Source organism: Mirounga leonina, unplaced genomic scaffold (assembly GCF_011800145.1).
Source record: "Mirounga leonina isolate KUSES-001 unplaced genomic scaffold, KU_Mleo_1.0 Mir_95, whole genome shotgun sequence".
Lineage (NCBI taxonomy): Eukaryota > Metazoa > Chordata > Mammalia > Carnivora > Phocidae > Mirounga > Mirounga leonina.
Window position 1 is genome coordinate 11,371,420 of NW_023270865.1, and position 71,855 is coordinate 11,443,274.

Consider the following 71,855-nt stretch of genomic DNA (forward strand, 5'->3'; position numbering starts at 1 on the left):
AAACGAAATTTCACAAAGGTTCCCAAGTGGAATATTCTTTTCAACATTTAAATGGCCACTGGCTGGTTGTTACTTAATATCTTTGATATAAACTTCTCCCACTTCGGGGCTTTTATGGGGTAGAAAGCCAATGTGGCAGCTAAAAATCCTTTAAAGTTCTGTCAGCTTCAAGCTCAGATTCCAAAATAGGGCTTGACAACAACAAAACCCCCACCTGGCTGCTTCCTTGAGCAGAGGAGAGGAGTGCCGCCTCTAACATAGGATGAGGAAGCAGGAAGACGCCACAGAGCATCTCGGCAAAAGAGAAGAACACCAATGTCTGCCGACACACAGACATCATTGTCAACTCCCAAACCCATGAGGCTTGCTGAGAAATCATGCCAGACATTGCGGGATTATCATTCCTAATGGAAACTCAATCCGGAAGGTCACAGAAATTCAAATTGCAGCAAAAGCTCGTGTGATGACAGAAATCCCAATATTACTGAGCAGGGAGTCAGCAAGCTGCATCCCACAGACCAAATGTGGCCTAGCACATGTCCTTGTAAGGTCTGTGAGTTGAGAGTGGTTTTTACATTTATAAGTGGTTGAAAACTGGGCACCTGGGTGGTTCAGTTGGCTAAGCCTCCGACTCTTGACTTCAGCTCAGGTCATGATCTCAGTGTCCCGTGGTCGAGCCCCGTGTGGGGCTCCCTGCTCAGTGGGGAGTCTACTTGTGATTTTCACTCCCTTTCCCTCTCCCCGCTCACGCGTGCTTACGCTTGTTCTCTCTCTCTCAAGAAAAAAAGAGGTTGAAAAGTAATAAAAAGAAGCATAATATCGTGTGACCTGTGAACATCATATAAAATGTGAATTTCAGTGTTCCTAAATAAAGTTTTATTGGAACACAGCCATGCTCATTCATTTATGAGTTATCTAGGGCTGCTTCCATGACACAATGGCAGAGTCGAGTGGTTGCCATGAAGAGTCTGTAGCTCACAAACCTCAAATGTTTACTATCTGGCCCTTTACAGAAAGTTTGCCCACCCCATTACAGAATTTAGGGCGTGAGCAGTGACCTATTCCACAAGAAACATCAATGGTGTATCAAAACTCAACCTCAGATAAAAGGGCCAAAGCAAGGAGCTAGATTCTCTATAACACAGAAAAGTCTCAGTTTCTTAAGGGATCATGCGTTAAAATAAGGTTTAACAATTATACCAGTGATATATAATTTTGGAAAATTTAGAAGATACTGAAAAGTATGCAGGAGAAAATCAGAATAGTTTTTAATCTTATTACCCATGATAACAACTATTAATATTTTGGGGTTTATTCTTCCAATACTTTTCTGTGAATAAGTATTTTTTTCTACAGAACTTGGCTTCATACACTATCTTAGTGTTATTTCACTTGCAACTGATGGGAAATTTATCTTAAATAGGCTTAAGCTAAAAACGTCGGGCGGGGGGAGGAGGAGTTTCTTGGCTCACAGGAGTATTACTGCTTTGGGTATGGCTAAATCCAGAGCTTAATGTAATAGGGCTCTTTCTTCATCTCTTGTTTCCACTTCCTCCATATACATCTCAGTATCAGGAGAGCTTTCCTCAAAATGACATAAAAGCTGCAGAAGTTCCCATTGTAATTCTAATCCATGTAACAGAAACTCCCTCCAGGAGGAAAGAGCATTTCTCCACACCCCCCCCAAAACAAATAAGAGTCTTTCTAGTGTCATCCAATATTTTTGACACCATGAGTTTTATTTGCTGCCCGATACATAATTATTTAGATGCACCACAGATTTTTAAACCAACCTGTTTGAGGAAATGCTCATCTCAGAATCATAATTGTAGGATTAGATGGGGTCTGAGAAATCGTCCAGTACATTTTATTCCTATTACAGTAAAGAAAATTGAGACGCAGAAAGGATAAGTCATTACTCATTATCATTCAAGTAATCAACGGTGAGGAGCCAGATCTAGATGGTTCTAAGATTCACTCTCTTCCACTAGCTGTTCTCTCTTAGATGTCACCCCTGAAGCAAAATTTGGGGCTAGAAAAGCCTCAAGTCTGCCCAGATATCTTGAAAAATAAATGAATCCGAGAAAAAGAGCATTCTGATTTTTTCCCCCTACTCCTTGATTTGCTTCTAAAGATGGGGATAGGTTGGGGTAGACAACGCCACAAAGGCTGTAGTTTGTTTGTTCCTCTTTAACTAAATATAAAAAAAAAATGCTTTGTTGGTTAATCAGAGCTGCAGGCCCAGTAAAATATCCAAAAGTTTTAGAGATTGTGACTCTCCATGTATTTTTACTTAATCTTCAAATTATACAGAGACTGTTTTTTCATTTGTATTTTCATGTGGCAAGGCTCCTGTTGTCCCTGCAATCTTAAAAAGCTTAGCAGGCACAAAGGAGGAAGGGCCATGGTCGGAAGCACATTCATAGACAAAGACATCTGAGTGCTCAGAGCCTGTTTGTAGAGGAAGAGAAGGAATGTGGCTGCAGACTCTGAGCCTGGTGATGAAGCAGCAAGAGGTGATGAGCCCTTGAAGAAAGGCAGGATCCCCATATGCTGCATTCTGCAAGCACTCATTCAGTGTTCACCAGACATTGAGCAGAAGACCCAGAGGACACGGATCTACGTCCTTGGGAGCTCACAGTCAAGTGTGGAGAGAGATGAGGACTCCGACAAGTAGCTTGCTGCACACTGGGTCCTGTGGGAAGAGCAGGAATGCACAGGAGGGTGGAGCTGGGTTGCTAACTCCTTGTGGGTGGTCTGGAATTGCTTCCCAACGAGAGCAGGCTGGAGCAGGGTTGGGAAAGACCACTCCAGTCAGCCCGGTGAAGGGAGAGAGAAAGCCCACCCAGGTAGCGCAAACACCTAGGTAAAAGGCCAGAGGTGGTAAGCAAACACAGCTGTATACAGACTGCAGCAGGACAGGTGTCAGAGATTTGGGGAAGAGTGAAGTCATCGAATTTGCTAAAAATAATAAAATAAGGAAATGCTAAGTTCTGGACCTAGACAAAATCATGAAGTTCTTTTCCACGCACACCACCCCTCATCTTTCAGTTCCCTTTACAGCTCTCAGCTGACCTCCTTTATCCCATTAGCCAGCTCGTAGGCTCTCTTGGCACTCTCCTTCTCAACATCTGCTCTTCGAAAGATCCCAGGTTTACCGATACTAAGGTGTAAATGACTGATAGGATCGTGTTGTAATTGAGTTGATTGATATTATTTTCACAGTGGACAAAATCCCAGACCAAGGAACACATGTTGAATTGTACCATTTGTTAGAGGAGGTCATCAAGAGAATGTAACTGCTGGTTGACCTGGGCAGTCGGAGGCTCCTCACCCACCCCACACCCAGTCCTTGGAATGTGTGTTCTGACCACCAGTCCCATAGTGGGAGCTGTTCCCAGGACATAGCTTGGAGAGAGGAAGGTGTTGTTGATACCATCTGGATCATATGCATGACTGAACCCAATTAAGGCCTCTTTATACATTTTTAAGATTTGGCAGGGGCGTGCGGAGATCTAATCGTCTTGTAGCCACCCAAGACAAGCCTCATAAGTGAGTTCCCTTGCCTATTAAAAGTGCCACCTACCAAGCTGGAGTGGCCTCCCTCTTCCTTTGGTCTCTCCCTGCCTTCTGTGTAGGGGGTCAGTTTGCGAACTAACAGCAGAGGCCCCAGCTTGGACAGCTTAAAGACCCCAGTTGGGGGAAGTCACAGGACTCCTGGATAGGTTCTGGGCTCTTGAGGCCTGCTTCTGCTCCCGCCATGTTGGCCCCTCCCTCAAGGACTCTCCTGGCTTCTCTGCCTGATTAAACGTCACACCTTGGCTTCCCCATTCCTGCCTTGACCCTCTGGATTTCTTAGCACGGATTGTGCAATGACAGCTTGGGCCTTGGTTCACACTAGTGTCTGTCGTCACATTTACTCACTCTCGTGCTGTGATGGGGGACAGGACATGGGGCATCTCACCAGGCCCCAGGGTAGCAGGTTGCAGGATAGACCATTGTTCTAGGCTCAGCTCATTCAGGAAAAAGATCAGATATGGCTTTCAGGGAATCACTGAGTTCAGGGGAAGTGATTTTTTTTTTTGGGGGTGGGGGGATACTTTCCATATGGCCCTGGAGGCTGGGTTCAAATGCCAGGCTGCCATTTACTAACTGAATGACCTAGTGCTAGATACTTTAAACCCTCTGTGACTCAGTGCCTTTTTCTGTACATTGGTAATAATAATAGTATATATCTCAAATGAGGGTTGAATTAATTAATACATAAAGAGCACTGAACAGAGCACTTCATAAGTGCTCAGTTAAGCTCTGCCAACATCATCATCATCATTACCATCACGACCACCTAGAAACCTCTTCACATTTCCTCTGTTAAAAATACTGACCCATGGGACACCTGGGTGGCTCAGTCGGTTAAGCGCCTGCCTTTGGCTCAGGTCATGATCTCAGGATCCTGGGATCAAGTCAGGCATCAGGATCCCTGCTCAGCGGGGGAGACTGCTTCTCCCTCTGCCTGTCACTCTCCCGGCTTGTGCTCTCTCTCTCTCTCCCTCTGACAAATAAATAAATAAAATCCAAAAAACCCCACCAAACTAAACCTACTTGTTTTTGGAATAAAAATTTGTAGAAATTCAGGGACTTCATATAAATAAGAAGCAACATATGCTCAGATACAATGCAGAAGGGAAGTAGAAAAAGATAAGGGTTTCTCAGGTTTTATTTTTATGGATATCAACAATGATGGCGTAATGTTTGCAATGACAATGAATAGCCAGAGAACTTAAATGACATTTCTCCAAAGAAGATATACAAATGCCTAATAAGCACATAAAAAGATACTCAGCATCCCTAATCACCTCACACCCATTAGGATGGCTATCATTAGAAGAATAGAAAATGATGTGTTGGCAAGGATGTGGAGAAATTGGAATCCTATGCACTGTTGGCAAGAGTGTTTTCTGCTGTGGAAGAGTGTGGCTGTTCTTCAAAAAGTTAAACACAGAATTACCATATGATCCAGCAATTCTACTTCTAGGTTTACACCTAAAAGAACTGAAAGTAGAAACTCAGAAATAGTTATTTGTAGACCTATGTTCATAGCAGCATTATTTACAATAGCCATAACTTGGGGGCAACCCAAGTGTCCATTGATCAATGAATGGAAAAACAAAATGTGAGATATACATATGTCTGTGGAATGGAATATAATTCAGCCTTGAAAAGAAGGAAATTATGACACAGGCTACAACATGGATGAATTATAAAGACAGTATTATGCTAAGTGAAACAAGCCAGTCACAAAAAGACAAATACCATATGATTCTACTTATATGAGGTAGCAAGTGTAGTCAAATTCAGAAAGTAGTCAAAGACAGAAAGTAGAATGATGTTTGTTAGGAGCTGAGGATCAGGAAAGGGAAAGAATGGGGAGTTATGATTATATTTATGGGGCATTTTTGGTTTGTTTTGTTAGGACTTGCAGTAAATCACACATGGGTAGACCAGAAAAGCCCGAATCTTGATATGTAGTCATATCCTTTATTTGACTAATATTTCTATAGTGTTTATGATGTGCCAAGCATTACTCTGAGGGTTTTAGACATATTTAATCACTTCATCCCCACAACAATCCCGTGGGAAAGGTACTCACAGGAGCTCCATTTTACAGATAAGGGAACTGAGGCACGGGAAGTTTAAATAATTGTACAAGACTGTGTGGCTAGTAGGTAGCCAAGCCAGGCAGTCTGGCTCCAAGGTCTAGGACTATAAGTACAGTACCATTTTAAGAGGCCTCCCACTCAGCTTTTGGAGTAACAATGAAGATTACAGCAAACCACAAAACCCTGACCATGAATTATTTGAAAGGATTTCAGGCTGAGTCCAAACAGCTGTGTTCATAAATATTATCTTGTTGGAGCGGGGCAAGGCTGCTGGCTAATTTGTTTCGTGATTAAAGGACTTCAGTACATTTTATTTTATCATACCACAAGAAATTAGTCCTGGTCTTTTCAGCTTCTAGAATAGACAGTTTTACTCATCACTGCTCATAACCTTGTTTAGGTTTAAGTAGGCACAGCAATTTTAAGCCATTTACTTTGTATGAGTAACATGGCTCAAAACACGCAAGTCATGGTTTATGGCTGCAGAAAACTACCCCTCTATGTTCACATATGATTTGGATAAAAGGGATTTTTTTTCTAAACACGCAGCAGAGTTTGGGAACATTTTTATTATCTTTTGTGAATCATGGGTTGCAGAGTGGTGGGGTGGTGGAGAGATCAGATCTCATTTCAACTTCTGCATTAGCATTTCCTGAGCCTCAGTTTCCTTATCTGTACACTGGAGACAGAAGCAGTGCCTACATCATGGGCACGTGTGAGGATTAAATGAAATGATATGTAAAGCAAAACATAAAAGAATTCTCAGAGTGCCTGGCCTGATGTCAGCTGTCAGTAAACGCCCAGCAGTAAATTAACTGCTGTTGCTGTTGGAATTTTACTGGAGTTGCCAAAGACCTACGATCCTTTGCTCTGAGATTCAGAAAAAGAGAAGCTGATTCATCCCTTGACATTGCCCTAACTATACTGGAGCCACCTAAAATTCCAGTGTTTTCCACATCTTTCTTTAGTTACGGGATTTGTTTCAAAGGGTGTCCAAACTTGCCACATGCAAGTCTGTTTCTCTCTGGAACTGTGTATATTGGAGAAAAAGGAAGTGTTCACCACGACTTTCGTTTTCTCCCCCCCCTTTTTTTTCTGAAAAGGGGTCCCGCTGAATAGAAAATCAGGGGCCAAAGAACCTTGTTGTGAGCGCCTTTTTATTGTTGGTCTGTTCATTTTTTCCTTTTGATAAACAATTTTATCAGAGGATTAATTTTGTCAATAACGCACAGATTCCGGCTCCTCAAGTAAACTGTGAGTGCCTTCTGAGTAAGCATAACCCCGTTCTGCTGACCTAGGGGAAAATAAAGATCAAAAAATTTGCCCAATCTAGTGGAAGAGGCCCTGGGCCGGGAGCTACACCTGGATCCAGCCTCGCCCTCCCACGGCCGTGACCCACCAGCGGCTTAACGTCCGGGCCAGGGATAGGAATCCTTCCGTACCCCCGCCGTGGAGAGGAGAAAGGCACGGGTCCCTCGCCCTCATCATCCCACCCACCAGGCTTCTTCGCTTCCCACTCAGTGGACTCCCGAGGTAAAGTGCTGGGGAGATCGCGGGGTCCGGCCAGGTGGAGCTCCCAAGAGGTCTCGGGAGGGGCGGCTTCCCACGCCCCGCTCTGCACGCGGAGCCGCGGCGGACCCGGCGGGTGCGCGGAGGCCCCGCCCATCTCTGCCCAGGCCCCGCCCCCTCCGTCGCGGCCGCTCATTGGCGGCCCAGCGCGTCAGTCGGCCCCGGCTCCCGGGGCGGGAGCGCGGACCGTCGTCCACAGCCCGCGCCTTGTGAGCCTGCCAGCCGCGGGGAAGCGATCCCCGGCGCCGGGGGGCGGCCGCGGCGTGTGACTGACCGACGGGGGAGGCTCCGCGCCCGTCCGCAGCGCGCGGCCGGCATGGCGGCGGAGAGAAGCCCCCCGGGGGCGCGGGAGCGGGAGGGTCCTCGCGCCCCCGCCGCAGGTGGGCCCCGGGCTGGGCACGGGGCGGGGCGGGGCAGCGCGGAGCGGGCGGGGTCGGCGGGCAGCCTGGGGCGCGCTCCCCTCCGCTGGCCGTCGGCGCAGTCCGCGGGCTTGGGGTGCGACGCCCGTGCGCTGAGGGTTGGAGGGCCCGGGGGCGCCCCAGGGCAAGGGGGGAACGAGCTGCACCCCGAACACCCCCGGGAGGGTTTGAGCTGCAGTCGGGGCCGAGGGTCGCATCGCAGCTGAATAGGAACTATGCCGTCGGGAGGCAGAGCTGTTTGGGTCGTGGCTGCGAGCCACCTGCGGAGGCGGGGAGGGCAGGTTCCTGGGAGGAGGGAGCCCGTCCTGCGGGCTGGAACGGGGTGGGGGGCACAGGCAGCCGCTGGGGGGCCGGGCCCTGCCGCCGAGGAGAGGCAGTGTCCCCTTCTCGGTGTCCCCTCTGAGAACCTGATTGTTGTCGGGGGAGTTGCGGGGCGGGGGGAAGTTGACGGGTTTCGCGCTTTGCTGGTGGAGGATGTGGCCCACACCTTCGCAGCAGTCAGGACGTCTGAACAACAGAGAAAACTGGCTTTTGAACAAGAAGGTCACCAAGGACAGGAGCTGCCGCACAGAATGGCTCGGGTCGCGCGCTCAAGTATGGGCGCTGAGGTGGGGGCGCCCCCCGCCCCGTGTCTCGGAGTCTCGCTCCCCGCGTCGGTAGCTGGGGTAGAGGTGAAGGCTGTTTTCCTTCCCCGCCTTCAGCTGGCAGTCCCAGCTCCGAGGAAGGTGGACGTAGCAGCTTCTCGGTTTTGAGCGCATTCCCGTTGCGTGTTTGTCCGGTGGCCACCGCCGGGGCGTGAGCCTACTGGTGATTTGGGGGGAGCGCGCCTGTTCACCAACACAGAGCTGGGGCTCGAGGTACTGCAGCGTTTATGGGAAGTCGGCAGGTGCCAGGACTGCGTATTAATTGGGGCTCTTGGTCCCAGCAGGAACTTTTGATTCACACCTGAGCTGCTGGGTGTGGTGGAAACAGTGCCGTTCTGGCAGTCAGGACATGAGTTCTCGACCTCATTCTGCCCAGCACTGTGTGTCTAGAAGGCACAGTCACTCTGGACTTCTCATGGATGAGGACGTTGGGGTAGCTGATCCATAAGGCGCACCCCCCCCTCCCGTCTAGAATTCTATGATTGACTTACCTCCCAATCTCAAAAGTTTGGAAAATGAACTCATTTTTTCAACCTTTCTGCACCTTGAATTATTATAGAATTCGCCAAATATTTCTTCTGGGTGTATTCATTTGAACTTTTTATGATGTGATTCCTACCCCCCCCCACCCCCCCACCCCCGTTTGCCTTATTTTGGGAGGGAAAGCAAAGCTGGGAATGGAGGTAGGCCTGCGAAGGAGAAAGCTGGTTTGGGAGGCAGAAAGATACCTACTCTGGGCTTAACCTAATGGCCAGGAATTTTTCCTTCCAATGCATCAAGTTCAAGGTGTGCCAGCACTGTGAGCCCAGAAAATTCTTTCCTCAGCTCCAGCCTATGGGGACTGCAGATGGTGTGCAGCAGTGGAAAAATGTGATTCAAGGATCAGGTTATGGAAAACTTTTTTTTTTCCCTCCAAAACATAATCCATAACTTCTGAGGACTAAGGAGCATAGTTTCCCTTCTTTACAGGTGGTATTGGGGCGGGGGGATTTTTAAGGCAGTTGCCAAAGGTAGGATGGGGGCAAGTTATTTTTACCTACCCCTCTTTTGGTAAGAGAGAGACCAAGGTTCACTTCTGAGGTAATAGCAAGTGCTAACAAGTCACACTTGACAATAAAAACCAAATGGACAGCAGCCGGAGGAAGCCCACAGAGGGGGTAGGGATGGAAAGAATTTTCTGGCAGCCATTTTTACTCTTTGTAAGTGTTTGGATATTGAGAATCATGAACTAAATATCTGTGCACAATATGATGGGAAAGACACTGTCAGAATTGGAATATTAGACAGGGAAGTGGCACCCAAGATGATTTGGTGCAATGCTCCGAAGCCCCAAGACTGGGGAGGAAAGAGGAAGCAGGGGAGACCCGCCCACTGGAGGAGAAACTCAAAATCCTCAGCATACCTTTGGCAGTCAGGGCGCTTGAAGAGGGCATGTGCTTCCTGGCTCGTCTTGCCTCTGGCCAGCCTCCGGGTCATTAACTGTTATGATTAGTTCACACTCTGCTGTGGTTCTTCGCCAAAAAGACTGCCAAGTTTGCAGCCATGTCCTCAGGAGCTGCAGGACCCCAGGGTGGTCCCTGGCTAGCCGGGGGTGGCAGGAATGCCCAGTGTGGAATGGGGGACCCAGCAGCCAGGTCCCCTCCTTCCAGCTACACATAGAGCAGCTCTGCTTTTTCCTCCCCCCCTTATATGCTGTTCTGAGTAAGATTTTGTTTGGGGAAAAGAGTCTAATGCTAAACAGAAAGTTTAGAAATCATGGTAATGGCCAATATTTTTGGAATTTTGCTGTTGGCTTTATTCCATGGAAAGAACTTAGAACCATGCCTGGCCCACAGTAAGCAGTCATTATTATCATTATTATCTTCATACTTTCCTTTTTTTGAAAATATTTATTTAGTTCAGTTAGCCACCATATAGTACATTAGTTGTTTTTTTTTTTCTCTAAGATTTTATTTATTTATTTGAGAGAGAGAATGAGAGAGAGCATGAGAGGGGGAAGGGTCAGAGGGAGAAGCAGACTCCCTGCTGAGCAGGGAGCCCGGTGCGGGACTCGATCCGGGGACTCCAGGATCATGACCTGAGCTGAAGACAGTTGCTTAACCAACTGAGCCACCCAGGCACCCAGTACATCATTAGTTTTTGATGTAGTGTTCAATGATTTATTAGTTGGTATAACACCCAGTGCTCCTCACAACACGTGCCATCCTTAATACCCATCACTTGGCTACCCCAGCCCCATCCCCTCTGAAACCCTCAGTTTGTTGCCTGGAGTCCATAGTCTCTCATGGTATGTCTGCCTCTCTGATTTTCCCCCCTTCAGTTTTCCCTCCCTTCTCCTATGGTCCTCTGTGCTATTGCTTATGTTCCCCATATGAGTGAAACCATATGATAATTGTCTTTCTCTGCTTATTTCACTTATCACAGTCCCTTCCAGTTCCATCCATGTTGATGCTAATGGTGGGTGTTCATCCTTTCTGATGGCTGAGTAATATTCCATTGTATATATGGACCATATCTTCTTTATACATTCATCTGTTAAAGGGCATCTCGGCTCCTTCCACAGTTTGGCTATTGTGGACATTCATCATTTCCTTACACCGTGAGGTGGTTGTTATTTTTATCTCTATTTTATTGCTACCAAGTCACATACAACTTGTACAAGTTTTCCCACTTCCCACATAGACTTTTCTACTAATTAAAAGATGTGTTCCTCAAAACCATGGAATACATTATTCCAAAGCTGTTCAAGGATGACTTTATGTACAAAGCAGATGTTTCTGATCCACCAAATGCAGTCTTTGCCCCGTTCCCCTGGGCAGTCCTAGGTACCACACTGGGTAAACAGGTGAGTTTACCTGGTGAGCACTTCTGTGTTTAAAGGGAGTGTGGGCAAATCAGAATGGCTAAGGACCAGAGAGCTGGTCCATGGGAAGAAGAATGATGAGGATTGTGGGGCTCATACATTCCCTCCTCAACACGGACTGCTAAGGGGTGCTTCCAATTGTGATCTTCTAGAACCAGAGCCGTCAAAGACTCTGCTCTCCAGGACCTGAACAATGGGTGGAGGGGGTGCTAGCAGTGGTCAGTGGGTGCCAAGGAGGAGAGGAGTGAGTAGCTGGGGTTCTTTGTGCGCTAGTTGTAATCTTCAAGAGAAATATTTTCCATCTTTAAAAGATAGTTTGAGGGCTTAGGAACAAAAACAAATAAGCAAAACCCCAACGCTGCAATTAAAAACATGCACAACAGAATGTTTAAAACCAAATGGTCTGTAGTTGGTATTTTTTGCCAGCCCGTTTGCCCCACTTTGATACTTTTACATTTCTGTGAGATGGATTTGATGCCAAACACAATGTAAGTTTAGTAGCAGGTGCTTTAGCTGAGTCGAAATCCCAGATTGGCACAGTTACGCACTTGAAAATGACCTTTCACCTGGCTTCCTGGCGTGGGTGGGTGCTGTCTCCTGTGTCTCTAGCACCACAGTTGTCCTTGCCACGGAAAACAGTGGGCATTCGACGGAGACACAGCCCACGGATAGTCTTAGGTAATCTTCACAACCACCACTCTGACGGAATTTGCTCCAAGTTTCCAGCTAGTAAGTGGTGGCCAGGATTCAAGCCTGGCAGCGTGGCTCCATCCAAAACCGATTCTTCACCATCCACCTCTTCTGTCTCCTGAAACTCGGTTCAGGATTATACCTGAGAGCACTCTGGTGTCCGGGTTCCCTCCCCACATTTCAGTTCTTCCCAATTAAAGTTGGGTTATCATTTCAATACCCCACTGTTGCTCCACGTAACTCACAGGTCTGGGGGACAAAAGAAGTGAGATTGTGAGAAAGTCTTCATGATCGAGCTAAAACTTCCAACATACATGGTTGCTTTTTCTTAGCTATGAAAGCCCCTGCATCATCTTGAGAGGAGTGAGTAAGTTATTGGGCCCGTGGATTTGACCTTTTTCTTCTGTCCACTTGAAATCTCTGGTAAATGTGCAGTTACTTAAAACAGCATGCTCGGGCGCCTGGGTGGCTCAGTTGGTTAAGCGACTGCCTTCGGCTCAGGTCATGATCCTGGAGTCCCGGGATCGAGTCCTGCATCGGGCTCCCTGCTCAGCAGGGAGTCTGCTTCTCCCTCTGACCCTCCCCCGCTCTCATGTGCTCTCTCTCTCTCAAATAAATAAATAAAATCTTTAAAAAAAAAATAAAATAAAACAGCATGCTCTCAGAATCGAGTTGCTTACATGTTTATTTGCAATTAACTTAATGGAAGAACAGATAAGTGTTATTTCACAATAAATCAACAGAGAAAAGGTTTTGTTTATGCGCTTTTTTGCCAGTAATCTTTTGTTCTGGTTATACCCCATTTTACTACTTTCTCATTTCATTGGAACCAGAAGAGACAGGTGGCATCATGTTTAAAATAAGAGGATGATAAAATGCTTATGTTCATTTCTAGGAGACTAAGGACTGTTGTCTGGTAGCACTGTTGCTGGGATTCTCAAGTAATAAGCAAAAATCTTAGAAACCAGAGCACTTGGGTGGCTCAGTTGGTTAAGCGTCTGCCTTTGGCTCAGGTCATGATCCCAGAGTCCTGGGATCGAGCCCCACATGGGGCTCCCTGCTCAGCGGGGAGAGTCTGCTTCTCCCTCTCCCTCTGCTGCTCCCCCTGCTTGTGCTCTCTCTCTGTCTCTCTCTTTTCTCTCTGTCAGACAAATAAATAAAATCTTAAAAAAAAAATCTTAGAAACCGTAGCACGTAAAATGCTATGCTCCGTGAATTTCTGAATTAAGAATTTAGCAGTTAGCCTTTTGTTGTTGATTTAACCAGGTATCGATGACTTTGAGGCTATGTGGGATTGTTGGATGGTAGATATATGGTAATTTAAAATACCGTATTAGCTCTCTCTCTGCTTGCCCTGTAGTTGGCTTTTATGAATATTAGGGTTAGCCTTCTAGCAGAGGGAAAAGTAATGTAATTGGAATTTGGTTCCTCAAGAGACCCCCTCCTCCCCAATCCAGAGAGAGGTGGAATCTGATTCCACATCAAGGGTTAACTGTCGAAAGGAGGGAAGCCCACTGCCCTCTCTTGTTCCGGGTACAGCAGACTTGAACGCCCTGCTCTCTCCAGGCCTGGGACAGCTGCAGGGGGTACAAACGCAGTGGAGGTGGGCGAGGGAGCTGGTGGTGGGAGCTCATCAGGCAGTGGTCTTTGAACACCTTGTGTCTCTCCTCTCAGCCCTGGAGTCCGTAGTCCCCCAAATTTAGGAGAAGTGAACTAAATTCCTTCTTGCCTGGTAAAGAGAGACCTGGCCCCTAGGTCTTCGCATTAACGCCTGGTGCACCATGGCCACACCTGTGGACCTATGACAGGAAGACCTCACCTTTCCCGTGAGGTCTCTAGAGTGACAGGAAAAGTGAGTGCTCTGTGTCTTCCAAGTCGTGTGTCCTGGGCCACTGGGCCAGGTCGAAATGCCCCAGAGGAAGCAGGACAGCTGACAGGAAAGAGACGCGGAAGAGGTGACCAGCCCGTGCGCTGTGGGCTGCGTCTAATCGGCCGCCATCCTGATACAGAGGACTGGACGGTCCTGATGCCAGCAGACAGATCAGCTCTTTGGCATTTCACTTGGCGCTTTAAAAATGAGCTTGGAGGGCGCCTGGGTGGCTCAGTTGGTTAAGCGACTGCCTTCAGCTCAGGTCATGATCCTGGAGTCCCTGGATCGAGTCCCGCATCGGGCTTCCTGCTCGGCAGGGAGTCTGCTTCTCCCTCTGACCCTCCCCTCTCTCATGTGCTCTCTCTCATTCTCTCTCGCTCAAATAAATAAATCTTTAAAAAAAAAAAAAACTTAAAAAAAAAAACAACTTAAAAATGAGCTTGGAGTTCAGTTTGCCGCTGAGGATGCAGTTGACCACTTCTCTTGAAAAGCAGCTGTAGCCAGTGGTGATATTAGGGTAATACTGCGGGGTCCCTCGGCCCTGCACCTGAAGCTGTGTCAGACTTGGGCGTATCGTTTCCTTCCCCTGCAGTCCCAAGTAGAGAGAAAAGCCACTCGAACTGAGAGAGGGTTTATGAGACCAGTGTTCTTCACGGTGTCTCCCTCTGCTTTGGTTGCTAAGTATTGGCTGAAGTCACTTTCGTTAAACTCAGCAGGCTGTTAGGGTAGGGGAATTGTGCGGCCAAGGCTGCTGTTGACCTGCACTGTCTTGTTCTTCATGCTTTAATATTCCAGTGTATTCTCCCATTTATGCCTCATCGGTTGATTCATTCAAAATGTGGAGCCTGTAACCTCTGAAGGTGCGGTTCTCCTTCTCCCTCCCTCCCAGGCTCCTCCTCCACCGTCCCTTTTTAAAAAAAAAAATTCTTGCTGTTTTTGGAAGCTGGTCGCCCTCCACGGAAGCCCCGCTGTGAGAGATCTGTAGAAGTGAGCGTGGACTTCTAACGGTGGGAGTTGTTGCTGGCACTTGTCACGGCCTCATGTAACTGCTGCGTGTGTTCAGGGCATCTTTCCTGTGGTGCAAGTTGTGGGTAATGTTTTAAGTGTAGTTGAACTTCAGTTGTTTCACAACTACTTAAAATCCTGTGCCTTGTGCCTCAGTGTGAGAACTCCTTCGACACCATGCAGAAACCAGTTACCGTGAAGAGGCCTTTAGTGGAGAAAGGGACCTTGCAGCTGAGGGCCTGGCCTCCTTATGCCTGTTGCTAGGGGAGGCAGCTGAGGGCCAGGGTCGCTCAGCTCCCTAGGACCAGACTGCTGGTCCCTGAGCCCCTGGTGCTGGCTCATTCCTCTGCCTTGAACCACTTCACGTTCTCATTTCCTGCTTTGTGTGTACATGAGTGTCATTAAGGGAAGAGAAAACACTGGTGGCTCACTGTTCCTGACAGGTGTCGTGTTCCAAGTGAGAAGGGTGACCACAAGGTAGAGGCTTTTCGTTAGGATTCCGTATGGCGGCATAACAGAACCACCCCAAATAAGTGCATCAAGTTTATTTCTCTCATGTTCCAGCTCAAAGGTGGCTCTCCAGGGCTGGGATGGGCTCCATGGTGTCAGGGGTCCAGCTCCTCACTTCATGTCCACCATGCGTGGCTCCCATGACGAGCTCCTTCGTGGTTCACGATGGCTGCCGGACATCAGGTACCGCACTCACATTCTAGCGAGCAGGAAGGAAGAACAGGGAAGACACCCCGCTCTGAAAATTGCACATAATGCTGCTTACGCAGAATTCACTCGTGCAGCTCCACCCAGCACCTAGGGAGGATGGAACGTAGTCTTTGTTCGGGTAGCCGTGCATCCTGGTAAAGTCAGGACTCTAGTTCTCTGGAAGAAGAGAGAATGGATACTGAGGGAAGCCGGCAGTGTCTGTCTTGGAGACACAAGGCCTGGATCCTGATTACGTGAATTCATTTTACTTATTCAACAAATATTTATTAACCGTCTACTCTGTGCCTAGGCACCGAGGAAGCCGAGCGCAAACAGACACAATCCCAGTCCTTAAGACGTATACCTATGTGGGGAGACAGACCCTGATCAAACACAAACGTGGTTGTGTAAACTGTGCTAAGTGCTGTGAAGGGAAGGGACACGGTGTGCCAGCGAGTAATGGGGACTTGAGCAAGCCTGGGGGCGGGGGGAACGGGTCAGAGGCTTTGCCCCAGGAAGTGACCTTGGAGCTGACAGCTGGAGACTGAGTAGAGTGGAGGGTGTTACAGGCAGAAGAAAGAACTCAGGCGGGAGGCCGGTGTGGGTGCTCAGGGAGGAACTGACAGCCAGTCCTCTTGAGCAAGAGGCAGCGGGGAGAGAAGAGGGAAGAATTAGGGTCAGCCTGCGTGGGGCTCTGGAGGGAGGGCGACCGTCGTCGTCGGCCTGTCTGGCACGACATTGTCCCGGGACATGGAACTTCTGCTAAAATTGGGAGAGTCCCAGGCAGGCCAGGATTGCTTGGTCACCCTTGCTGGAGGCCACAGGAATACTTGGATTCCTTTAATATGAACTTCAGCCAAGTCCCTTCTTAGACAGACATAGCCCTCAGCCGCTGAGACACCACTGGCTGGTAAGACGTCGCCCCTCCTACTGGCCGAAGGGAAAGAGGCACAAAACAGGCAACGCTCCCTGTGGTTGGAGGGCGTGACCAGTGAGACTTTAGCTGGCATGATTTCTCCTGAGAGGAATTTCGGAGATTACTTGGCATGTGATGGTATATTATTTGAGATAACAAAAGGGCCCAGGGCAGAGGAAACCCGTACTCCGCGGTGGCCTGTCTCAGCGCTGCCGGTACATCGGAATCACCTGGGAACTTAACCAGTAAGTCAGAAAATGCACAGGTGGACCCAGGGCAACGGAGATCGGCTCCATCCCAGGGCCCCTCAGGCGTGGGCGTGCGAGTGGGTGGCTGGGGATCTTGCAGAACACAGACGCTGCTTCCTTGGGGCCCGCGGATCTATATCCCTAAGTGCCCAGGCGGTAGTGATGCTGCTGTCCAGAGACCTCAAGTACAGTGTCTGCAGTGTTTGATGAGAGTTTTGGAAGCCACTGGTTTCTTTTCCCGGAGAGCAGAGCTAAAGGACCACATAGAGGTGCATGGGTCCGTGAGGGGAGAGAGGAGGAAGACGCCAGGAGCCCGGGGAGGTTCCGCTTTGTGCCGCCATCAGGGGTGGGCCCACCTCAACTTCTCAGTTGGTTCCTGGGAGTTGTGGGTTATATGATGTGGCTGGTTCCTGGTTCCAGAGGAACCGGCTCTGCGTGGTTTCTGGTTAGGATGGGGCAATAGGAAGGTGATGCACCATTACCTCTCTCACACCTTTAGAGGCTTTTCCAGCTCACTTCACTGGCTGCTAGGATTTGAGTCTTTCCTACAAGTAAGAAAACCAGGGGCACCTGCGTGGCTCAGTCGGTGAAGCGTCTGCCTTCCGCCCAGGTCATGACCCCAGGGTCCTGGGATCGAGCCCCACATCGGGCTCTTTACTCAGTAGGGAGCCTGCTTCTCCCTCTGCCTGCTGCTCCCCCGCCTGTGCTCTCTGTGTCAAATAAATAAATGAAATCTTAAAAAAAAAAAAAAAAAAAGAAAACCAAAAATAATAAGAAAAGCCAGAAAGATTTTTAAATAGGAGATGATACACCCATTGAATGTAAAAAAGCAACAAAAACAAAAACAAAAAAACCCAAACAAAGAAAAAATACCACTGGCTACAGAGTGGGAAATGATTTGGGGAAGGGAAGCCAATTAGAAGGATTAGTAACCATTAGTGACAGAGCCCAAATGGGTCTGATTAATGGAAAAATCACCGCAGGGCAGAAACGAAGAGTGCTTCATCTGAGTGTACCTTTAGTTCTCTCGGTCACATTTCATAAATGATTTGTATTGGGAGGTGGAAGACAGGCTTAATCTTTAAAGGTCTAAGAGTTGAGAGAGCGCCACCAAAGTCCTGGCGGGCAGTGAACCAGGTCCAAGAACACGAAGTTTAGCGGGGACACGTGTCAGCTCCAGGGTCTCAAGCACAGAGCCTGCACGCGTGATGACCTCCTTGCTTCCCTTCCCAGGTTCTGAACCTGAAAGGTAGCCACGGGAGTCAGAGAATTTTATTTTTATTTTTTAAATTTTTTAAAAGATTTATTTATTTGAGAGAGAGACAGAGAGCGAGCACGTGCACGAGCAGGAGGGGCAGAGGGAGAGGGAGAGAGAATCTCAAGCAGGCACCAGCACAGAGCCCCACGTGGGGCTCGACCTCAAAACCCCGAGATCACCACCTGAGCTGAAATCAAGAGTCGAGCGTCTGACTGCACCACCCCAGTGCCCCAGAGTCAGAGACTTTTTAAATGTCAGCTCAGTGAAAAAACCCACACGTCCTAGTTGTGTGGCCAGATTGGCTAGCTGAGCAATGCCCGAAGTGAGCTCACCTCTAAAAGGTTAGGCCCAAGGGCACCTCTCTGCCAGCAAGGGAGGAGGGGCCAAGCTGAGTGGGTTCTTCCAAACCTGCCCTCAGACCAGCCGCTTTCCCTCGGGAAAGAGTCAAGTGAGAGAGGGCTGGGGCCGAGGCCTGAGCAAAGTCTCCAGGAAAGCCCTTCCAGCTGGAAATCCGAGAAGGGTGGGATGAAAGCGCCAGTCTGTGTCTCTCCCTTCAGAGGCTGGGGAGACATACTCCAGCAACAGGTCTAAAGGGCTTTACGTTGATGGCAGGCTTAATGCGAGCTGACGGCTTTTTCTTTCGCAGGTATGCAATACTAACTAATACAATCTCAGGCTGTATGCATCCTTTGAGTGAATCATCTAGAACAGGGTTTGGCAAAGCACAGTCCCTGGGCTGAATCTGGCACCACTCAGTGTTTAGATGGTCGGCCACCTAAGAATGGTTTTGACATTTTTTTTAATGGTTGGGGGGAGAAAAATCAAAAGAATACCGTTTCCTCACATGTGAAACTTATATGAAATTCGGACTTCAGTGTCTGTAAATAAGTTTTCTTGGAACACAGCCCCACTGCACACTGTCTCATACTTGCTTTTAGTCAGGGCCAATTTGAGAACTTGGGACAGAGACCAGATGGCTGGGGAGCCTAACATACTTTCTCTCTGACCCGGTACAGAGAGCTTGCTGAGCCCTGACCAAGAATGAAGGGGTGGTCAAGGGTTTGCATTGTCTCCTGGGTGGGTCACACTCAGGACATTGTGTTCCGCCCTGTGGCCTCACCGTAAGTGTGGAGTGGATTCAGACGAGGGTGACCCTGACGATGAAGAGACACCCTCCCCCCACCCCGAGACTGTGTCCTATGAGGACTGGTTGAGACCACAGGAATGTTTAATCTAGGGGAAAAGCAGGCACAGTGCAAACGAGGGCTGCCTTTTATGTCCCTGCTTGTTGATTGTTTTGAATTCTTGGAAGAAAATTGCTCCAGGTAGGCAGCTTGGAGGTTAATTCAAAGGGCACTGACCTTGAGTCAGAACGTGTTGGTTCAAGTTCAGACTTCTACTCGCGTTCCCTGGGCTTCAGGTTCTTCACCCCAGAGATGAAGGGTGCAGGCGACAGCCCATCCCGCGTCCAGGTCCACAGTGACTTAAGATTCAGCTTTCACCTCAGAGGTGTCTTCCGACCGGCAGGGGACACGGTCATGGAGACACCTCACCGACCTGCAGCTTGGATGGAGTGCAGAGGGAGCACCAAGGGGAGGGATTCGCTGGGGGCTGGTGTGCATCGGACCTCGGAGAACAAGTAGGAGCTCCAGCCCCTTCACCCAAAGCATTCTGTGATTCCGTGAAAGACTTAAAAGGTGTCGTGTAGAAGGGCAATCCCACAGGTTCCTCAGGACTCCAAGTGATACCCTTTCAGACCCGACCACACAGGTAACATCAACATCTCTAACAGGATCTAAAGGCCCTGCTGCTCTGAGCCTGGCCATCCTTCCCTTTCTTCCCTTGCCTTGCGGACTCTTGTCCGTCCCCTGGGCCTCCACTCTGACTCATGCTGGCCGAGGTCAGGTACCGATGTGACCTCTGTTGCTGGGAGCCATGTTTCTTTGGAGCAAACACAGGAGGAGGGGCCAGCCTTGCATTCGCAACAGTAGCATCAGCTTAGCCCACAGGAGGATTGTTTTGAATTCTTGGAAGAGAACTGCTCCAGGAAGGCAGCTTGGAGGTTAATTCAAAGGGCACTGACCTTGAGGCAGAACGTGTTGGTTCAAGTTCGGACTTCTACTCGGGTTTCTTGGGCTTCAGGTTCTTCACCCCAGGATGAAGGGCGCAGGCGACAGCCCATCACATGCCCAGGTCCACAGTGACATTGCGTTCGCAACGGTACCATCAGCTCTTGGCCCAGGGCTCAGCCCACAGGAGGAGCTTACTCTGTTCATAGACTAATGGTAGACTTGGATCAATAAAGGGAGAAATATTCCAGAAAAGGAAATGGTCTCCCACACACGGGAGTGCATCTGCATCCCCAGAGGTGGAGGGAGATTGCAGCGGGGACTCAGCCAGGGAGTTTCCGGGTGCCTAGTGCCTTGGCCCTTATAAGCACCGGTGTGTGGCTTGGGTGTAATTTCGTTCTGACCCTCTGTTATCACTGATGGTCATCTCCATTGGGGAGACCTTTTGGGATCCCCGAAGCTACGTGATTTGGCTGACGTCCAGCAGCTAGGCTATGGCAAAGTAAAGACAGAGTCCCTGGCTTGTTCGGCTGAGTCATTGGTCTCTCCCGGGCCAGGGAGCCTGCCTGGCTGGCTAAGTTGATCCTGGAGTGCTGAGATTTCTCAGAGACGGCGTTCCAACTCGCTAGGACCCGGAAGCCTCGCCCACCCTCAGCTCTTGTGTTTTTAGAGTTGCGGGGTTTCAAAATCCCCTACCCGTGATTAGAAAATTACACTTACCTTTTAAAGTGATGGGTTGCAGTTAACACCCCTAAACTTGTGTCCAGTAAGTGAAAAAAGTCTCAGAACTCTGACATTATTAAACACACACACACGCACAGTCCTGTCGGGGTTTGGCAAGAAGCGGTTTGCTACTGTCCTTCCTGACACTCAGTTGAACAGGAGCCTTGGGGATAGCATGCCCAGTCCTGCGGGGATTGGGCTAGAAGCCCGAGTGGGTTGCCTGACAGGGCTACAGCTGAATGTCTTACTGGTCATGGCTTTTGAGATAAAAACCTTTCGCTTGGTGGCTCTCTTCCTCAGTGATTCTGATCTTGCACTTTTGGGTTATAGCACTTTACTGAGTGGAAGGCTGTCCTTTTTTAATGGAGCAGACTTAATACCTGAAACACAAAAGCATACAAAGACTTTTGACCTCACATTTCAAAGATTTGTTAAGAGGACTTTTTTTTTTCCCCTGGATATTTCCTCCATAACTGATATAAAAACAAACAGCTAACCTGTGAATTTTCAAGAACCAAGACCGTTAAAAGCCAGTCTTTCACACTGCCATGCTGACTTTTTTTTTTTTAAGATTTTATTTATTCATTTGAGACACAGAGATACAGAGAGAGAGCATGAGCAGGGGGAGAGGGAGGAGCAGGGCCCCCGCTGAGCAGGGAGCCCGATGCGGGGCTGGATCCCAGGACCCCAGGATCATGACCTGAGCTGAAGGCAGACGCTCAACTATCTGAGCCACCCAGGCGTCCCACGTGCTAACTTTTAAAAATTCTCTAGTCGTCTGCTCCGTACTCCGCATTACTTAGAAACCTCGATGGCCTCACGGGTTTGTTCTGTATGTTTGTCATTCTGCTTGCATACTGTTTATTTCATTTATTTAGACTAACATGTATTATTTTGCTTGATTCTCGGGTCTCTGAATTTCTCAGAGCTAAGCTCTGAGAGAGGCGACCCCCTGGAGGATGGAGGTCTGTCTGCCATGCGGGCATCCAGCTCAGAGGGCCTCGTGTTATTCTTTTTTTAAGATTTTATTCATTTATTTGAGAGAGAGAGCATGAACGGGCTGGGGGGAGAAGCAGAGGGAGAGGGAGAAGCAGACTCCCTGCTGAGCAGGGAGCCCGCCATGGGGCTCAATCCCAGGACCCTGAGATGATGACCTAAGCCGAAGGCAGACGCTTCACTGACTGAGCCACCCAGGCCCTCTGGGCCTTGTGTCATTCTTCGTCCCTGCAGAGAGACACCCCCCCCCCACACACACACCAGGGTGTGCTGAACCCGGGGAGTGCAGGCCGAGGCACCGTGGGCCTGGACAAGCCGACCAGTAGCCTTCCCTGACAGGAGGGCATCGCGCCACCCATCCACCATCTCCTTGAGGATAGAGCAGATGTCTTCCCACTTCACATCCTGCCAGCCCAACGCCCAGCCCAGCGTGGGGGGAAGAAGGACAACCGAGGAGGGCCTGGCGGGGGGGGGAGGGGCGCGGGGGGAGGCCTTCCCAGACCCGCCTGTCTGCTGTACCATTTGGCTTCTGATCGCACCTCTCTGCAGCATTTCCCGCCCTTGCTGAGAATACCCCCGAAAGCCACATTCACTTTTTTGAAGGGGGCAGTGTTCCAGGACACAGCTCAGAAAAGTGTGAGAAGTTTACCAACACCTCTGAAATGGCTGTGTCCCTTGCTTGGTCACAGCTGCCCCTAGCCCTTCACTGCCCTCGACACAGAGTGTGCAGCTGTCCTGGGACCTTTCCCACGGGTCCCTCTGCATCCTGATCCGTCCGTAAGTCTCTCTCGGGCACTCTGTCTCCCGGGTCCTGCTGAGTAACCGTAACACGGGATGCACGCAGGTGGAAGAGCCGTTGTAGGCATTAAATTCAATTTAGTATCTTTTACCTTAAATTTTAACAAGAGGATTTTAATGCGTGTATTTCTACACTCCCTCTGCTCTCAGGCATCTGAATTAAATTGCCTTTTACATCTTTTGGCTCAGGCCTAATGTCCCCCCTCCATGGCCCACTGGGGAGCCCCTGATCTGCTTCAGGAGAAAGTCATCAGCCAGACACAGCTGGCTGTGTAGACAGACGTGTGTAGGAAGAAGGGGTTGGGAGGGAAGTAGAGGCAGGAAGGGATGGGCTCTCTGGGCCCGGGACACCCCTGGAAGTTTTGGGGGTGAAGGAGACACTGAGGAGTTTCCACGAGAAGGAGCCCAGGGCTCCCCACTGGGACTGCCATCTGCATAATCACCCTGCTTCTGGCCCTGCAGTGTCTTTTGGTTTTGTTTTCAGGGTTTTTTTTTTTTTTTTTTCCCCTTTTGGTTTCCTGTTTGAATTATTTCAGCTTTGGTACATTTTAGAGAATGGAAAAAATTCTAAGTAGAATTTTACCGCAAAAAAGTGGCTTTCTCTCTTTTTTTTTTTTTCACTTCTAGTCCTGGTCTCTATCTGCCATATATAGTTTGAGTGGTGGCAGATGAGATTTGACTTTCAGATAGCTGCCTTGTTGACTTCGGGAGACTCTGGTGCCATTCCTCCAGGGCATCTGAGCAACTTAAGTGCTGGTTCTTTCGACTGTGTGGGTTGGGGTCTCTCGCATGTCTTCGTGCTGAAGAATGGGGGGTGGGGAGCAGTGAGACCTAGTTAATCCACTTTCCAATAGGACAGATGTGCATGGTGGCCTCATTTCAGCCACCACCCAAGTGGTCCATTCCAAACGTACTAAAATGAAATTTTGTTTTTTCTCTCTTGACTAACATGGGTGAGGACCAAATTCATAATTCTGGCAGGAGAGGCTTCATTGCCAAACCCGGCCCCCCATCCCCCCGCCACTCCCATGTTGCTTGTCCTTGTCCTCGACCCTCTTTGTATATCTTTTCCCGCTGGTTGCCGGGGTCAGCATCGCCCCAGCGACAGGGGAGGGGAGGCTGGCGGGTCACTGCTGAATCCTCCCTGGTGGGCTGGCGGATGGGGGACCCAGTGAAGGTTCTGACATGGGAAATTTTATCCCCTCTCTGCTGTATTTGGGGAAATGAGATTTGACTCATGAGATCATCCAAGACGTGATGATGAGTTTTCCGCGAGGCACCTCATTTGTGGTGTTCTCATCTATGGCTGTTTTTTTGAGTTATATATAATCCAGTTAGTGACACGTGGGGGGAGGTGGGGAGATGGATTTTAAGTCTGTCTTTTAAGAGTCTTAATTCCACTTGCTGTAGCAAAGCCGATTTGAAGATTGACTCAAGGGCATACTTCATAGGCAGGAGAGCCAAGGGATTGGGCCTGCCGCTCGGGCTCCACATTGCCCTGGCTTTGAATCTCAGCTTTACCGCTTACGTTTCAATCTTTCTCTCCTGTGCGGCTTCCTCATCTGCAAAAGAAGGGTGGTTGGACTAATAGCAATAAAAATAATAATGAACATGGACTTGGAGACTCAGGGTTTGCCAGATGGCATGCTCAGCGCTTCCCTAACATTTCCACCCCCCCCCAACGGCTCCCGAGGCAGAACCTGCTCCATCCCCCATGTTACTCTGTGGGAACTGGCGTGCGGTCAGCACTCCGTGGGTGCCAGGCACTGTTGCCATCCCCAGGCTGAGAAACAGAAGCTTAGGGAGGTGAAGTCACCAGGGCATGAGCAGGGCTGGGTTGGGGCCCTGGGTGGAGGAACGTCTTCAGGTGCATGAGGGAATGAATTCCTATGGAGCATATAGCATGGCTCTGGCAGATAGCCACACTCAAACTGTAGCTGTTTTAGCGACCAATGAAGCCATACACTTTCCTACTAAAGCACTGCACTTCTCTCCTTAGATGAAGAAACCCCACTCCTCGTAATGTCATCGTATCTTGTACGAACCCCTCAGGGTTGTCTATGAGCTGCAGCTGCTCCTGTGGGACTTCTGGGGTCCCGCCCCCAGGTTGCTCCCTGGCGCCCACACCAGCCCCCATGATTATGCTCCCGGGCCCTTGTTGGGTTAAGCCACTTGACCAAAAACTGTACCAGTTAGGTAGAGGGAGGCCAGGAGTGTAAGCTTGTATTCCAGGTTTGCACGCGAGAGGCATACTGAGCCCTCATGTGTTTGTTTTCTGATAAGTTGATCCTATCTCCCTTTCTTGGGTTGGAGGCGGGGTTTAATTTCAGGGTAAAGGCAGTAGGGCTAGGGAAGTGTGTTGTACATGTGGGGTGGGGTGTCAGATGAGCCATAATCTGTAGGGGACCCCTTGGAGGCCCCAGGCAGCTGCCAGAGAGGCTCATGCTCAGGAGAAGGTGCTGGTTTAGGGGGTCTCAAGTCAAGTGCCCCAAGGGGCCTGCCAGGAACTCAAAGGATGCCAGGGGTTGGTTAGAGTCTGGGACAAATGAGAGCAGGGTGCCCCATGGAGGAGGCAGCAGCCAGACCCCACCTCAGTGACTTCAAGCCCTCCAAGTCCACACAAAAATGAGCACGAGCCAGTGGGAAATGGGCAGATGCTCTACAAGTCTCTTCCTGGAAGAAGAAATGTGAATGTGTTCCTACAGAAATGCAGACTATAGAGAGAAATCACAACCAGGACCCAGGATCGGGGTGGAGGGAGAACGCAGGTGCTGGGACATGTGATGGGGGGGGTTAATTGATGGTTTGTTCTGGAAGGCACTTTGGCCATAGCTGTCAAAACTAAAAATGTACACACCCCTTGATCCAGAGTTTCCTGTTTTGAAATTATCCTAAAAGCTACCCTGAGCCCACAGGGACCGTTGGAGGATAATGTCTGTCTCGGCAATGTTTGTAAGAGTGAGAAATGGAAAACAATCCAAATGGTTTATCACTACGTACATATGTGATGGTCTGTCTTTATACTGAAATATTATGCGTTCTTTAAAAAGAAGAATGTAGATCTATATGTAGTGATATGAAAAGATGTCTACTTTGTATGAAGAGAAACAGCAAACTGTAAAATCATGTGTAATATTCCATTTTTCTAGAAAATGTTTATAAATACATGAAAAGAAATTATGTATCACCTAGACAAAATTCTAGTTCTTGCTGAGTTTAAGGATTTACTAAAAGTATTTGCATAGGTCAGAATTGTCACAGTTGGGAAATCACTCCGAATTAATAAAAATCTAAATTATAGATGTAAAGGCAGTATAGCTTTACATTTTTAAACAGCTCCCAAAAATAGCTAGGCAGGGCTAAATATGTAATGAACAGCTAATGAATTGTTCTGAACAGATGAGTACCTGTTTTTGAAAATGCCCTTTTAAGTCATTGTAAGTGTGTCTATTCTTATTTACTGGTAACTTTATTTCTTTTTTTCTTTTTTGGTTAACTTTATTTGCTGGTAAATTCTTTCCTTATGAGAGTTTAAATGTATATCAAATATCCATATAGTCAAAAATGCTAAAATTGGGGCGCCTGGCTGGCTTAGGTGGTGGAGCACGTGACTCGATCTTGGGGTCGTGGGTTCAAGCCCCACGTTGGGTGTGGAGCCAACTTAAAAAAAAATGCTACAATTGCAGATCCTGAATTGCTGAGGCTTTTACTGCAGTCAACCACTGGAATTTTACTAAACCTTGTGCCAGGGAGGGAATGATTTCACAATGAACCCCGGGAGGTTTGGCCACTATTCAAAAGTTCTCTTCCTCATTTGTACTTCAGCGTTTTACATGCTCAAGCATAACACAATTGGGAATTTGCTGCACATAGTAAAATACTCTAAGTATCCAGTTGGAGCTCTCTGGCCCGTTCGTTCTCCCTGGTCACATCAGGAATGGGAATGTATGCCATACACAGCACACCTGTCCCCACCTCACTGCTCTTCTAAGGGGTGTCCAGCCTGCTGTTTGGGTCACTCATTATGTGTCTGTGAAGGTGACGCTGTCTGTTATGGCTCATCATGATCTAAGAATGTCCAAGTGGGCAGAAGCGCCTGGTGGTGGCATTGCTGGAGGCCCCCTGGTGCCGAGCAGAATTCCTGGAACCATTCTTGGCTTCAGCAGATACACAGCACGGTGCACGCATGCACCGTGCTGGTTCTGAAATCATCTCATTCCATCTTGCCCCAGTGAGGTCCGCGTTTTTCCCAATATTACAGTCAAGACAATTCAGAGGAGAGCAGTCAGGTTTCCCACGGTCACACAGCCAGGGTAGTAGAGGCAGGTTTTGAACAGGTCCCAGGGATTCTGAAACCGATACTCTTTATGGTTATTGCTGGTAAATTCTGTGGAACAAAGATATTCTTACGTAGAACGTTGATTATAGGAGAACCGGGGGTTTCTTTAACTTTCAGATTGAATTTCTCAATGCTTTAAAAACTGTTTATGTAATCAGGGGCTCCTGGGTGGCTCAGCCAGTTAAGCGTCTGCCTTCGGCCCTGGTCACGATCCCAGGGTCCTGGGATCGAGTCCTGCATCGGGCTCCTCATTCAGCAGAGAGCCTGCTTCTCCCTCTGCTTGTGCTCTCTCACTCTCTCCCTCTGACAAATAAATTAATAAAATCTTTTAAAAAATAAAAACTATTTATGTCACCAATGATAGACACTTTGCAGGTAAAATTAGCCAATATATTTTCCCCCCTTAAACAAAGCAGACTTGTGTAATTGTGATGTGCCTTTTTTTAAATTATTAATTTCTTGTAGGAAGTGACCAAGCTCACTCCTGGATGCTAGTCACCAGCCAAGCTTTAGGTACTGTGTGGAGAATAGCAAAGGGGTCAGTGATGTTGGCAGCTTCATGTCTGGTGGCCGCCCTCTGCTACTTCAGGACGATGCACTGCAATTTCGGGCACTGGCTGAAATGGTAGGTGGTCAGATCAGCTTCCAGTTTCACGAAGAGACCCTTGCTGTTCAAAGTATATTTTTTATATCATTGTTCCCTTTATCTTTTAGGTGGATTGGATATCTGCAGAGAAAATTCAAAAGTAAATATTTTCATATGTTATTTCCAAGGTGCAGAGAGGGTTCAAGAAGGGTGAGGAAAGGGAAAATTAACTACCTTTTCTATTTGATTTGGTTCAGGGAACCTCAGCGTGGAGGCGGAGGTTGATCTGCTCAGTTACTGTGCGAGAGAGTGGAAAGGAGAGACACCACGTGCCAAGCTGATGAGGAAGGTGAGTCTGCTGATACAGGTCATGGATGGTACAGAATGCATGTGTGAAAATCAGGAAGCAAACGTTGCACTCTGCTTTACGAAGCCCAGAGATCCGCTAACACCAGATGTGCCACGAGGAACAATTGTGGCTCTCATGATAGAGCCGAGCAGCTGCCACACGCTGGCTTTGGGCTGTCACCTGGATAGAGCGAGGGCCTTTGAGGACCTGGACGAGGACGTAAATGGGGCTGTGATTTCAGGAAATTTGAGGGGGGCACTCTTTTCAGCTCCTCCTGCCAGGCCTATGGCCCATCTCCACATGCAGGGGAGACTTCTGTCCTTGGAGGGATTAGGCACCTGGATGTAAAAGATTTTGAGGATTTTTAGAATTGCCCATTGGACCAGTCTTGGTAAATATTTCCAGCAGTCCTATCCAACCTTGTCAGCAGCGAGAAAGTTTTGTTGCAAGTACTTTTTAGCATGGTCTTAAATGTATATAGTATTTTTTTTTTTCCACTGTGGTCAAGTTATACCATCTTCTTCCCTAAATGACATTCCCTGGCCCTGAGCTTCCGGGAATTTATCAAATGAAAGAGCAGGACTTGGACTCACTACACACTGAAGTCACTTTAAAATGACTTGTGGTCGCATTCATAATTTAGAATTGTTTTCATTTTTGTTGTCCACTTTATTTGGGAGTCACACCTCAGTGGCAGTGCAGTGAATTCATTTTGCTTATTCTCTCATCCAGAGGAGTTGAAAACCAAATTCTTCTTTTTGTGCGGACAGGCTTACGAAGAGCTATTTTGGCGGCATCACATTAAATGTGTCCGACTAGTAAAGAGAGATAACTATGATGCTCTGAGGTCAGTGCTGTTCCAGATATTCAGCCAGGGCCTCTCCTTTCCATCCTGGATGAAAGAGAAAGACATTGTTAAGGTACGTCCACACACTGGAAACGGGGGGGAAACATTGCAGTGCAGATGGCTGGGTCTTCCGTGGGCGGCTCTGAGATGGAAGGAGCCTTCAAAGGCCCTACATACCCCGTCCGTCTCAGAGAGGCCATCCTACTCAGTCTTGTTTGTTTTTAATGTCACCATCTTTTCTCAAGAAGGGCATCTGTCCTTCGTAGGCAAGGTGGTCTACTAAAATTCACTTTTTTACTCTACACTTACTCGAGTTTTGACAAACACGTAGAGTGCTCCAGAGATCCCCCCTATTCCTTTATAGCCAACCCTCTCTCACTCCTAGCCCCGGGTCACCATTGATAGGTTTTACGTCCCTATCGTTTTGCCTTTTCCAGAATGTCCAATCATGGAACTATCCAGTGTGTAGCCTTTTGAATCTGACTTCTTTCATTTAGCAAAATGCATTGCCATTCATCCATGTTCTGTGAATTTGTAGTTCATTCCTTTTTATTGTTGAGTGGTCTTCCTTGACGTGAGTATGACGCAGTTTGTTTATCCGTTCATCACTTGAAGGACATCTGGATTATTTCCAGTTTTTGACAAGTACGAATAAAGCTGTTATAAATATTTCCATACAGGATTTTGTCCTTTGGGGCAAATGCCTGGGAATGAGATTGTTGGGTCATGTGGTAGGTGTAGGTCTAAGTTCATAAGAACCTGTCATCTGTTTTCCAGTGTGGCTCCGCCATTTTGCATTTGTACCACTAATGTATAAGAGTTCCAGTTGTTCCACATTCTAACCAGGATTGATTTGGGGTTATTTGTAGCCATTTTGATAGATGTGCCCTGGTATCACTCTGCTTTTAGTTGGCATTCCCCTAGTGTGGAAGGATGAGTGTCTTTCCATGTGTTTATTTGCCATCCATGTTATCTTCTTAGAGAAGTGTCTGTTCAAGTCTTTTGCCTATTTTTATTTATTTGTTTATTTTTAAATTATTATTTTTTGTTTTATTTTATTATTGACTGAATTTTGAGAGTTCTTTATATATTCCAAGTACAAGTGCTTTATCAGATAGTAATTTGCAAATATTTTCTCCCAGTCTGTGCCTTTTTTTTTTTTTTCCATTTTAAGAGTGTAAGGTAGTACATTCTTTTTCTCTTTCTTCTTTTTTTTTTTTAAGGCAGAACATTCTTGATGAACAACCTGAATTTTTATTTTGAATGTAGGATATTTAATCTAGGATATATATTTAAGGATGGAGGAGCAAGGAAATATAAAGTATATGTATATATATAGCTATACATGGTCTATTTCCTTACCATTTTTTAAATTACACTTGTTTTTATTAGTTTCATTTTATCTAGCAAGTACTTGTCAAGTGTGTGAGGTGTGCTAGGCCTGTTGCTACTTGCTGAGGACAGAGAATACAACCAAGCCTCTGGGCCCCCCAAGCTCAGCAGGGCAGGAAAATGGATTAGATCTCTTCACTGGATCAGAGGCTTAAGTATTCTGTAATCTTATTAAATCCCAACAAGGGTCCTGTAGAATGGGTAATATCGTCCTTGATTTATGGTGGCAGATGAGGCTAAGAGGGTAAATAATCTGCACTGGTTGAGCAGCCTCTCAGCTGGTAAGTGACAGAGTGAGGGTTGGACCCCAGAGTGCCTCATTCTAAAGCTTGTGTGCTCCCTGACATACTATGATATTCTAACATTGTTTGGGTAAAAATAATTTCTAAAGGGATATACCCAGGCAGTTTGGGAAGTGTTTTATGCAGAAAGATTGTTTCCATAGACATAATCTTCATGTAGGTTTTCGTCAGTTGTAAAATAATAAATTAAAAATCCGATCCAAATCACTTAATCCACAAATCTAAAAGGAACTATATGCTTTTATTTAACTGTTATCATGTTTTTAAACAGAGATTGCTAAGTGAGATAAGATCATGCACCGTGATGACGTACTCTAAATTGTGCGTCATAAATGTTGAGGTACTAATCATGGTTGGCATCTACTTCCTTTTCAAGCTTCCTGAAAAACTGCTCTTTTCACAAGGTTGTAATTGGATCCAGCAATACAGTTTTGGTCCTGAGAAGTATACAGGTTCCAATGTGTTTGGAAAATTACGTAAATGTGTGGAATTATTGAAAACACAGGTGAGTGTTTGGGAGAACAAAAGACTAAGAATGAAAGCGCACACCCCAGCTGTAGCGACTCTTCTCTGTCAGGCGTGTCACTTGATGCCACATAAGGAGGACACGTGGCCAGGAGCATCTCTTCTAGGAACTGACGATTGGCTTTCCTATTCTTTGTTCACCTTCCAAGTAATGAACGAGCAATGTCGTACAGACAATTAGGTCCAATATGGGTTAAGGAGACCTTTGTGGGCTCTCTGGGAAGCCTTAACAATCATGTACCTGTTTCCCCTCAAAAGATGGGGTGCAAGGTGCACACAGCGCACTCAAAAATGCACTTCTGGGATGTGCCCTATTAATAACTTGGGCACAGCACAGATGCTATAATTTGAACTAAGAGTTTTTCCTGCCTTTTAATAGACGCAGATTTTGGATTGTTGAAATGGATCCTCCATGGTAAATACCATAACATTTCTGTGCCATAGTCTCATGTAAAACTGATATGTAAATAGTCATTGTGAGGATTCAGTGAGTTAATACATGTGGAGTGCTTTAATCTGTGCTTGGTGAGTTAGTATGAAGGAATGCTAGTTAGTACTGTTTGTCTCTGGATTATCTTCTGTGTGACCCAACTATCTTAAGATGTCTTAGGAAACTAACTTGCGTGGCATTTTACCTAGTTGGTGGTGCTTTTTTGAAAAATGTTTCATTTTAACTAGTTTGTGATTGTAAAAGTAATACATACTTGTGGTTAAAAAAAATCAGGGTCAAAAGTTATAAAATGAAAAGTTAAAGTTCCCCTCTATTAATCTTTGGTTTATTTTTTAAGTACTTTGAAAAATTATGCCATGGTGTAGGAATTCACCTTTCCCCTGTTAATTTCCCGTTTACATCTGTATTTTTAGTGGACTGAATTTAGTGGAATTAAAGATTATCACAAGAGAGGAAGTATGTGCAACATCCTTTTTTCTGATGTTCTTCTGGAATATAAACTGTATGAAGCTTTAAAGTTTATCATGCTATATCAAGTCACTGAAGTTTATGAACAAATGAAGACTAACAAGGTCATTCCCAGTCTTTTTCAACTCCTGTTTTCCCGGGAAACATCATCTGACCCTTTAAGCTTCATGATGAACCACCTGAATTCTGTGGGCGACACATGTGGACTAGAGCAGGTAATAGGGGCAGAAGAATCCTGTGTGTTTGATTCAGGATGATACTGACAGTCCTTGAACACACAGGTGTTTGGAGTTTACTTTCAGCGGTGATAAAACCCACTGCAAAGAGGGTTTTATCTTAAATCCTTAAAAAGAAGGAAAAGAAGAGCAAGAAACCTCACTGCTCCGTGCTGTTTGCTGTGTGTCTGCCCAGCCCTGTGGCCAGGGGGCCCCAGTGTGAGAAGCCTTTCTAACCTTTCACTCTGCCTCTCAGATGGTAGTAGGTTCTCTCACAACAGAGTTGAACTAGGAGGAAGTCCTGTTGGAAAATGAGATGAAGTTTGGGAAAGCACTTGGTTACTTACTAAAGATAAATAGACATTATTGAAAAATTTTAGGGGCACCTGGCAGGCTCAGTTGGAAGAGCATGCAACTCTTGATCTCAGGGTCGTGAGAGATTGGGTGTAGAGATGACTAAAAACAGTAAATGAACTTTAACTTAAAAAAAATTACTGAAAAATTTTAAATCCGGGGATGCCTGGGGAGCTCATTCAGTTAAGCGGCCAACTCTTGATACCGGCTCAGGTCATGATCTCAGGGTTGTGAAATCGAGCCCCGCATCAGGCTCCATATTAGCACGGAGTCTGCTTCTCCCTCTCTCCCTGTGCTTCTCTCTCTGCTCTTCTCTCCCTGCTCATGCATGCTCTCTCTCTGTCAAATAAATAAATGAATAAAATCCTAAAAAAATTTTTTAAATCCAGAGAATACTTTTTTATCCCCATGGTAAAGAGGTTTTGTTGTGCTTTGCTGTCTTAGGCAGTGCACAAAATTACCTGCATTTTTATAAAAAATGGATATAAAACTAGTTGGAAAACAGTGTGATTTTTTTATTCTGAGCATTCCTTTATTTTTTATTAGTTTTTTTTTTATCCCCCCAAACAGCCTTTCCCTGTAATTTTTTCATGCTAGTCTACAAAGATGTTCCTCTGCCTTCCCCTGCCTTCCACGTCATGGGCATTTGTTCGTGTCTGTGGCCCCTCAATCGTTCATGTGTGGGTCTGTAAATAAGCACATTACTCCATAAGCTGCAGGAGAACACGCTCCCTCTGCTGGTGGGGGACAGGGAGTTGGAAATGTGTGTTTGTGATCTCTTTTTCATCTCTTCTCCAGATCGATATGTTTATTCTTGGGTACTCCCTTGAAATAAAGATCAAAGTGTTCAGGCTGTTCAAGTTTAACTCCAGAGACTTCGAGGTCTGCTACCCAGACTTGCCGCCCAGGGAGTGGCCAGAGATCTCCCTGCTGACGGAGAATGACCGCCACTACCACGTTCCCGTCTTTTGAGTCCAGTGTGGACTGGGTACCAGCTCTCGCCAATGGCAGTGGTCCTACTTTCAAGGAAAGTCCAGCTGGAAAACCAAAGCTAGCATCACAGCCATTGAAAGGATCAGGACCTTCTTCTCTGGAGGGGCAGGTGCACTGGACGCAGGGGTGCACGGATATCCTTTGTTTTCCAGCAGTTTCCTCCAAAACAGCCTCACTAATATATTTGTGGGTTGGTGGTTTGACCTTGTTCATATGGGCTCTGGCCATTTCACATGCAGCAGGCATTTCAGGGCACAAGGACAGTAAATTTGGGCAGTACAACACCAGGAAAAAATCGAGAGGAAAAGGGGAAAAGGACTAACCAGGAAAGACTTTGTCTCTAACCTCAATGTTCTCGTTAGGAACCTTGTCTTTGACTGATTCTGGATCTTCATAAGCGTGGCCTTATTTTAGAAGCATTACCTTCCCTGGAATCTTTATGGTATATTGATTTTTCTAGAACCACTTGATTAACTGTAAAATTGTGTGTGTGGGTGTACACACATATATACATGTGTATACATTGTATAGTTTTATATATACATATATGAACACATACACACAAATAATCACTACTTTGTAATGTTGTACAGTTTGTTTTATACTGCTTTACATTTTTTTGTTACTGTTGCATCTGGCTGGTCCGATTTGTTTTATATGGATAAAAGAGATTAATTCTGTAGATGAAGGCAACTGAATGACAATTATTGAACTATTACAAAACATTGAACTGTGGTGTATTTATTTACATGTCTATTTAATGTGTGGTAGCTAGAATCATGCCACCCTAACGCCTACCATGTCTATGTCATAATCTCCAGAACCCGTGAATATGTTGGGTTAAATGGCAAAGAAGAATAATGTTGCAGGTGGAATTAAGGTACTAATCTGACCTGGAAATAGGGAGGTTATTCTGGGTTCTCCAGGTGGGCCCAGTATAATCCCCAGGGTCCTTAAAAGGGGATGAGGGAATTGGAAGAATGTCAGGGCCAAAGGGAAATGTAAAATCCAGAACGGAGAGAGACACAACATTTCTGGCTTTGAAGATGGAGGAGGGAACCATGACCGAAGGAATAGGGGTGGCCTCTGAAAGCTGAAAAGGCAAGAAAACAGAGTCTTCCCTAGAGCCTCCAGATTTTAGCCCAGGGCAATCCGTGTCAGACTGCTAGCCTACAGAACTGTAAGATAATGCATTTGTGTGGTTTAAGTCACTAGGTTTCTGGTAATGTGTTAGAACAACAATTGACAACTAACGTACTCAAGGTAACTAATTTTTGGTCATCTTTATTTTGGAAATACTTTTCTAGTTTATTTTGTTAATCTTTATTTTGAAGGTACTTTGCTGGTCTGTTTTGAATTTCAGTAAGTACAAAATGACTTTTAAAACCTTGGCCAGTGATATACTACTTCAAAGGGACAAATCCGTTCTAAGAGTGATTTACTTAACATTTTTTATGCTAACGTTTTCTCCCATTTTCATACTGTTTCCACCATAAGTAAAATAAGGGACATTAAATGCTGTGGTATATAAAAATAACATCCCGATTCTTTGGTACTGAGGATAATCAGTACGTCCAATGGTACGTTGTCCTCTACCTGCTGTCATTTCGTTTTCTGGTTGAAGAGTTGGAAAGCAGTCAGCTCAGACCAAGGGGCTTTGTGTTACCTTGATAGCCCCACGAAACGGGAGTTCTTTTCTTTTTTTGAAATAGGAGTTCTTCATTGATCTTTATAGTGCATTCCTGCTTGGAAGCGTCTATGATTTTGCATAACTCCTGTCATTTCATTGACCCTGTCGAAAGTTATCCCCATGATCTATTACTGGGACCAAGAAAAAATGAACTCCACCCTTTGTGTTCACAAGCAGATGCGATGACAGACTGCAGCAGGCTACTGTGATATTCGTGGACTGTCTGATCTAGACTTATGCTTCCAGTCGGGCTGTCCAGGCACCTACATGGCATTTGTAAATTACCACTCACCTTGCATCTCCTTACCCGATGTAATGATTTCCACATCAGCCCAGGATTGAGAGGAAGAGCTTTTCCCAGGCATGGGCAGCCTATAGCTCTGTGACCTATTAATCAATTATGTTTATCCATAACCTTGTGTTGGGGGGAGGCAGGGCAGGGTGGAGTGAGACCAAATTGTGAAAAAAAGGACATTTTGTTACAAGGAAATTAAAAAATTAAGATCTCTAAATAGTTGCTATGTTCTGGGAAGGCATCCAAACACGATTTTAAGGGAGGAGGTACTGGGTGTTTTTGGTCTTGTTTTGCTTTTAATTCAGTTGTGTAACGAATAACAAACTAATTGGAAGGAAGTGTATATAAATTTTGCACCACTTTTAAAGGCCAGCAGTAACTTGGAGGTGAATTTCCTGTGTGATGCCAACATTTAATGTCTTTCTAACCTTATATGTTTTAAATGATGAGAAAATTATAGCAAAAATGCAAACATATGTCCTTGTCCTTTCTGATTGTTTAAAAATTTAAGCCCAATGCAGGGCTCAAACTGAGGATTGTGGATCCTCAGTTCAAGACCCAGCTGAGATCAAGAGTTGGAAGCTTAACCAGCTGAGCCACCTAGGCACCCCTGTCTCTTTCTGATTTTAGAATACATTTCTCTCTTAAATTTTGACCATTATGTGTCCATACCGAGGGGTTGGATGAATACCAGTATGAGACTTTCTTATTGTGGCAAAATGTACATAACATAAAATTTACCATTTTAATCCTCTTTAAATGTACAGTTCAGTGATATTAAAGACATTTACACTGTTGTGTTACCATCACCACCATCCATCCTCAGAACGTTTTTTATCTTCAAGGCGTACTTTTTTGATAGGAGGCAAGTTTAATTCCCCCGCCTGGTACTTGGACTTCTTTTACTTCTCACATTCTTTGTATCATGGCCTTGTCATGTCAGTGTTTTCTCCAGGCTTACACGCAGAAGTCCAGTGTGAGGGAGGTTTAGGTGACCACATGGATCAGGCAGATTCTGTTCTACTTCATCTCCAAAGTAAAGAAATAATTACAGGTGGCTTCTGGTTTCATCCTCGGAACACTATCATTTAAAAGCTCCCCAAGAAACTGTATTAATTCAGGGCCACCCTGGTGACTTGCATTTCTTGGATGTGGGCTTTCACAGTCTTGAACAAAGTCATTTCCACCCAGAGGGAAAGCCGCAGGGCCTTCCGTAGTGTGTGGGAGACCCCAGATCAAGCCAGCATAGGATCTGCCCGGCCTCCGGGAGAGAAGAGCAGCCCAAATCGGGGCATTCACGTTAATTTTCCAAGCATTTGCATACAAATGAATTTTGTAGGAAAATAATTACTGTTCTATATCAGGTGGCTTTCTCATATTCTAGTGAGATCAAAGAAAAAGACCATTTTAATTCTGTCCAAGCTGATCTTGGGAAGGAAAAGAATCTGACTTCTGAGTACTCTGGAAATGTTGGGAATTCCACTTTAAAGAAGGTAAATTTTTGTGTTGATAACTAAACTGATATGTGAAAACCTATTCAAATACAAATACAGAAATGACTAATTCAGAATTAGTGTCAGCAAGTTCCTCAGATGGTGTGATTGTTTTCCCAAGAATGTGCTTCACACTGCTTAAGACTAGTTACTGTGTAAAACATAAAAATAACAATCTATATTTTCGTGGATCTAAAACTTAAACCGTCTACTGGGCTACTTATCATTAAGTTGACTATTGTTTCATTACCTTAGTATTGACTGTATTTAGATACACGTTTCTCCATAGACATTCAGTTTCCTTCAAATCCTATTTTCTTCACAAGGATTCTTTTATAGTCAGACACAAAATTAGGTGGGTCCAAACTGCGCAATCACTTTTATGTTATTTGTTCAAAATCCTTGGGTCTTCCCTTAATTCACTTTGGTTTTAATCCTGTCCTATCCTGTAGGCTGAGAAAATGAAAGCTTATCTGGATTATGTTTATGTTTAATATCAACGTGGGTTGTAAGTAATGGAAAACCACTCACTCCCTTACCCAACAGCCCCTGGACCAAAGTGCTCTGCAGAACAGCCAGAGGTGTGTGCTGTCTGCACTTGAAGGTCATAGACCGTGTGAAGGTCATAGACCGTCTCGTGGAATCGAGAGCTCTGTTGGAACAAGTGTTGCAAAGCCAGCTCTGGTGGGTGAACCACACATGGCATTTAAAGTTTCATCCTGGCTGGTGTCTCTGGAGAAATACTGTTCTCTGTTTAAAGACCAGCTTTGGGTGTGTGTGGGGGGGTGGGGGGTGCCTGGCTGGCTCAGTCTGTAGAGCATGCAACTCTCTATCTCAGGGTCGTGAATTCAAAGCCCCACGTTGGGCATAGAGATTACCTTAAAAAACAAACAAACAAACAAACAAATAAATAATAAAACAAAACCCAACTTTCCATATATAATTGATCTATTGGTCCTCACAGTCAATGTCATCAGGGCGTAGGTTGTTCTTTAAGTCATTTTGCTTCCATCACTTATTTGTGATGATCTTGGAAAGCTTAGTCAAAAAATTTAAAAAAAAAAAAATGCTTGCTTTAAGTATTTCCAGCTTAGTTGAGACAGGCTGTAAAACCCATCTGCACAAGGAGCTTATTTAAACCAGGAATGTGTTCCTGAGAAGCATTCCTAAGTACAGAAATATTTTTCCCATAGAAATCGCTTATTTGTAAATAAAGAATTTTTTTTTTTTTTTTTTTTTTGCTCCTAACTTATAAAGCCTCACATGGAAGATTTAGATGGAACCAAATAGAGGTCGGTGGTTAAAACAAGGTGGGAGCGTAGCATTTTACAGTTTTGTTCACCCTGAAGTTTAAAAAGGTGGAATGAGGGTCAAATCGGCAATGCGAAAATGCTATGTGGACACCGTATGGCTTTACCCCATTGCACCTTACCATCGATCAACAAATTTATCAGGACAAACACAGAAGCCTGAGACATTCCTGGCCCCATTTCTTGTTATCACTGCCATCCCCAAGGACAAAACCTGGGAAACAGCTTGGGAACTGTTTCACGCACTGGTCAGCACGTGCACGAATTTCCTCTGGGTGCTGGCTTCTCTGCTGGACTGAGCTTCATGGAAAGGACGTCAGGGCCAGGTGAAGAGAAGCAGCTGGTGAAAACTGACCAACAGCTGGAGCGAAGACCTGAAAGGTTGCTTGAATGTCCTGGAACTTGCAGTGTGTGATTTCAAGTAGACACGTTTATGACTCCCTTAAAGAAGGAGCAGAGATGAGCTGATGAATGATGAAAATGATGTTTGTCATAAAATATTTGTATCATTGTAGCTAAGTAGGAGAGGTAAATGTGTCTCTCTTATCAGAAGCAACCTTTGGCTATCATTTAACTTGCTAGATAGATTAAAGGAAAAACTCAGCCCTGGTGGATATGTGATCTACGTTTAATGCATTAGTCAGTGGTAGGTAAATGAGAAATTGTTTCCACTTGCTTTATATTTCACAAGATAATAATGGAACACTTGAATCTGCTTGTGAGACCAGTTATATTTAGTAGTTGTATTTTCGGCTGTCCCTCCTGTAGGTCTTTACAAGTGCGGGCGAATGTAAAAATACTCTATGTAGTGTACAAGAAAGGGAAACCCTGCACAATTCTCTTTTTAGAGCAGGAAGGAAAGTGGCTTTTTCCCTTTGAAAATTGTGGCAGAGCAGTGCTTTTAAAATTATTAACGGCGAGGGACAAGTTTTTAAATTTTCCAATGCTTTGCAGACTGACACTTTTGTAAAAATATAGTAAAAATGTTACACTGAGATCAGGTTGCTATAAAAGTTTCTCAGTTCTTCCTGTCAATGTCTGTATGTGTTACTGCAGACCGGCAACAAAGGGTTCACAGTGATGCTGGTCTGGAGAGCGCACTTTAATAGCACTAACCCAGGAGTTTCAGGCAGGAATCAATAGATTCTGATGCCATTTACCTGGGAGTTTGGGATTTTGCCCAGATTTTGGGCAGTGCATTTTTGTTGTCATTTTGTGGGACTTTTTGCTGTTACTGGTCCAACCAAGACGCTGTATGGAGAGGATGCCGTGTGTGTCTTGCTTGGGGCACCTCACTGAGGAGGCGAGTGGGACCGGAATCTCCCCTCCAGGCTTTCCTAGGTTTCTACAGTCTCTTGGCAGAAAGTAGCAAGAACCTCATTTTGATTTCGGTTCCTTGTGCTAACAAAAAATCTTCATCATCACACTTTATTTCTTTACTGGATTTCAAGCTCCTGTGGGAAGGGATGTGGGTCTTGTATCATTGTGAGGAGAACAGTACTCATACAAATATCAAATGAATTCCAAATCCCAACCTGATGAGAGCTAAGTGCAGTTGTTACTACTTAAAGAAGCAAAGACTCTCATAGTGTATTTTCCCCTGAAATTTCTTTTTATTGATTCAGGGCTTAAAGAGAGCTAGTTTTTAGACGTCCTGGGGAGAGAAGCTTCCTGAAGTTAATGATACTCTGGCATACTCATCACGTCAGTGTGACCTATGGAATGGCCACAGTAGACATTAGAGGTCAAGCCAAGTTTTGCTAACACTGTATCTCTAGTGAGGTTAAAATTAACCAAGGACACTGACTTCACCCAGAAACAGGTTTTTAAATAAATTATGGCTCCTAAAAGAATGTTTTGATGTGGGTCATGGACTTCTTTTATATATATATATGTATATACACATTTTTTTAAATTATTATTATGTCATGGACTTCTAAAAAGGAACAGAACTTTAAGATGTCCGGGGGACACATGGGCCATGTTCCATGCCGGTGGACAAGGCCTGACCTCAGTCTGGACTCTGCCGAGTCTCTGGGGCAGGTCCCAGTTTGGGGACCACAATGTAGGGCCAGGCTGGTGTGGCTGAAGGGAAGCAAGAACATGGGCAGGCTGAACTTGCCAACCCATGGCGGGAACACTTGAGCACATCTCAGATATTTACCAAAGTCAGAAGCAGAAGGACACACCCAAGGTGCACAACTGAAGTCAGGAAAAATGAGGTCCTAGAAGCTTACTACCAATACAGAGGACAATACCTTTCGGTGGCAAGGGAGACAGGAGGGCGCAGTTCAGTAACAGGGATTTCCACCAGACTGTGTTAACCAGATACACCCATTATACCTTGGTTCCTGATGGTCTTCCCATCTGCTCTCCTTGGCCTTTGTAGGACTCATATACAGGGGATCGAAGAGGGGCACGACCTAAATTTCTGCAGTAAGGACGAACTTTGGACAAATCTATGAATTCCAGTCCTGTGTTGGCTTTATTGTGAGTGAGAAATGGTTAGGAGCTTGAGTTGCTGTTGTATGATCAGTGGGAAATATTGCCTGAGTCTGTCTTGTTAGGAATGCAAGATATAGGTGTTCCTGACATAGTCTGGGTTCTGTTCCTGCAGTGTGGGTTGTGACGACAGAAGCCCATGTAAGTGAGTTTGGTAGGGAGAATCCCACAGAGCAACCGGGCAGGAAGGACAGCCAGTTCCAGGAAGCTGCCTGGGCCTTGGACAGCCAAGAATTAAGGTTTGCAGCTGTGTCTCTCACGGTTCATAGGAGAGAGGGTCTCATCGCTCACGATTTCACTGCCTCACCGCACACGTTTTCTTTCTCCCTGCCCCGCTCAGCTTCTCTCCACCTCTGTCTCCCAGTCTTCTTCCTCCTGGCACACAAGGCTGCTCCCACCCCCGAAGGAAACTGCATCGGAGCTCATCAGTTCAAATTCCCGACAAGTAGAATCTGATTGGCTCAGCCCATGCATGTCCCTTGAACCACACGCCCCACTCCATCCAATCATCTGTGGCCAGCGCGAGAGGCCAGAGTGTCTGCCGCACCGATTCAAAATTTCTGGGAAGCAGGCGTGAGCACGGTGTGCCTTGAACCGTATCTATCGTATGTGGAGATTTTCACAGCGCAGGTGCACACCTGAGTGACCTTCCGCGATGGAAGAAGACTCTAGTTCAGAGCACCATATAATTAAGGTTAGTAATCTTATCAGTGAGCATCCTCACTGATAAAAATGTTAATGAGGTCACTGGAGATGAGCAAAGACAAATGCCGGGTGGCACCCGTGTCGCAGGGTAACCATCACACAAAGTTGCCCTCCTGAAATAGTTTTCTCAGTGGTTAGGGTGGAAGATAAAAAGAAAAAAAAAAGTTGCAGGTGCCCAGAGTAATTACCTTCGTGGGCAGGTTTGTTGCAGTTGATCTTTAGCTGATGAGATACACATGTGATATTTTAAAAATGCAGATCGGGGGCGCCTGGGTGGCTCAGTCGGTTAGGCCTCTGACCCTTGATTTTGGCTCAGGTCTTGAGCTCTCGGATCCTCAGAACAAGTCCTGGGTGGGGCTCTGCTCAGCCGGAAGTAGGCTTGAGATTCTCTCCCTCTTCTTCTGCCCCTCCCCCACGCCCACCACTCTCTCTCTCTCTCTCTCTCTCTCTCTCTCTCTCAAATAAATAAATAACTCTTTTAAAAAATGCAGACCGGAAGTCTGATTCCAAACCTCTTCCTTACTGTACTCCTCAACCACCTCCAGATAATGAGACTTTCAATGTCAGCTTTTATATTGAATGAGAGGCAGTGATAAAATGTTGTAACCAAAGGCATTTTCAAATGGATGAAACAAAATAGACTTTTTCAAATAGTAACTGGAAAAGAATCTCTGCATAAAACCATTTAAAGAGGTTTATAAAGTTTCGGAATGTAAGCAAAGACGCATGATGAGGGACAACCTCTTCAAAATTGTAATACCGCCTCCAAGTTCCTATTTGTAGATTGATGGTCCTAAGGAGATGCACAGTTAGATTAACAGAATCTTCAGTACCATTGTATACCAACAGAGAGCAGGAAGTTCAGCATCATCTATGTGACAGGCCAGAAAGCTATTAAATCCTTGTATACAGAGAGAATCAATTGTCACACTGAATTACTAACCTTGTGATTAATGATTGACTATCTGACAGCCACTTTTCTTTACAAGAGCGTTCTGTTTCACAGCATCCAGTCATATGTTTGGTCCCTCAGTGCACCTGCAGCCAATCTCACATTCTGTGTTCCCGCCCCAAAACTCTTTGTTCTCAAACTTTAGGCATAGTGGAAACAGAATTTTTTGAATCTCTTCCCAAGGATAAGCCAGGGATCTTCTAACATTATGCTTTCAAGAGAATCACCTTCCAAATTGACTATTTAAGAAACCCAGAGGGTCACATCTTAGTAGTAGGGCTAAACTAACTCAGAATAGAGGCTACTGCAGACCTACTCTTAAACAGTTTTTCTAAAAGCCATGAAAAGATCAAACCCATCTCATCTTCCAGTAGCTTCACTGCTTCCAGAACAAAGCTAACGCTCTTTAAAGAAAGATAGCAAAGTTCAGATACTCAATAACCTAACATCCAATATTCAGCATCCAATAAAAAATTCCTAGACATGCCAGGAATCAAGAAAACGTGACCCATAACCAGGAGAAAAAAAAGAGTCAATAGTCAATAAAAAAAGATCCATCGATGACAGAGATGGTGGAATTAGATCACAAAACTGAATTATCTATTATAAATAGACTCAGCATTTTTTTTTTTTTAAAGATTTTATTTATTTGACAGAGAGAGACACAGCAAGAGAGGGAACACAAGCAGGGGGAGTGGGAGAGGGAGAAGCAGGCTCCCCACTGAGCATGGAGTCCAATGTGGGGCTTGATCCCAGGACCCTGAGATCATGACCTGAGCCGAAGGCAGACACTTAACGACTGAGCCACCCAGGCGCCCCCTAGACTCAGCATATTTTTAAAAAATATTTTATTTGACAGAGAGAGAGAGAGCACAAGAAGAGGGAGTGGCAGGCAGAGGGGAGAGGGAGAAGCAGGCTCCCCACTGAGCAGAGAGCCTGATGTGGGGCTCGATTCCAGGACCCTGAGCCGAAGACAGATGCTTAACTGACTGTAGACTCAATATATTTAAGAATCTTTAATATGAATAGAATGGAAAGAGAATGAAGATACAAAAAGAACCAAATGAAATTTCTAAAGATAAAAATTAAATTGGTGAAATGAAAAAAAAAAAAAAACCACTGGATGGGATTAACTGCAGCTGAGACATAGGGAAAGAAAAGACCAGCAAACTCATAGATGTAGCAATACAAACAGTTCAATCTGAAACATAGAAAAAAAAGATGGAAAAAAATAAACAAGGCTTCAGTGACCTGGGGATAATATCAAGTGTTTTATTGTATGTGTAATTGGAATCCCAGAAAACTGTGATTTAGTGGGAGGGGAGGCAAGGGAGACAGAAAAATATCTGAAGAAACAATGACTGAAAAATTCCAAATTTAATAAAAACTATGAACCCATAGATCTACAAACCTTAATTAATCCCAAGGAGCATAAACATACACAGGAAATCACATCAAAGCACATTGCAATTAAATTGCTGAAAAATAGTGATAAAGAGAAAATCTTAAAATCAGTCAGAGAAACAAGGCACATGATGTACAGAGGACCAAAGATAAAAATGAAAGCAGATTTCTTTTCAGAAAGGATGCAAGTCAGAAGACAATGGTATGGCATCTTTAAATTGCAGAATGAAAAAATAAAATCTGGGGGCGCCTGAGTGGCTTAGTCGTTAAGTGTCTGCCTTCAGCTCAGGGCATGAGCCCTGGGTCCTGGGATTGAGCCCTGCATCGGGCTCCCTGCTCAGCGGGGAGCCTGCTTCTCCCTCTTCCACTTCCCCTGCTTGTGTTCCCTCTCTCACTGTGTCTCTCTCTGTCAAATAAATAAAATCTTTAAAAAAAAAAAAAAGAAAAAATAAAATCTGTCAACATAGGGTTCTATATCCAGCAAAAATTTCCTTTAAGATGTTTAACTTAAGGGGTACCTAGCTGGCTCAGTCAGAAGAGCATGCAACTCTTGATCTTGGGGTTGTGAGTTCAAGCCCCACATGGGGTGTAGAGATTATTTAAATGAATAAAACTTTAAAATAAAATGAAATAAAATAAAATGTTCAACTTAAGGTGGAATAAAGACTTTTTAAGGTAAACAAAAGCTGAGAGACTTTGTAATTGAATATCACTGAAATAATGTTAAAGGAAATTCTTTAGGTGGAAGAAAAATAAAACCAGATGAAAACTTGGATCTACACAAGGGAATGAAGAACACAACAAGTGGTAAATATGTGGGTAAATATGAAAGTATTTTATTTTCGTTAAAAAAATTCAACTATGTAAAGCAAAAATAAGCAAAATGTATGACAACAATAGCATAAAGGATGGAAGGGGAAAATGGAAGTATACTGTTATAAAGTTATTACATAGCATTCAAATTTTATTTAAAGTAGGCTTGGTAAGCTAAGGAGATATGTTATAAACATTAGCACAACCACTAAAAACTAAAATGTAGAAGTATAGCTAATAAATCAATAGCAGGAAGTCGGTGGGGGGAGAATGAACAGAGAACAGATGGGAAGAATAGAGAACAAACAGCAAAGGACAGACAGGCAAGTTGGGGAATTGTTAAGGAAAACAGCAGACTGTTGAGATGCTGTGCACCACAAGAGAAGAACAGCTATCTTTCAGATGGGCTTATAGTTGAAGAAAGCAATAATCAACTGAAGGAACAGGTAAGGATTAAAGAATTATCATGGAACAGAAATGGGAAGCTTTTGCTTTTTGAAATATTTGGACTCAAGATCCATCTCCCAAGTTCTCAGAGTATTAGGGGCTCCTGTTTGTGCCTACTCAGATTGATGCCCTTTCTTTCCTCAGGAAGAGAAGTGTTATTTACAACTGTTGTGTTGTGGGCTCCTATGGAAATGTACTCTGACCTCTTACACAACATTTTTACTTAAGCCAGAGCAAAGGAAAGAGTGGACATTGAGAGATCAAATGGCTGCCTTCCACTCTGTTCCCTTTAAAAATCAATAATTATTTTTTTCTTCTTAAGGAAGCTGCATCTGACTTTATAGAATTTGGCAGAGTTAAGCATCCTGTGCTAGTTATTTTGATATTTAAATATGAGTAAGATTGGTAAATGGCAACTAAAATGGAACCATTTGAGTAAGAATGGAAAACAGTGAAATGGAACCATACACATTTTGTCAGATTTTTTGTAGAGCATTTTATCCACCCTCCAATGTAGTAATGCAGATGAAAACATGAAATTATGTGATCAGACACAATTTTGCTGTTCAAACATTCGTGGAGCTTTTCTATATAATTTCTTATTTTGAAGTGTTAAATCTGATAGAATTCCTTTGTAATAGTGTTATATGGGGTCCAAATTAACACTCACCCTACAGATAAATTCTGTTATGACAGGATTGATCATATAGAAATATGTGTAGTGGACATGCATCTGCAGTTATGTGCTGAAATTAATCTTTGGATTAGATTTAGAAAGGTGGAAGATTAGATGCATACTTTTTCATTTATACCTCATCCTTAGAAATGCACCCATTTCCACAAACAATGAATCATGGAATACTACATCTAAAACTAATGATGTAATGTATGGGGATTAACATAAGAATAAAAAAAAATCTATCTAAAAAAAAAAAAAAGAAAGAAATGCACCCATTTCCAGGCCAAATCCAAGATTATGTCTCAGAAATTTGTGCCCATATGAAGCATGCTTAAGAAGACAGTCCTTGCCGTGAAGGCTGTTGACAGAATAACCTGAGTATATCCAGGGCAGGTGTCTGGGCTTCTAATGTCATGGGAGACTGTGTGCTCCCCGAATAAAATAAATTGTTTGATAATGCAATGGAATGACTTGTTAAAGAATTCAGTAATAAAAGTACCTTTCATGAATACATGAAATACATATACATGTATTGAAATACTCAATACATATATTGAGTTATTTCACAAATATTGGCTTAGTTTATCACATGTGTAATTGTTGACAAGTTTTGGATAAGGAAATGAAGTTAATAGAGGCAAGTGACTTTTCTAAGAGCTCATGCTGACTACCAGCATGTAACAATCAATCAATATATTTTGCTGACTGGACTAATAAAGTAGTGTAGCAGATCTTTCATTTCCTGCTTGAATTCTCACGAAATGTATACATAAAGGCAATCATGTCTGCCATAATATATGACAGTGTTAAAAAGAAGAAAAGCACAACAGAGATGTCACTTTTAGAAAACTTCTGTAGGACCTGGGTAGCCTTTTGAAGGGTACCTTTGAAAGCATGACCTATGTGGGGGAGCTGTCCCTGGTGCTGAACCTGCCATAAAGCAAGTAGGTCAAAGAACGGCCTTCACCAATTTTTTGTACATATTTTTTTCTGGGCTCCTCTTACCAATGACAATACTATTCTTTTTTAAGATTTTATTTATTTATTTGAGAAAGCGAGAGCAAACAAGAGAGAGAGAGCATGAGCTGGGGGACAGGTAGATGGAGAAGGAGAGGCAGACTCCCTGCTGAGCAGGGAGCCTGATAGAGGGCTCGATCCCAGGACCCTGGGATCATGACCTGAGCCAGAGGCAGACACTTAACTGACTGAGCCACCCAGGTGCCCCACCAATGACAATATTATTAATAAAAATATTTATAAACATTTTAAACATTTAAAGACAATTTTTTAGATTACAACCTTGTTATTTACACATTAAATTTACATTTTAAAGTGTAAATTCAGCATATTCTAGTATATTCACAAAGTTGTAAAATTATCATCACTATCTAATGTCAGAACATTTTATTACCACAAAAGGAAATTCTACTTCCTGTCTCTATAGATTTGCCTATTCTGGACTTTTCATATAAATGGAATCACACAAGTGTGACCTTTTGTGACTGGCTTCTTACTGTAACATCATGTTTTCAAGGATTATCCATGTTTTAATATGTATCAGTACTTTGTTACTTTTTATTGACAGACAATAATCCATTGTATGGATATACTACATTTATTGTTTCTACTTTTTAACTATACTGCTGCGAACATCTGTGTACAAGTTTTTTTGTGTGAATATGGTTTCATTTCTCTTGGATAGGTACCTAGGAGTGGAATTGCTGGGTTATATAATCTTTTCAATATCTTGAGGAACTGCCAAAATGCTTTTCCAAAATAGATGCACTATTTTACATTTCCCGTCAGCCATGCATGGATATTCAAATTTTTCCACATCCTTCCCAACATTTGTTATTGTCTGTCTTCTTGATTTTAGTCATCCTAGTAGGATGTGAAATTTCACAGTTGTGAAATTGTGTCTCACTGTGGGTTTTTACTTGTGCTCACATTTCCCTAATGGCTAATGATGTTAAACATCTCTTTATGTACTTATTGGTCATTTGTTGTCCTCTTTGGAGAAATAACTATTCAAAACTTTTGCCCATTTTAAAAAACTTGGGTGATTTTTTACTGTGGAAGTGAAAGAGTTCTTTACATATTCTGGATATGAGTCCCTTATCAAATATGCCATTTGCAAATATTTTCTCTCACTCTATGGGTTGTCTTGTCACTTTCTTGATGTTGTAAAGGACTATTTTCTTTTTTCTTTTTTCTTTTTTTTTTAAGATTTTATTTATTTATTTGACAGAGTGAGACACAGCGAGAGAGGGAACACAAGCAGGGGGAGTGGGAGAGGGAGAAGCAGACTCCCTGCCGAGCAGGGAGCCCGATGCGGGGCTCAATCCCAGGACCCTGGGACCATGACCTGAGCTGAAGGCAGACGCTTAACGACTGAGCCACCCAGGCGCCCCTGTAAAGGACTATTTTCAACACAGTGATCCTTCTCTGGTTCTTCCAAGCCTTCCCTCAGCAACGCTACAAGGGTTTGTTAATAGAATGTAGTAAGAATTCCAATATCTGTGCTCTTAGTAGCACATTATGAAGCAGGGAACTCATTTACAGTACACTTGTTGGGAAATATCATATGAAAGAATATTTTTAGTGGCTCTCTGGTAAAAGACTTGTTTGTCAAAGTGGATGATGCAGAATATATGACATCTGTTCCCTGCAGAAGAGGCATGCCTCAAATGCTGTACTTTTCTCATTATGCTGAGCCTACTCTCTTTTTTTTTAAGATTTTTTATTTATTTATTTGAGAGAGAGAGAATGAGAGACAGAGAGCATGAGAGGGAGGAGGGTCAGAGGGAGAAGCAGACTCCCTGCCGAGCAGGGAGCCTGATGCGGGACTCGATCCCGGGACTCCAAGGATCATGACCTGAGCCGAAGGCAGTCGCTTAACCAACTGAGCCACCCAGGCACCCGAGCCTACTCTCCTCTTAATAATACAAACTCTGCTTGAGAATCTTGCCAAGAAAAAAAAAAAGTAAATGGAAACATAGAACTGTTTTCTATCCTAACAAATATTAAGCTCTTATTTTCAAATTCTGTTCTTTGGCAAGAAAATACATTTCTTTTACACAATTAGAGAGAGATTAAACTATTTTTTAATTGGAAAATATTACCTTCTGCAAGAATTTTTGCCCCCTTAGTGGAAAGCAGAATAAGAAAAATAATCTAGTAAGTTAACTGAGGTCAGTTTTATGCCCTTGAAAGGTTCTAAATGCCACATTTATCCAACACTTACATTGAGTTGAAAAAATATCTTCTAACCCTCATAGCCCCGAGCCAAAAATATATCTCCCCTCTATTGGCAGTTCTCCACTATGTGCTTAAGTTAAGAGAATCTTCTTCCTCCTGCTAAAATCAATAATTGCTATCAACATAATTGAAAAATCATTCAAACATTGAAAGCTTAATTTGTTCATAGGGTAAATTATATTTATTAATACTTATTTTAAAATGCTTATTTTGTTGGACAGAAATGAAACTGATATAGTAGTTTCGTGTACAAATATCTGAAATTCCCACTTAATTTATATAGTTTTCACTCTAGTATCCCGAAGTCATAACAGTTAGGGTCATTTATATTTTGCCCAAATAAATCTTGTGTAGATTTGCTTTTTAAAATAAATACATAGTGGAAGTCAGAAAACCTGAATTCTGTTCTTGTTTTAAGAATTTTTTTTTTAAGTAATCTCTACACCCAATGTGGGGCTTGAACTTACAACCCCCAGATCAAGAGTTGTAGCTTCACCTTCCGAGCGAGCCAGGTGCCCCTGGAGTTCTATTTTTGATGTCACCATGATCTCTAGAAGACAGTGAACTGCTGCTTTAATTTTACATCTTTTGAGGCTGCTGCATGAATGATTAACTAAAATTGGCTTTGAACTTTTCTCTAGTGCTATTACCAGAATTACAGTAAAGCAAGAGTTTTTCTTTTGTTTTGCATTGGGTTTTTTTTTTTTTTTTTTTGGTTGGTTGGTTTTTTAACCACTGTTCCCTACAGGGTTATGGGGAATTCACAGTCAACAACAAAAGCCCTGACTTAAGAGTTGCCTCAGCCAAGTCACCACTTGGGTCTACATAGCATCAGAGAGATGAGAGCATTCTAGAGGCCTGGGCTCTGTCAACCTCCACCCTCTCATTTGTCAAAAATTTCAGAGCAGGCACAGAGCTGATGAAGTTCGCAAAACCAAATTTTGGGAAGGATTCACTGGAAATTATTATGAGACCTGGAGAACAAATTTCCTATCACCTGGTAGTCTAGAGAATGTCACTCTGCTGGGATGTCTCCAAGAGCAACAGAGAGCATTGGCTAACTGAATAACAATCAGACACCCCGAAATGCTGCCAGAGCTAACTTCCATTAAAGGAACAAGGAGGAAATTAAATTTCAAGAAAAATATTTTTTTAATTTCAAATGAACCAAGCAAATATTTACTTCTTACTTACTGTGTGCCGGGAACCAGGCCAGTCTTTATCCAAGGAGATCACATTATAATGGAGAGACTAATGGAAAACAAATACTGATAAAGCTGTTTTATACCTATCTACATTTGGAACCAATGGAAATGGAGAAATTAATTCTCACAGGCAATAGGAGAGTGGTAGTAGTTATAGTTTAAAAAGTAGGGTGAAACAAGTTGTGAAGAACCTAGAACATCACATCAATAATAAACAATGGGGAACAGTCATTTGAATTTTAAAAGGATGATTTTGGGGGTACCTGGCTGGCTCAGTCTTTAGAGCATGTGACTCTTGATCTTGGGGTTGTGGGTTCAAGCCCCACACTGGGTGTAGAGATTACTGAAATATAAAATCTTAAAAAAAAGAAAAAAAGGAATGACTCTGATGGAAGCATGGAAAATGGAATGAGATGGAGGAGAGACGCAGAGACGGGGAGACCGGTGAGAGGATTAATTGGAGATAGGAGGGAAAGAAGGGAGGGATTTAATATAATGAGGCCTTTTTTGATAACCTATGTAAAATGGCATATCCTATAACTCACGACCCTTTACTCTGCTTTCCCCCCCCATAGAACTTGCCACTAACACACACACACACGCGTGCGCGCACATGCATGTTAAGTATTAGCTATTGTTCATTTCACTACTGGAATATAAAATTCATGGGGAAAGGGATATCACTGTATTAACTGTTGTATCCCCATGTGCCTATCATGAAAGATGTGATATGGGATGAATGAAATGGCTAACTTACTATGTGGATTTCAATATCAACTAAGATAGGAAATGTAGAAGGAAAGGAAGGTTTGCAATGGATTCAGTGGGAAGCATGAGGATTTCAAGGTGTCACAGGGAATACATGGTCTGGAACTTGGTAGAGAAGATGGGACTGGAGATTGACATTTGGAAGTCATGGGTGCTTAGGTATCAGTAAAATAATGAATTTCTAATTAAGGAGACATGATATACTTCGTGTGGGTCTCAGAGTTCTGTGTGACTTCTGGCCACCAGAACTGTTGTCTTCATCATCTGCCTCACTACACAGCATTTGAAGATAATGCTTTACAGCTGCTAAGACCATTGGGAATGCGGTTCTGTGGCCGTGCCAAACACACAGCTGCCTGGCTATCCCTGTCTACTCTGGGATTAGCTCTAGTTTATTTCAGAGGTCACATGTATATATGTTTTCAGTCCTTTGGAGAGTTTTAATATTGTCCGCTGACCATGTCTGCTTTTCCATTAGCCACTTGAAATAACTACTCCCTAAATATAAAACACACACACACATGCACACACACACGTCCCTGACGAATCATGTGATAAACCTTGAAATGAACAATGAATACCACAGGAATAAGTAATTTGAAAACTCAAAAAAGATTCAGTGGAAATAAAGATGTTCCACAGTTCAATAGTCAAGACTCTTCGGCTGGCCGCCATGACATTCCTTGTTATCCAGGGTCAGCCAGAGCTCACATATTTTTATTCTTTAGAATAACAAGGGCATGATGATTTTGTAGTAAGCGTAACCCATGCCTGTTCCCTTCTCAAGGTATTTCCCAATGTGACTTTCAGTTAACAATTACCTGGATGTGATAAGATAACTCAATTAGACTGCCGTTATGAATGTATCTTGAGCTCTCAGACTTCTCACAGTGATTTGATTTGAAATCACAACTCACAGTGATTTGATAGCTCATTTCATTAGAAGAATAAACTACAGTATAGTTCACTCCACTGGCTTTTAAGCAAATCTGAATCATACAGTGTATTAAATCTCATTAGGATTTGGATATAACATTTGTTATAGGCTAAGACTATTTGTTATAAGTTAAGACTCATCTGTCAATATACAAATTAGATGGATTATAGTGTTCATTTATTAGATGTTGTCATTACATTTCATTTACGATGGGATCATTGTTTATAAGACCATCAAAATATACTTTCCCAATGACCTCTATGGGTTATGCTCCTTTCAGGAAATGTTGCCACTTTAGAATGGCCATGTCTGTGCTTCGAGCAGAGTAGTTCTGAACCTTCCCCAATGTCAAATGATTACTCTGTCAGATACCCTCTGACTTCCTCAGCTGCCTTCTTCCCTCTAAAGGCACCACTCACCTCCTAGACTGTGCCCTTCCAGCATTTTTGCTGCATGTGTCAAGGTGGCTGAAATCTGAGTTGAAGGCCAAGGCTTGATGTCTAACATGCTTTATTGCTTCCCCCCACCCCCCCGCCCCACCACTTCTGGGCTTGGATGAAATGCTACGCTGTGCAGAATGGACTCTAGCCTCCCGAGTGGCCCACTGAGGGGCTGGATGATGTGACCCAGCGCAGTGGGTTAATCAGCTTTCTGTGGGGTGAATCTTGATGAAGAGGAAATAAGAGGTGGGGCTGGGGGTAGTCAGGTGGGCAGTGTCTTCCTCCCATGGAATCCTCTGAGATGGAGTTCTTTCTTGCAGCCCTTCTGGAGGCCTCCAATGTGCCAAGCAAGCATTGACTGGCCTTTTTTAAAAAAGGGATTTATAGAGGGGAAGCCAGCATGGTAACACATTATATCACTTCGCATCACCTCCTTCCTTGGCTCATTTTTTTCCTCTCTCACATTCATTCTTTTGGGTCTTCATCTTCTGTTATGGACTGAATTGTGTTCTCCCCAAAATTCATAGGTTGAAGCCTTACCCCCAATGTGACTAAATTTAGAGATGGGGCCATTATGGAGGTAATTAAGGTTAAATGAAGTTATAAGGGTGGGGCCCTAATTAATAGGACAGGTGGCCTCTTATAAGGAAGAGACACCAGAGAGCTCTCTCTCTCCATGTGTGCAGATGAAAGGCCATGTGAGGGCATAGTGAGGAGACAGCATCTGCCAGCTAGGAAGAGAGCTCTCACCAGAAACCAACCCTGACAGCACCTTGATATTGGACTTCCAGGCTCACTGTGAGAAAACAAATTTCTACCTTTTGAGCTACCTAGTCTGTGGTATATTGCTATGGCAGCCCAGCAGACTAATACAACTCCTAAATCAAGTATAATGTTCTGCTTTCTTGAAGACCTGCATTAAGACAATGACCATAGGGATGCCTGGGTGGCTCAGTTGGTTAAGCACCTGACTCTTGGTTTTGGCTCAGGTTGGGATCTCAGGGTCATGAGATGGAGCTTCTTGACAGGCTCCACATTCAGCATGGAGTCTGCTTAAGACTCTCCCTCTCCGTCTGCCCCTCCCCCCTGCACTCTCTCTTTCTAAATAAATAAATAAATCTTTAAAAGAAAAAAAGACTATGATCATAAAAGGGGTGCCTGGGTGGCTCAGTGGGTTAAGTGCCCAGTTCTTGGTTTTTGGCTCAGGTCGTGATCTCAGGGTTGTGAGATCGAACCTCTATGTCAGGCTCCATGCTCAGCAGGGAGTCTGCTTGAAGATTCTCTCCGTCTACCCCTCCCCTGACATGCCCTTGCATGAGCTCTCTCTCTCTCTCTCTCTAAAATATATAAATAAATCTTTTAAAAAACTGTATAAAAAATTGGGCGCCTGGGTGGCTCAGTTGGTTAAGCAACTGCCTTCGGCTCAGGTCATGATCCTGGAGTCCTGGGATCGAGTCCTACATCGGACTCCCCGCTCAGTGGGGAGTCTGCTTCTCCCTCTGATCCTCCCCTTCTCATGCTCTCTGTCTCCCATTCTCTCTCTCAGATAAATAAATAAAAAAATCTTAAAAAAAATAAATAAATAAAAAACTGTATAAAAAATAAAAAAGACTATGACCATAAAAAAATGTAGAGGACAATTTTAAACTTTTAATCAATAAATTCCCTTTTAGTGTGCAAATTTCAGGAGCTCAAACACTTTTCCGTATTAATGAAGATTATTTAGATCAGCATTTCCAAAATGTGGCCTGGGACCCTTTCAGTGGGTCTATGGAGTCAATATCAATTTCGATATCAGTTTTTAAATCCCAAAATGTCATTTGTCTCTTTTGTTCTCAATCTCTCATTAGTGTATTGTGGAGTTTTCCAGAGTATGGTATTGCAGCTGTTTGAACGCAGAAGCAGACCTGAAAATCCAGTTCCATTCTATTAAGCCAGACATTATTAACAAGATTTACAAACATTGAAACAATGCTACTCTTCTCACCACTTTTTTTTGGAAAATATATTCTTTTTTTTTTTAAAGATTTTATTTATTTGTCAGAGAGAGAGAGAGAGCACAAGCAAGGGGAGCAGCAGAGGGAGAGGGAGAAGCAGGCTCCCTACCTAGCAAGGAGCCCAATGTGGGACTCTATCCCAGGACTCTGGGATCATGACCTGAGCCAAAGGCAGATGCTTAACTGACTGAGCCACCCAGGCATCCCCAAAATATAGTTACTCTTCATTAAGATGTTATGCCAATGTATAGTGGGTTTATTTTTCAAAAGAATTAGTACATATTTTAAAAATCTATCCATTTGGGGGTGGCTGGGTCATTAGGTGTCTGCTTTTGGCTCAGGTCATGAGCCTGGGGTCCTGGGATCGAGCTCCGTGTTGGGCTCCCTGCTCAGTGGGAAGCCTGCTTCTCACACTCCCCCTGCTTGTGTTCCCTCTCTCGCTGTCTCTCTCTTTCAAATAAATAAATCAAAAATCCTTAAAAAGAATCTATTTTAATATCTAAAACAGTAAATATCAGTATATAGAACCTACATAAACAAAAGCTCATTGAGGTCCTATTTTAAAATGTGGGTTTTATTATCATTCGGGTAGGGTGAGGCCAACAGATCAGGAGATGACTGTTATTGAAGGAATAGTTCGTTCTCAAGAGTTGGAGGCATACCTTGCCAGACAAGGCCACAGGGGAAACACCAGAGTCAGTCAGGAGGCAGGAGGGAGGGGAGAGCCGAGGTGGGAGCCTTTACTGTGTTCCTTTATCACATAAAGGAACAGGTGAGTCAAGGTAAGCAGGTTTAGGTTTGTTAGTTTAATTCAGTAGGCTCTAGGGTGTAGGGGCTGTCCTGTGTTGTCCAGTGTCTGGCCCTGGGGTGATTAGGACAGGGGAATATTGGTCCAAATGTAAGAACCCTATGAAAGCCTAATAAAGGTGGGTGGCAAGGTATGGACTTTGGATTGGCTAGTTTGCATGTGAAAGGTGAGCTCACGGGTGAGTAGCTTGTTATCTCTAGAGCTAAACTAGCCTGGGCCTGCAAGGTCTCAGATGCCACAGCTTCAAGAACACAGAGAACAAATTGGTGGTTGCCAGAGGGGAGGTGGGTGGGGGATGGATGAAACAGATAAAGGAGATTAAGAGAACGCTCATCTTGATGAGCACTGAGTAATGTATACAACTGTTGAATCATATTGTACACCTCAAACACTGTTCTTAATAGTTTTAAAGAGTGTAAAGAATGTAGAGATGTTCAAAGACAAACCGTTTGAGAACAACTGGGCTAGGTAATGTACAAGAACAAAGAACCCCCTAAAGCTCAATGTCTTAACACAGTGAAGGGGATTTTTCTTTTTCTTGTGCATGCAGTCTTTACACTTTTGAAAGGCAGCATACAAAGGATAACTAAACACTAAAAAAAAAAAAAAAAAAAAAAAAAGCCAAAAATGTCAGAACAAAAGAAAATTGCTTAAATTAATTACCTTAGCTTACTGAGAAACTCCTTTTTATCCTTATTTTTCTCATTTTTTTTCACGAATTAGTGAAATTTCATCACTACTTAGAAGGAGTTCCAGGACTAGATTTGGAAGTTCCTGATGCCTAGGTTAATTATGGATGGGCAGACATGAAGGGAAGACCCTACTTTGTTCACAGGCTGAGAGAAAGAACCTGGCAGAGCAGGGAAGTTGGAGACGTTGGAAAGAGACCCTCGGTGGGAATCCTGGAGGAGGTGAAAGGACAAGGGAGGGAATGGTGTGTGACAGGAGGACAGACAGACACATATTCCTTGGAACCTGGCTGCAGAGGAGGGTGAGAAGGTGCTCTTGATGATAAGTTAGTGAAGGAGAGAACCTTAGAGAGCTGCTTCTTTTTTTTAAAGATTTATTTTATTAATTTTAGAGAGGAGGGGGCAGAGCGAGAGAGAATCCAAGTCGATTCCCCACTGAATATGGAGCCCAACCCTGGTCTCAATCTCAAAACCCTGAGATCAGACCTGAGCTGAAATCAAGAGTGGGATGCCTAACAGACTGTGCCACCCAGGTGCCCTGAGAGTCTGCTTTTAATGGCACTGGTTTTCTCTGAGTCACAGGCAAGTTCATTGCTAAACATGGTGAGAGCAGGGAATGGGGAGGGCTTAAGGGCCACTGCAGGACATGGGGAAGGACGTGGACCAAGAACAGGCAACAGGTGATGGAGCAGAACTGAGGCCCAGTTGAGTTTAGACCTTAAACAGTAATAGCATGAAACCCATGGTAATTTTCTCCCACAGCTTCTTAGCTCTGACATTTAACAGACTAGGGGTTGGGGGAGTGTAGGGAACTGATGTTTATTGAAAGGCTGTGTAGTAGGATGGTTGAGGGTATGGCCTTTGAGGTTAGCTGACCTGGGTTAGAATCCTGACTCTGTCACTTACTTTCCTGTTCTGTGAAATGGGGCCAATAATAGTCTCGTGGTGGTGTTTTCATGTGGGTAATAATGGTTTTGTGGAGCTGAGTTGAGGACTAAAGGGCTTAATATACGCTATGGATTTCCCTTCCAGGTCCCCAGCTCCACCTAGCTTTTGTGGTTTTCTGCTTGGGTGAGTGTTGGGCTCTTGAAAAGCAACAAACCCAGCTTCTCTCCTGTCCTCACCCATTTCCTCTGAGGGCTTGCCCTGCTCAGGCTCTCCCTCATGGATAGTGGGTGAATAAGGGGCAGGTACACCCGGCTCTTTCCTATTGTCTTCTCAAGCTATATTTTGGCATAATCTCCAAGTCCTACTTTCCTTGGTCCTTCAGGTTTGCATCTCAATTGTCTATTTTATTTTTTAACTTTCAAAAAGATTTTATTTATTTATTTGAGAGAGAGATAGAGAGCACAAGTGGGGGCACGGGGAGGGGCAGAGGGAGAGGGAGAAGCAGACTCCCCGCTGAGCAGGGAGCCTGACACGGGGCTCAATCCCAGGACCCTGTGACCCGAGCTGAAGGCAGATGCTTCACTGACTGAGCCACCGAAGTGCCCCTCAATTACCTATTTTAGAAGTAAACACACCCTGCCACCAGGCCCACCCGTTCATCCATGTGCCCTCTGGGTAAGTACCTCTGGATACAGGGAAAGATCACAGATGTAAAAGATGCTAAAGATAAAAGCATGAAAATATATTAAAAAAAAAAAATCTTGTTTCACCTGTTACCTCTCTTAAATCTATGAATAAATGTTCTCATCCCTTTAATATACCCAAGTCTGGTGCTCAGAGGGATTAATAATGTGCTCAGGATTACACAGCTCTTCATCAGTAGTAATTCAGTTCTTCATGCTCTCCCCCCTAGGTGCTCTGCATTGCCTGAAAGGGCCACGCTGGTCCAGGTGGGGGGCCTCAGGGATGGTGGCACTGGAGGGGTGGGGAGTGGGGGGGGCTGGTTGTAGGAGTTGATGAGTGAGTAGCTGCTCACTGTAACACAGAGGCAAGAAAAGAAAGGGGCTCTGTGGGTAGAGAAGGGGGAACTGATAAACAGGGAGAGAAGGAGGAATGAAGGAGCTGGAGGTCCCACTGAGATTGATGAGTGAGGGGGCGGGGGTAAGGAGAGGTGACTTCTGAGAGGGGAGTGTGAGGTCGACAAGTTTAAGGGGGTTTACTTCCAGATGATGACAAGGTCTAGGGTGTAGCCATTGGACAAGCTAGCTAAAGAGAAGTTAAACACCGTTGGTGGGGAGGCCACTCTGAGCTGTGAGTTTCAGTCGTTTGAGGAATGTTGAAATGACGATATCTGGTGTCAAAGTCCTTTATAAATGTTTGAGAGTGATCTTGGAGTTGATAAAGAATCTGCAGGGGAGCAGAGACCCAGAGCAGATGCAAGGCAGGAGCCTCCCCGGAAAGAACCTTGGTTTTTAATTGTAGCACTTGGCAATTCTCATACATGACTTCCTGCAGTCCTCCTAGGAATGCTGTGGGAGGCACACAGGGCAGGAAACAGACCTTCTCCCGGAAAACCAGCCGTTAAGTGTCAGCACTGGGACTCAGATTGTGTCCTGACTTGATCCAAGCTAGGTGTAGTTTTCCGCGAGAACCTGGTTTCTCTACGTACTACTTACAGTAGGAGTTCAACCCCTTAGAAAGAAAACGTATAGACTCTACCTAGAAAAGGAAGAACATCTCTCTATGTTTTCTTCACCCAACTCTTTGCTGCAAGTGTTCAGGCTGTAAATGAATGGTGGTGGCCAGCTATTGGGCGGGCAGGAACTGGTCCAGGAGAGGTTCTTATAGTGCCACCTAGTGTCCATGAATGGACTTACCCACAAAGCTTTGGCTATAAATACATACGTATTTTTAAGTAGTCCTACACCCTATGTGGGGCTTGAATTCACTATCCTGAGATCAGAAGTCACATCATGCTCTACTGACTGAACTAGCCAGATGCCCCGAGGCTACAAATATTCTGAAAAATAATTTATTTAGGAAACTGCAAGTAACGGATTAATTTTGCAAGAAAATAGCTGTTAAAACACCTAATATTTCTTTCTCCCTACCAGATAGATTTCTTAACCTGGATTCTTGATTACCCTGAGGACCTGACCAGTTCAGTGAACTACTTCATTCCACAGAACAGAAATTATGACCTTGTGAGGTCCAAGGTTATTGTAAATTAACACTTTTCACAAGGTCTTGGATCACCTGGTGTAGTGAAAAGATCACTAGGCGTGGTGCCAGAGGTGTCTGAGACAGTCAGGTCTCTTGGGGGAGTGGTGTATGCACAGGTGCTTCACAAACTGTAAAGTGCCGAGCAAAAGTATTAGATAGAGCTGTTATTTCACCAGCACTATTCCAGGCCCTCCACGTGCCTCCCTTCTAATCCTATAAGAGACCTATAAGAATGACTATCCAGATTTTATATCTAACGAAACTGAGGCTCAGTGAGGTAAATGACTTGCTCAAGGTCCTATAGCTAGTTTTCTCTTTGCTATGTACATTGCTACTATGATATTGATATAAGGAATTGATACTAAATTCATTCAACAAAAATTTGTTAGTGATCACTGGTACCATCCACTGGGTTAGGAATAAGGCATGTAAAGATTTATGAGCGTTATGAACTGAATGCTTGTGTCCAACTAAAATTCATATGTTAAAGCCCTAACCCCTATAATGTAACTGTATTTGGAGAGAGGGCTTTTATGAAAGTAATTAAGATTATAAATGAGGTTGTAAGACTAGGGCCCTGATCCAATACACTTAGTGTCCTTGTAAGAAGAGGGAGAGACACCAGAGCAAACCACCTTCCAGCCCCATCACCCAGGCCCCATGAGCACCCCCAAAGAGGAAGCAGTTACCTACAGGCCCAGAAGAGAGCTCTCCCCAGCACTTAACCAGGCTGGTGCTCTGATCTGAGACTTTCAGCTTCTAGACTGAGAGAAAATAAATTTCTGTTGTTTAAGCCTTTTCAGTCTATGGTTGTGTTTTTTGTTTTGTTTTGTTTTGTTTTAGAGAGAAAGAGAGAGCGTGAGTACGTGAGGCAGGCAGAGGGGCCGAGGGTGAGAGAGAATCTTAAGCAGGCTCCACGCCCAGCACAGTTCAACCAACTGCACCCCCCAGGTGTTTTTATGGCCACCCAGCCCAAGCTAACTAAGACAATTGAATCTACTTCCCTCGAGGTGCTTCCAGCTTGGTTAGGGAGATCAGTAGTTACATAAAACATAATCCAAGTTCTGGTGATAAATGTAGGACTACCTCATCCTCCTAAACGATTGCTTTAGAGCAAATCCTGACAACGGGTGGGAGTCTCATTGACAGGCGACCACAGATACGTTTCTGAGACAAATACGTTTCAGAGAGAGGATCTCTTGCTTAGAGTCCCCTCATCACCAAGAAACGTGACTTTCTCACAGAACCCTGTGGGCTTTCTCTGAGTGGGAGACGGAGCCAGTGACTGAAGGTGGTCTTGGGGGGCGCCTGAGTGGCTCAGTTGGTTAAGCGACTGCCTTTGGCTCATGTCATGATCCTGGACTCCCTGGATTGAGTCCTGTATCGGGCTCCCCGCTTAGCGGGGAGTCTGCTTCTCCCTCTGACCCTTCCCCATCTTGTGTTCTCTCTCTCTCTCACTCCCTCTCTCTCCCAAATAAATAAAATCCTTTTTTTTTTTTTTAAGATTTTTTTATTTATTTGACAGAGAGACAGTGAGAGAGGGAACACAGGGGGGAGTGGGAGAGGGAGAAGCAGGCTTCCAGCTGAGCAGGGAGCCCGATGTGGGACTCGATCCCAGGACCCTGAGTCCATAAATAAATAAAATCTGAAAACAAACAAACAAACAACAACAACAACAACAACAAAACTATGAAGGTGGCCTTGGATTCTGGTTCAAGAGCAGAACTTCTGGTGCTCAGCTGCTGCATTCATTAAATGAAGGAGTTTTGACTAGCTGCCATCTAAGGCAGTCATATGAATATTTTTTGTCCACCTACTCCTGTAAAAGAGTTTTGAGAAACTGAAACCATTTCCACATTTGAAAGTTGACATCTAAAATTTTCCATTAGAAATTTAGTTGTTTTTTTTTTTTAATTTTTATTTTTTAAAGATTTTATTTATTTATTTGAGAGAGAGAGAATGAGAGACAGAGAGCATGAGAGGGAGGAGGGTCAGAGGGAGAAGCAGACTCACCGCTGAGCTGGGAGCCCGATGCGGGACTCGATCCCGGGACTCCAGGATCATGACCTGAGCCGAAGGCAGTTGCTTAACCAACTGAGCCACCCAGGCGTCCCTAGAAATTTAGTTTTAAAGGACATGATTTTCACTGTATTATAAATGATTACTGATGTTTTAAAATAAAATCATCACACGACTTAAGTTTCCAATGGAATCTAAATAATATATTTATTAGAAATTCACTATCATCCATAAAAAAAAAAAGACTGATTTTACATCATTCCTTTTTCCCACTGGAAACTCATTTCCACTCCATTTTCCTTTCCCAGAACTTTATTTAATGCAGCATATTTTTATGTTTGAAAGCCTTTTATTATTTAAAATTATTTGAAAGTTGTATCTATACTTACAATTATTAATAGTAAAAATTTGATTAAAATATGTTCTAAAGTTTGATAATTATTACACATACTTAGTCAAATTTTATTGATCTATCCCTTTCAAAATCTATTGGTGAATGTCATTTATTGTTAGAAAGAGGTAGTTCTTTATAGATGTTGGATGCGAGCCCTTTATCTGATAAGACATTTGCAAATATCTTCTCCCATTTAGTAGGTTGTCTTTTGGTTTTATTGACTGTTTCCTTTGCTGTGCAAAAGCTTTTTATCTTGATGAGGACCCAATAGTTCATTTTTGCTTTTGTTTCCCTTGCCTTTGGAGACGTGTCTAGCAAGAAGTTGCTGTGGCCAAACTTGAAGAGGTTGCTGCCTGTGTTCTCCTCTAGGATTCTGATGGATTCCTTTCTCCCACTTAGGTCTTCCATCCATTTTGAGTTTATTTTCGTGTATGGTGTAAGAAAATGGTCCAGTTTCATTCTTCTGCATATGGCTGTACAATTTTCCCAACACCATTTGTTGAAGAGACTGTCTTTTTTCCATTGGATATTCTTTCCTGCTTTGTTGAAGATTAGTTGACTAGAGAGTTGAGGGTCCATTTCTGGGCTCTCTATTCTGTTCCATTGATCTATGTGTCTGTTTTTGTGCCAGTACCATACTGTCTTGATGATGACAGCTTTGTAATAGAGCTTAAAGTCCAGAATTGTGATGCCACCAGCTTTGGTTTTCTTTTCCAACATTCCTTTGGCCATTCAGGGTCTTTTCTGGTTCCATACAAATTTTAGGATTATGTGTTCCAGCTCTGTGAAAAAAGTTGATGGTATTTTGATAGGGATTGCTTTGAATGTGTAGATTGCTCTGGATAGCATAGACATTTTAACAATATTTGTTCTTCCAACCATGAACGTGGAATATTTTATTTATTTTTAAAGATTTTATTTTAATTTTTTAAAGATTTTATTTATTGAGATAGAGAGAGAGCATGAGCGTGTGTGTGTGTGTGGGGGGGTGGTTGGGCAGAGGAGAAGCAGACTTCCTGCTGAGCAGGGAGCCTGATGCTGTGCTCGATCCCAGGATCATGACCTGAGCCTAAGGTAGATGCTTAACTGACTGAGCCACCCAGATACCCCAAAGAATTTTTTAAGTAGTTTCCGTACCAAACATGGGGCTCGACCTCACAACCCAGAGATCAAGAGTCACATGCTTTACTGACCAGCCAGCCAGGTGCCCCTCATTAAGTATTTTAAACCATCAGCTAACAGCTTTAGGTTCTTCAAATCTGTTCAAAACAAACCACTAGAAACCACCTAGATTAGAGAAGGATTCATTATCCAGTCGTGAAAGCCCGTCCCTTTCTGGTTTCTAGGAAGCACCAACTCACTTATAAACATTCATTCTAAGACAGTGTCCTTGCCATGAGTTTGTCACCTGGGTGACATAAGATGCTGCCAACATTTCTTACTCATACTTTCTGCTTTGGTCTCTCGAGACTCTCCCTTAGGAGCAATGCTTTCTTTGAGCAAAGTTATCATCACCCTAATAACCCCACTCTACACTCTGAATTAACATATGGCCAAAATATTCCAGTGAAATACCAAAATACCCACTCTTTGGAGAAGAAAAGGAAAGACACCAAGCCTGAGTGCAAGTTTTTGGTGCCTTCTATGGGAGGCTTGTCCAGAAGCATTATTTAAATTGTACCTTTGTTTTGATGTTCTAGAATAGCACCATCCATTAGAAACACAATGTGAGCTTCATATGTAATCTAAAATTTCCTAGTAACATATTAAAAAATTAAAAAGAAACAGGTGAAATTAATAATGTATATAATGCAATTCATTTGGCCCTTGAATAACATGGGTTTGAACTGCATGGTTACACTTAAATGTGGCATTTTTTCGATCAATATAGTACAGTACTGTGAATGTATTTTCTCTTCCTTATGATTTTCTTAGTATTTTCTTTTCTCTGGCTTACTTTATTATAAGAATATAGAATACAATGCACAAAACATACAAAATATGTGTTCATTGATTATTTATGTTATCACTGAGGCTTCCGGTCAATAGTATGTTATTAGTAGTTAAGTTTTTAGGGAATCAAAAGGTATACTTGGATTTTTGATGGCATGGCAGCGGGGGTTGGTGCCTCTAAACTCTGCATTGTTCAAGGGTCAAGTGTATTTCCAAAATACTATCATTTCAACAGTGATATAAAAAATTGAAAATGAGATATTTTACATTCTTCTTGTTTTTTGGTCCTAAGTCCTTAAAATCCTATAGTATTTGATACAGACAGCAAACCTTGACGCTGACCAGCTACATTTCAGGTACTGAATACCCACATGGGACTAGTGGCTACGATACTGGATAGCTCAGCCTGGGAGGCACACACCGTAGTAAGATTTGGGATGGATAAGAGAGGTCTTCTGTTTTTGTAAAGTAAGAATATGCTGAACAGGAAGAAGTGGCTGGAAAGGAGAACAAGCCTCTCTGTGCCCTCAGATAGCTTTGAAAGGTATTTTTGCCTTCGGACTTTTGCAGTATAACTGTACGAAGGGGCCCTGGTGTATCCCAGGAAACAGAGGTACCTCAGTGTGAAGACCACTATTTTAAGGTAGATTCTAGCTGCCAAAGTTTTGGGGCATGATGCAATGATAATGAAATTATACATTCATATCTTCTGAAGAAGGCCTAGTCAACCATCCTTCTAAAATGCTGGACCAAGTGGAAAGAAAAATTCACGAGACAAAATATTAGCCAGGAGATCCAGAAAGCCCTTGCTACTTTGTCAGCAATATGCTGGTATGGTTTTGAGGGTAAGGTTGACAAGCTATCTTATCACAAGTAGAGAGTTTTGGGTAATGTAGGGTGATGTTTTCCTCTCTTAATGTGATGGAGATAAGATGGGGTTATATGTGAATCATCAACCTAACATCAGATGACTTGAGGAGTCCTCGTTATGGCACAGAAGTGACACAGAATGGCACAGAAGTGACAAAGAATCTCTTCCTTGCTGGGGCGCCTGGGTGGCTCAGATGGTTAAGTGTCTGCCTTCGGCTCAGGTCATGGTCCCAGGGTCCTGGGATCGAGCCTCTGCCTTCTCCCTCTGCCTCTCTCTCTCTCTGTCTCTCATGAATAAATAAATAAAATCTTAAAAAAAAAAAAAAGGAATCTCTTCCTTGCCTTAATTTTCTTGGGAAACCTCTACAGTTTGCCCCTTTGGCTTTTTTAAAGTGCCAGTGTGCAGTATGAAGGATGGGCTTCCTTTCCAAAGGAACCCATATGCTTATCTTAAAAGGCAAGTGTAAGGAAGTAGTTTGCGATACTGTCTAGTCTGCTTAAGGCTAAGGCTTAGGCTGCGTAGGCTACCAGGAGAAAGTCCCACGGACTGGGGAGCTTAAACAGCAGAAATTATATCTCACAGTTCTGGCGGCTGGAGGTCGAGGATCAGGGTGCCAGTATGGTCAGGTTCTGGGGAGAGCTGTCTTCTCATTTGCATACTGCTGACTTTTCCTTGTATCCTCACCTGGCAGAGAGCAGAAAGGGGAAGCAGACTTTCTCATGACTCTTAGAAAGGCACTAATCTCATTCAGGAGGGCTCCAGCTTCCTGACCCCATTTAATTCATCTTAATTACCACCCAAGGGCCTGCCTCCTAATACCATCCTATTGTGAAGTAGGGTTTCAACATGTGAATGGGGGAGGGGGACGGAGCACAAACGTTTAGTTTGGAACACCAAATATAGTTACTTTGGGGGTTAGGGCTTCAACATATGAATTTATGGGGGATACATTTCAGTCCATAGCAGAAATTAAGGTATGTAAGAGTATGGAATTCCATTTCAGAAACTCTCTAAATAAGATTATCATCTGCCTGGATGATTTCTTTAGGATGAAATTCTATTTAGCTGGAGGCCAATGACTAGTTTAACATTTTCCAGAATCCCAAGTCTTTGTGTAACATCATTCTGTCTGTCATCTCCTTATGTAAGTTTTATTTTCATGATAAAATAAATTTCACTATGACCCATACTTCTCCCAAGAAAAACTCTTGGGGACAGTTTTGGGGCTTTCCAGGTAAATTAATACTGCTGCAAGCTATTTTTTCTTTTTTTAAATTTTATTTTATTATGTTATGTTAGTCACCATACATAACATCATTAGTTTTTGATGTAGTGTTCCATGATTCATTGTTTGCATATGCAAGATATTTTTTCTAATGAACTATTTCCCCTATTTTTTTTCTATTTAAAGTTACTTCTTCGAGTTTCAGAATTGCCAAGACACGGTAGGCACCTCACCCCCCAACACACACACCTCAATCCTGTTTAAAACAATGAGCATTTCACAATCAAGGGGTATGCTGGAAAAAAGTCTCTCAAATAAAAGTTAGCTATTCCTAGAACAGTTAATTTCTAAGTGAAACTAACAATACTTCCTTTCAAGCTTGAGAGGTATATAACTTATGAAACAAGAATAAACTAAAAAGTACCTTTCCTGTTAATACTTTTGAAATTGTTGTACAATTATACTTGAAATCTATTTTTTTTATTGTTGTGACATTGGGAAATTCCATAGAGCAAAAATGGGAGGTGTTTTGACTTTGTTGTAAAATGTGTTTGTGCTACTGAATGGGGGGATATGCATCCAACCTGTACTAAGTTCCTTACAGAGAATTAATCAAACTAAAAAACAAACACTCTTGGGGCACCTGGGTGGCTCAGTTGGTTAAGCGACTGCCTTCGGCTCAGGTCATGATCCTGGAGTCCCGGGATTGAGTCCCACATCGGGCTCCCTGCTCGGCGGGGAGTCTGCTTCTCCCTCTGACCCTCCTCCCTCTCATGCTCTCTGTCTCTCATTCTCTCTCTCGCAAATAAATAAAATAAAATCTTAAAAAAAAACAAAACACTCTAAATGCTTTGGCCCCGTTCCTCCTGAAGTTATTACAAATAAGGACTGGCGTTTTCCAAGAAAAGGAACTTGGAGCCTTTCATGAATTCACTGTTTTAGGCAAGGCAATGAAAAGGTAGTTACATCAATCCAAGGTGATTCAAAATGTAAGTTACCAAGTCGAAGGACTTACAAATTATAATGTCATCATACAACTTTTAGTTATCATATTAGGAATGAACCAAAGGGGAAGCCGGAAACTAATTGGGATTGTTCTGGTGATGTCACTATATAGGCTTTTACATAGGCTTATAGATTTTTGTTGTAATTTATTCATCTTGACATAAGAATAGGCTAGTTGTAATTATATCACAGTTCATAGGTTTACTTCTATTTCCTCTAAGAAACTCTAATTTTTGAATTATTTAGTTTAACACACTTGCTAATAATTTATAATTATTGTGTATTGTATATATTATGTAATGTCAGTAAAAATTTACATCTCCAATGTGCATATATTAAAAAATGTATGTGTACCTCTGTGTTTATTGTGTACACTATAAAACATATACACAATAGGAAGTTTAAAAAGGTTAAAGATGAAACATTGACATTAAAAATTTTATATCAAAGTGCAAAATAGGAACAATGTGACTAGATATTCTTCATTATTTTGGAAAGTCTTGGTTTAACAGTTTGTGATGTGGTGATTTGATTTTTTCTATATAATAGACTTTATTTTTTGGAATAGTTTATATCTACAGAAGAATGGAAACGATAGTACAGGGTTTCTATATACTCTGCACCCAATTTCCCCTGCTGATAACATCTTACATTAGTATGGTACATTTATTACAGTTAATGAACCAACATTGATATATTTTTTTTTTTAAAGAATAGCTTCTTTATTTGAGGGAGAGAGAGAGAGGGAGCACAAGAGGGATAAGGGGGAGAGGGAGAGGGAGAGAAAGAATCTCAAGCAGACTCTGTGCTGAGTGTGGAGCCTGAGCTGGGGCTCAATCATGACCTGAGCAGAAACCAAGAGTTGGACACTTAACTGACTGAGCCACCCAGGTGCCCCAATACATTATTATTAACCAAGGTGATAGTTTACTTGACTTCTCTTAAGGAAGGTTTGTTTTGTTTTTTTCTTTTGTTCCGGGATCCCATCCAGGACACCACATTACATTTAGTTGTCAGTCCATCTCCTTAGGCTTCTCTTGACTGTGATAGTATCTCAGACTCTTCTTCTTCTTCCTTTTTTTTTTTTTTTTAAAGCTTTTACTCATTTATCAGAGAGAGAGAAACATAGCACAGTAAGGGGAGCAGCAGGGAGAGGAAGAAGCAGGCTCTCTGCTAAGCAAGGAGCTGATGCGGGACTCCATCCCAGGATCCTGGGATCATGACCTGAGCCGAAGGCAGACACTTAACCAACTGAGCCACCCAGGCATCCCTCTTCTTGTTTTTGATGACCTTGACAGTTTTGAACAATACTAGTCAAGTATTTTGTAGGATGCCCCTCTAATGGAAATTGTAACTTGTCCAGTGTTTTTCTCATGATTGGATTGGGGTTACAGGTTTTTGGAAGATCACAGAAGTGCAGAGCCATTTTCATCAGATCACATCTATCAAGGTTACAATCCATTGACATGATTCATTGATGAGCTCAGGTCACATGGTAACTTGTGACTCATGGAGAAGTATTCCCTCTCTAGTAAGTCCAGTAGCAGGCCGAAAGCTGTTTCTCAAAAGGAGAGTCATTTCCACAGAGGATAGCAGGGCTTTAGTCCCAAATCCTAAGATTTGCCTTGTGATTCACTTATAAATGCTTGCCAAAGACTCTAAATAGCAGTTCTATCTGCCACTGCCACTTCAAGCTCCATTGGATCTACTGGATCCTATGACCCAAATGGCAGAGCAACTTGCACAATCGCCTGGACCTGTGGCAGAGACTTCTCTTTTCTTATTCGGTGTTGTGCCTCTTCCTTTAGTAGTTACTTCCTTTAGTAACAACTTCTCCTTCACCTTAGAAGTGATATCTTGATATACCGCATACCACCGGACCCCTAGTAATTTCAGGAAGGCCCTTGAATTTTGGAGGATTTATTTTCCATCCTCCGATGTGCAAATATCTTACCAATATGTGTACAGTAATTGCTACTTCCTGCCTACCAAGGCCAATCAACATATCATCTTCAATATAATGGACTAGTGTGATTTTCTGTGGAAGGGAAAGGAGGTCTTTGAGGATTAAATCATGACACAGGGCTGAAGAGCTGATATATCCTGTGGTGGGACAGTGAAGGTGAATCCCTGGCCTTGTCAGTTGAAAGTTAATTCCTTCTGGTAGACTTTTTCAACAGGTATAGAGGGAAAAAGCATTTGCCAGATCAATAGCTACATACCAAGTATTAGGAAATGTGTTGATTTGCCCAAGCAATGAAACCACATTTGGAATAGCACTGCAACTAGAAACACCACATAATTCAGTTTATGGAAATCTACTGTCATTCTCCAAGATCTATCTGTCTTCTGCACACGCCAAATAGGCAAGTTGAAAGGGATGAAGTTGCCATCACAACCTCTCCAACCTTCAAGTCCTTGATGGTAGTGCTAATCTTTGCAATCCCTCCAAGAATGTGGTATTGCCTTTGGTTTACATTTTTACAGGCAGAAACCGTTCTAGTGGCTTCCATTTGGCCTTTTCTACCATAACAACCTTCATTCTACAGCTCAGGGATCAACGTGGGGATTCTAATAGTTACTGAGCATGTCTATTTTAATTACACATTCTAGAACTGGGGAAGTAACCACAGGATGTGTTCAGAGACCCACCGGGCCTAATGTGAGATGAACCTGAGCTAGAACTCCTTTAATCACTTGACCTCCACAAGCCCCTACTCTGGTTGGTAGACACAATGATGTTGTACGTTTCCACGAATCAGTGTCAAGTTAGAGCCATTGTCTACTAATCTCCCAAAGTCTGATTATTTCCTTCCCCCCAGTGGGCAATCACCCTGGTAGATGGCCCTTTGAGGAAGACTGGGAACAAATTACTAATATACATTTTTAGCAATGGAGCAAGGTACTTCCCCAAGAGGACTTGGCCTCTCCTTCATTCAAAGAGTTCTGAGTGTATAAACTGGCTCAAGTATGGAAAATGATAGAGGGGCTGTGATGCTCTGTTCTGGTGGTGCAAGTTAGGACTTCTGTTTGCTAGACCTAGAACTCTTCTGCTAATACCAAGTCTGAATTTAGGAGATTGTCCATTTCTTTTTTTCCCTAGGGACACTATGATCAACTGCCAATGTCATAGGTCTCTGAAAGTCAGACAATTCTGATTACTGCTTCAGTTCAGCTGTCCATTACAGTAACGACCCCCATCCAGTTTTTGACAATTAAGTGCCACCTCTTGGTCCCTGCCATCCTAGGATCCCATTATCCCCACTGCATTTAGGAATCCCAGTTTGATGGTGGTAGTTTCCACTAGGATCCCATTATCCCCACTGCATTTAGGAATCCCAGTTTGATGGTGGTAGTTTCCAAGATTTATCTGAATACAGAGAAAAGCAATTGCATGTCTCTTCAAAGATGCTGGGACTTCACTCATAGATTTACTTCTCACAGTCATGAAGGGTAATGTCCTTTGGACCCTCCTGCGGTGGGTGAACAGGTCTTACATGATAAATCCACACTAACATGTCAAACCCCTTGCCCCTAAGCCTTTGGATACCTTCCTCAATAATATCCTAGGCAGTTCTGGCACTTCATTTAGTGTAGGTACTTTGGGGAGGATGGAAGTCAACTGATCAATAGGGTTTTGCTTAGGTCCTTCTCATAGTGGGCCTAGTGGGTCCCTAAACCCATCTGATGATTGTTTTCCCAGATTTACATGCATAATAGAAAAAGACATACTCAGCAACCATTCAAACAAACTGTTAAGCTTTTTCTAACCCTTGGAGATAACATGTTGTATCTAGAATATCTGCTTGGTGGGCCCTTGTCAGTAAATTCAGCCTGATAGAATTTTGTAAGTCTTCATCTTGATCTGTTAGTTTCCTAGGGCTGCTACAGCAAAGTACCACAAACTGAGGGATTAAAAAAACAGAAATTTATTCTCTTACAGTTCTGGAGGATAGCTGCCTGAAATCAAGTTATCAGCAGGGCCACGCTTCTTCTGAAGGCTCTTTGGGATCATCTTTCCTTGCCTTTTCCTAGCTACTAGTGGCCCACAGCATTTCTCTGCGTATTGTTACAACACTCCGATCTCTGCCTCCATCTTCATATGTCCTTATTTCCTGTGACTATATATTTCTGCATCCTCTCCTCTTATAAGGACACCCATTAGGACCTCATCTTAACCTCATCTACGAAGACCCTATTTCCAAATAGGTCACACTGAGATTCCAAATGGACATGAATTTTGGGAGACACTATTCACCTCACTATAATCCCACATCCTTAATAGCCACTGGAAATATAACTCCTATATTCTTTTGCATGCTCTGAGTATTTTTAGCATGTGTATTTATTTTTCAAAATTAAAGGAAAAAACCCACCCTATAGTTCTTTGCTTCAAAATACAAACATTTTACCCCCATTTTTCCAGTTTTTTTTTTTTTTGAGAAATAACGGATACACATCACTCTTATGAATTTAAGGTGTATAGCACGATGGTTTGATTTACATATATTGTGATATGATTACCGTAATTGGTTTATTAGTAACCATCTCATATAGATACAAGAAAAAAAAATCTTGTTATTAGAGTTCCTAGGATCTACTCTTAACAGCTTTCCTATGTATCATACAGCAGCGTTAGACATAGTCATCACGTTGTACATTACATCCCTAGTACTTATTTATCTTATAACTGGAAGTTTGTGCCTTTTGACCACTTTCCTCCAATATTCTTGGAGGAAGAAATATTCTTTCCATCCAGTTTCTCCCTTTGATGCCCACTACTATCTAGTCTCCCCAAACTGGACTCCCAGTCTTGCCCTTTCCCAATCTTTTCTCTAACAAAGTGATCTTTTAAAATAGTCGCCACCGGGCGCCTGGGTGGCTCAGTTGGTTGAGCGACTGCCTTCGGCTCAGGTCATGATCCTGGAGTCCCGGGATCGAGTCCCGCATCGGGCTCCCCGCTCGGCAGGGAGTCTGCTTCTCCCTCTGACCCTCCCCCCTCTCATGTGCTGTCTCTCATTCTCTCTGTCTCAAATAAATAAATAAAATCTTTGAAAAAAAAAAAAATAGTCGCCACCTTCCAACTTTTAGTGAGGATCAAGCACAAGCTCCCTCCCTAGCCTAAGGAAGCTTTTCTCCATCTGGTCTGCAGCATCCTTCTTCCAGTTTCATCTTTCGGTGAAATCTCCTGCTACCTACCTGTCTTGTCCCCTAATACTTGCAGGTTTCTGAACTGCCCATGGGTTCCCTTCCTCCATACCGTGGTCCTGCACTCTGCTTTGGTAATACCCCTTGCACCCCTGACTGCTCCTCATCTTCAGAGGCTTCTCCTCTATTCTCTCTCCAGAGATGAAACATTTCGCTCTCTCCTGATCTTTGAGGTTTCTTAACATTTTTCCCTTTGCTCCTTTTCCCCTTACATCAAATTTCACTTTAAAGAATACAGCCCAGGGGCGCCTGGGTGGCTCAGTCGTTAAGCGTCTGCCTTCGGCTCAGGTCATGATCCCGGGGTCCTGGGATCGAGCCCCACATCGGGCTCCCTGCTCTGCGGGAAGCCTGCTTCTCCCTCTCCCACTCCCCCTGCTTGTGCTCCCTCTCTTGTTGTGTCTCTCTCTGTCAAATAAATAAATAAAATCT

The 71,855-nt window shown here is 43.8% G+C and overlaps 1 protein-coding gene across 3 annotated transcripts; it reads left to right on the plus strand.

Annotated features, from left to right (window-relative positions):
- The first annotated feature begins 7,419 nt into the window (after window positions 1-7,419).
- OTULINL (OTU deubiquitinase with linear linkage specificity like) lies at window positions 7,420-33,978 on the plus strand. Of its 3 annotated transcripts, none has more exons than XM_034998934.1 (8): window positions 7,420-7,609; window positions 27,232-27,391; window positions 27,481-27,512; window positions 27,610-27,701; window positions 28,472-28,621; window positions 30,619-30,747; window positions 31,632-31,901; window positions 33,054-33,329. In XM_034998934.1, the coding sequence occupies exons 1-8, from the start codon at window positions 7,546-7,548 to the stop codon at window positions 33,225-33,227; spliced, it is 1,071 nt and encodes a 356-aa protein (XP_034854825.1). In that variant the 5' UTR covers window positions 7,420-7,545; the 3' UTR covers window positions 33,228-33,329. The 3 variants fall into 3 exon arrangements, with proteins under 3 accessions (XP_034854825.1, XP_034854824.1, XP_034854826.1); XM_034998933.1 differs by lacking the exon at window positions 7,420-7,609 and adding an exon at window positions 8,954-9,178 and having other exon boundaries at window positions 33,054-33,978; XM_034998935.1 differs by lacking the exons at window positions 7,420-7,609; window positions 30,619-30,747 and adding an exon at window positions 8,954-9,178.
- The last annotated feature ends 37,877 nt before the right edge of the window (window positions 33,979-71,855 follow it).

Coding starts and splice junctions, on each gene's coding strand:
- OTULINL (XM_034998933.1), top strand. CDS start 9,040: ATGGCCAGGAATTTTTCCTTCCAATGCATCAAGTTCAAGGTGTGCCAG. Junction 27,392..27,480: donor TTCGGGCACTGGCTGAAATG/GTAGGTGGTCAG, acceptor TTTATCTTTTAG/GTGGATTGGATATCTGCAGA. Junction 27,702..28,471: donor GTGCCAAGCTGATGAGGAAG/GTGAGTCTGCTG, acceptor TTGTGCGGACAG/GCTTACGAAGAGCTATTTTG.